This window comes from Manis pentadactyla, chromosome 12, assembly GCF_030020395.1.
Source record: "Manis pentadactyla isolate mManPen7 chromosome 12, mManPen7.hap1, whole genome shotgun sequence".
Classification (NCBI taxonomy): Eukaryota; Metazoa; Chordata; class Mammalia; order Pholidota; family Manidae; genus Manis; species Manis pentadactyla.
In genome coordinates this window covers 83,655,372-83,727,460 of record NC_080030.1, presented here as the reverse complement: position 1 = coordinate 83,727,460, position 72,089 = coordinate 83,655,372, and the positions used below count along the sequence as shown (strand labels likewise).

At 46.1% G+C, this 72,089-nt stretch overlaps 1 protein-coding gene across 1 annotated transcript; it reads right to left on the bottom strand.

Moving 5' to 3' along the window:
- Positions 1 to 31,615: 31,615 nt before the first annotated feature.
- LOC130679842 (uncharacterized) lies at positions 31,616 to 39,649 on the bottom strand. Its single transcript, XM_057489360.1, has 2 exons — positions 38,822 to 39,649; positions 31,616 to 33,753 (listed from the first exon to the last, which is right to left on the bottom strand). Exon 2 carries the CDS (start codon positions 33,690 to 33,692, stop codon positions 32,085 to 32,087), a length of 1,608 nt encoding a protein of 535 aa, XP_057345343.1. The 5' UTR covers positions 33,693 to 33,753; positions 38,822 to 39,649; the 3' UTR covers positions 31,616 to 32,084.
- Positions 39,650 to 72,089: the final 32,440 nt, after the last annotated feature.

Below are 72,089 nucleotides of genomic sequence, written 5' to 3'. Positions count from 1 at the left end.
GCTGTGTCTGGGGAGGTCTCTCTCTCTGCACACTAGGGGAAACCTCAGCCTGAGTGGGGAAGGGCTCTTGACTCTGAATGAGAAAGAATTCTCAAGCAGGTCAGGTGAGTGAAGGTAAGGAAGGACTTCATTAGCGAGAGAGCAGTAGAGAATGGCAGCTGCCTTCTAGGTGGCTGAGAGGAGGGAAGCATAGAAGGAGGGAGGGAAAGTTCGTTGAACTGCCACTCAGTCTATGGCAGATTCTCTTGCCAACTCCTGAAGCCAGGGTCACCTGCAGTCCCACATCCGCTTGGATCTGCACAGTGTGGGAACTAGCCCCTACGACCCCAGGATTTGGAGGAGCCATGGAGCATAGGATGGAGTGAGATCATGTTCTGAGAATGAGACAGGGACCATGGGTGTAGTCAGAGTAGGATGAGGGCCTCTGGAAAAAGCAAGGCAGGATATTTACAGTCAGCAATGTAACAATGTGCAAAGAAGTCCCTATTGAAACTCTGTGTTCAGCATTATGCAAAGTCAAGGTTGCACTAATTCTCTAGGGTAAAGATACCAGACTAGGAATATAGACATCTTCAGTGAGATCAGTTAAAGCTCAAAAGGCTAGGAGCAGCTTGGCCTGGAATGTTTCAGTGTTCTGCCAATAAAGAAGGGTATCTCAGCATAACCCTGTATCTCAACTATAAACAGCCCTAGCAAACAGACAACAACCCAGCCCACCTTGGGGGCAGGGCAGATGGTACAAGTCCACATCCCTAAGCCCTTTATCAGTTCCCCAAAATCCTCAGCTGCCTATAAATCCCCTAGACAACGCACCACCCCGGGCTCTCTTGTCTCCTCCTGGCATGAGCCAGGAGCTCTGTCCTCTCACTTTATCTCTAAATAAAAGCCTCTACCTTGCTCTCCTACCTTGAGTGTTTGCAAAGTTCATTCTTCAGCTCTATGAACAAGAACCCTGGCATCAAGAACTTCCCAAGGAAAGGAGATTTTTGGGCAGGCTACAAAGAGCAGATTGTGCAGCTGTAGTCCTGTCTGGGTCACCCAGGTGGCAGGAACTTGCAAGCCCACATAAGAGCTCTCAGCAGCTCCTCCCTACTGATCAGTAGTAAAGCAGAGTCAGAGTGAAGGCCTGGAAATAGAATGAAATAGCAAAGAGACAACAAAGATACTCACCACTGGAGGAGTGCAGAGATAAGATGTAGCAAGTTGAGCAGTGAGAAGGCTTTATTTAAAAGTACACACTTAAAGGGGAGTGCAGGCAACATCAGAGAGGAGGTGCACTTAAGGGCTTAGGATTCTGTTTTTTAAGGCTTTCAAGAATGGGGCAAAGGGTGGGGATGGGGTTTGTTAGGCATAGGCTTGACATGTGGTCTCATGATGCCTCTCTGGTGAGATGGTTACTATCCACAGCCAGTCCTCTATAAAATTCTGTAAGATAAACTTAATGCATGCAATTTACTGATCCTGTTCTTCTCCAAGATAGTGGTTTCTCTCAAGCACTGGCAACATACCAGTTATGTCTGCTTGCCCTGCCTTAAGATAGGTGGTTGGCTGATTACTAAAGAATTTGTTAGGAATCTAACTTCTCAACTCTTTACTTTTAAAATGGAATCTTAGCCTTAAGATGGAATCCCTCCTGTTCTTACTATACTGCTTATATCTCAGCATTTTTCAACATAGGCAGGAAAAGTTAATCAGGATGCTTGTCCCGTGTCTCTGCCCCACCTCACCAGGCAGAGACTTTGATTTAAAATCTCATTGTTATACAACCAAAGCAGGATAAGGAAAAAGCACAGCCATAAAACTCACCTCCAGAAATACGAGAGGTATAAAAGAAGTTAGACTAGACACTTATACTGGGAAATTTTTTCTGTGAAAATTGCATAGAGCTAGAATAAATACCATAATATAAATATACCTACTGCTTGAGTTATGGATTTGTGAACACTGTGGACTCCTGTCAGTCTTGAATGAGCATTCCAACCAGCTAAACCTTAGGCACTCCTGGGACTTTAGCCTGGTTTTCGGTGGCCTCGGCCAAAATGGTATAACAAGATATTATGCAGGCTCCAGGGTAGAGATTATTGGTGTTCTCAACCAAATTTGTGTGGGGAGGAGGATGGATTTGAGAAATGGAGGGAGACCTTGTGCATAAGACAGCCTTTGTGCTTTACAGTGAATGGAGAAAAGTCTTTTCCAAGGTAGTCCTCTGCCACTCCACGCACAGCCAATACTAGACACACTTGCTTAGTCATAGCAATGGAAATTCCACTAATTAGGGATTCACTTATGTTAATAAGAATCTTTTTTAAGCTTCAATTACCTCAGGATGGCAATTGCTAACTCACAAATTCATGCAAATATTCTTAATCAGATTGCTTTTCTTCTGAACACCTGGATGAGATTAGTTTCTTTGAAGGAAGGAAACTTTGGACTTTGGTGGTGTTGGGAGGTGAGGGGTGCAGAGGGTAAAGACAGGAGGAAAAAAGGTAATTAAAAACATGTTTTTCCAATTATGAAGATCCTTCATGCAGTTCAGTGGAATGCTTGAATACAGGCTCTGGGGCCAGACCACTCTTGGCCAGCTCTGGGATTGGGCAAGGTGCTTCACTCCCATGTAACCTCAGTAATAGGAGGGTAACATGAGTACTTAACACCACAGGGTTTTGTTGTGGTAGTTAGATTAAATGAATTAATGCAGGCAAAATTTAGTATATAGGGAGAACTCAATAAATATTAGCTATCTGAAAATTTTAGGAAGTACAAAAGAAAACGAGTTGCCCAAAGTTTCAAAACATGTATTTCCAGACCATCATATCTCAAAATGGCTGTTGTTAACATTATGGCCTATTTCTATTCAGTATATTTATATGCCATGTACAAATGCACATACAAATTGGGATTACCCTGTGATTACTTTTTAGTGTTCTGATTTTTTTCCATCTAATATAAGTTTATGAGTATTTTAAGGAGGGTAGAAGGGGTGACCAGTACATGTACATGCATTTCCATTGTGAGATTTGAAGGAGTTTCCAGTCTAGGGATACAGTATAAAGTAAAATGTAAGGCAGGAAGCCTGGGAAGAAGTGAAGACACCAGTGGGCGCCAGCAGGGCTCCCGAGAGGGGGGGACTGAATAGAGCTTGAAGCTGATTATGGAAGAACAAGGGGGCTTCTTACTCTGTAGGCACTGAGAGAGAGTTAAGAGGGAGGCAGGTTTAGGGAGAACAGTTAGGAGTTGGTTGTAATAATCCAGGGCAGAAGCGCTGAAGGACTGAAGTTAAGACTGAACTATTTCTACCGGAATAAATAGGGAGCTATGGATGAGAGGCAGTGTGGAGAAGGAATTGACAAAATATACTGAATAGATAAGGGGCTGTAGAGGGAAGAGGGAAGGAACAAACATGGTTCTAAGAATTCTGGAAAGTATAACTGGGAGGGTGTTGTACTAATCAGACCTTTAAGAGAAGACTTCAAGAAGATTAATGAAGACCAGTACATAGAAACCGGGTTATAGGGTTAACAGTACATGGCTAAGAAGTTCAGGAAATGAGCATGGACAACTCTTTGGAGATCCTGATGTCAAAGAAGATGTAACATTGAACACTAATATAAAGGAGGAGTAAAATAGAAATAAGTCTGTTTGTTTGGTTCTGGTTTATTTTGTTATTCTGGCTTATTTCCCAAAAGATGAGGAAAACTTCCCTCCCATGGGAAGGGAACATGCAAAGATGAAGGAGAAAGAAAAGATAGGGAGTATGGGAAGGACTGGGAGGGAATCCCCCCTTCTCAGAGGTGCGATGAGGAGAAAGGCGTCAGGGGCGGTGGAGAGACCCTGCCGTGGGAGGCACTGAAGATCAGGTCGTTGGCTAAGGATGGAGCGCAAGTGTGGGACTGGAGATGGTCACAGAATGGAAACGACTCTGAATAACCATGAGAAAAAGATGGGCTGAGGTTGAGAATTAAAAAAAAAAAAAAAAGATATGCAAGAGCCTTGAGGCTTATCTTATTTAATTAGAAGAGCACATGTGCCAATTTGGAACCAGACTTAAAATTAAGTCAGTACGCTATACAAATAAATGCTTTAGTTATAAAAACCTAATAGTTGTTGAAGTAATCTTCTTTCATTGCAGCAGCAAGGGAAAATGTACATCCTTATAAAAGTCATGTGTTAATTAAGTTCTTAAATTTCTTGCTGGGATGAAGGGTACAGAAAGAAATGTGGCTATAGGAAGTTATCATAAGGAGTCCCTCCATTTCTCTAGCACTTTTTGGTTTAGGAAATAAATTCACTCAGATTATCTCACACACTAAAAGGATAGGAAGGAATAAAAATCTTGTATGTAAATCACACTGAAAAAAATATTTCCAAAGAGGAAGCAACTCTTTATGCTGAGTAGCTGACATTTACAGAAAAGGCGTGTAGAAAAAAAGAATTAATATTCAAAGGCAGCTCAAAGTTCTAAGAGTTTGCCAGCTTAGGTTCATGTTCTTGGGGTTTGGTACTTTGCCAGTAGATAAATTTCCTTCTCCTTAAATTTATGTAGGCTGCCCAGAAGGCACTGAGCTTGAAATTTCTATTAGGACTTTCCATTAGTCTAGCAGTAACTATTTCCTAAACAACTGTGAGCTATTTTCTAGGATGGGGATGACTTTTTTTGTAGATTAGGCCAAATCACTGTGCAAACATTTTGAAACATTTGTTTGACATTTAGGGTAGGTAAGAATCACTAATCACTAGTAGGGTTCTGAAGGATTGGCTTTGGCCTTGACATGATGATCCAAAGCAGAGCTGACATCCCTAGAGAGGGCTCTTTAGGGCCTCCACACTAGTATCTGTTGCTCTTTCACATTTGAAAATTTGGGAATGTGGCTTGTTGGTTTTTCATAAGTTTAAGTGTTGTCTGTAATAATCACTTTGTGTTTTATAGCTTTACAGTTTTATACATGCCGTTTGTTCATCACAAACCCCTCTGAAGTGTGCAGGGAAAAGGCAATGCTATTTCTTTAAGATAAAAACCTGCAGTGATGATTTGCCCAAGGTCTCACTGCTAGTCAGTGAGGAAGGCAGGATTTGAATTTATATCCTCTGTTATCTGCTGTTAATCCTGTAACCTGATATTTTGATGCCCAATTATCACAGGACTTGATTCAAGACTAATAATGGAAACAAATTTTATTTATTTGTTGGAATAAATATTAGGTGGAATCATATACAATTTCCATATTTCTATATCTAAAATAGTTGACTATTGGCAATATCATAAGGTTCTACCCAACACAGGTAGCCAAGTCCTGTGTGGAGACAGTGTAGACTTTGGAGTCAGACTAGCGCAGGCTAAAAGTCCCATTTGGCTCCATGTCAGAATTGTTATCTCTGTAACATTATTTAACCTCCTTAAGCCTTTGTCTCCTCATCTTTATAAAGGGTTGACGGTGCTAGCCACTTCCGAGGTCCTTACGAAGAAATACAGTACAATGTTTGCAAAAAACCTGTGTCAGCACATGGTACATTCTAGGTTCTAAATAGGTCACCACTAATATTGTCAATAGGGTTAACTAATTCTACACTGGAAAATGAAATGAGCCTTAACTGTTTATTGTATGTTTAGCCTGTGTTTGAAGTAAGAGATGATTTGTCATTGTTTTTTAGTACTGGTGGGCTATCTTTTAAGTCACAGATTATTTGGGTGTGGGGGGGGGAGGAGGAGGGCATTTTAAATCAGTTTACTCTTTTCATTTTATATATCTGTATTTTCTTATTTCTGTAACAAATCAATTTTACTTTTATAGTAATTATGAAGTTATAAAATAAAAATTGATTTAGGCACTAAATGATAAAGTATCAAGAATATGAAAAAGGAACAGCTTCCTAAGAAATCAGTAGCCTTTAGGTGAACAGAAGTGTTAATTGTTTAGAAAAAAGTCTATATACCTCTTCCTTCTACTCATTTGCACTCTTATTTACTTATATATTTGTTCATTCATTTAACAAATACTATTTAAAAGCCCACTATGTTCCATGAACTGTGAGGAGAAAGAGAGATGGAATTCTTAATAGGTTACTAACTTAATAGGTTAGTAGTTCATAATAGTTTACTAGTGACTTGCATTTTCAACAGAATGTGGAAATACCAAGAAGACCCACCCGATCCCACTTCTTGGGTAACAAGATCCATATGCTCTATGTGCACATCATGAGCTCACTGAAATGGACTAGGGCATACAAACTCGGCTTCAGGAAAATAACAGATTATGTGTACCATACATTCAACAGCACTGGCAACTTAATTCAGAGACAGTAGTATATTTGCCTTTGAAAAATCTTATAAAAGATGCTAAGAATACGTATTAATTATCCCTAAAAGCCCTATGCTATTATTAGCGAAATAATCAAGAGAACTGACACAGGAAGAATAAAATAAGATTATACATTTTTATGAAAAGAATGTTTACCTTGGGATAGAGAAAACTATAACTGAAATTTAAAGAATCCTTTAAATGATCAATAGCTATTGATCATTAGTTCTGCACTGTGCTTGGCACAGGCCCAAAGAATGTATGTGTCCTTCCATGTTGTAGGTCAGAGAAAAGATATTTTTCTGGCTCATTGTTTGAAGAGGTAGTTAAGTAGCATTAGTGTTTATTGATTTATTTTTAAATATGAAATTAGAAAAAAATATATTTTCAGATGATGCCTGCAATGCAACAGAGAGCTAAGTCTGAATTCTGTTTCTGTCCTAATTAGTTATATTATCTCAGAGAGCTAAGTCTGAATTCTGTTTCTGTCCTAATTAGTTATATTATCTTAGGCAGGTCACTGAACAACTCTGAGCTCCAGTTTCCTCACTTGTTAATTAGACACAATGGTTTCTAAACAAAGAATGGTTGTGAGGGTTAAATGAACAGACAATAAACATGTCTAGGACAGTATCCAGGACACAGAAAAGATTTAAACATTTCCCTTTTTCATTCAAAAAATTTTTTGATGGATTGAATATGTGGTTTTCAAAGATTTGCTATGGCTTCTACTTTTAATAATTTCTTAGAATCAATTATTTTTCTTTTGTGGAAATATATAATCAGGTTTACATACAAGTCAAATGGGTGCTATGATTTAATAAACTTGTTTTTAGCTGGCTTTTAGAAAAAAGAAAATTTTTCTTAAAAAAAAAAAAAGAAAAGTAGTCTTGCATGTTTGCAAATATTTCCACACAACACAGGGAGATAGCAGTACCAATGATCCTTCATTCAACAAATATTTACTGAGTACCTGCTATGCTCTACTAACAATTCTAGGACTATATATATATAAAGCAATAAATAAACATACATGTGTGTATGTATATATATATATATATATTACTTTGGTGAAGGTAGGTTAGAGTTCTGTGTGGAGAACATGAAGTTTGAGATATTTGTGAAACATTCAAATAGAGATATCAAGGAGACAACTAGAGATGACCATATCACACACCTGTTCAAAACCCTCCACTAGTTCCCGGCTCACTCAGAATAACATCTGAAGTTTTTACAATGCCAGAAGGGTCCTATTCTGGCTTCAGCTCTTCTCTGATCCCTTCTTCCTTTCTTCCCCTTACTCACTGCTCCAGGCACATCTACTCTTTATAGAAACTCACCATGTTTTTCATGCCTCAGGAGCTTTGTCCTCACCCTGTTTTCTCCCTGGAAAATACCTTCCCACAGGTCTTTGCCTGTCTCTTATTCCTACTCCATTAAGGTCTTGGATCAAATTTCACCTCTTGGGTGATTATTCTCTGACCTCTCTACCAAGGGTGGTTTCCACCTTCAACTTCAATACTCTCTCCCTGTACCCTGATTGATTTTTCCTCCTTAGCGGTTATTGTTTTTAACACATAAATATTTTACTTTTTATTGTGCTTATAGCCTTTTTCTTGACAGGAAGAAAGTCAGGAATTTAAGACTGGAAGATAAGCTTCATGAAAGCAGCGACTTTGTTAAGCTCACCATTTTGTTTTATCCCCAGAGCTAGGTTAATACCTTGTATATCATGGGCACTCAACCACTCAACAAATATTTACTGAATGAAAGAATTACTCTACAAATCAAAGTGTAAAGATGCAGTTGAGACTGGAGTATACATTTGGGAGCCATTAGCATATAGATGCTGTGTAAAGCTCCAAGAGTAACTGAGATGACCCAGGGGAGAGTGTGGAGTGTGCAAAGAAGGCCAAGACTTTGAAGTGCTGAGGCACTCCCAACATGTAGGGTTGGACTGAGGAGGCTGGGAGGAAGTCAAAGCCAGTGGAGACCCAGAGGCAGTCTCAGAAAAGGCTGGAAAATCTGGAAGGAAACCTGAGGAGCACAGGGACACGATTCCAGAAAGTGAATGCTATTGCAAGGCAGAAACAATCACTTCTCGTTTGATCTTTCCTTCAACAAAGCAGTTTTTTTTTAGCAATCACATTATTGTTCAAAGTTAATTTTTTAAAGGATATATTGCATTTAATTTTCTGAGAGAAAAAAATATTCTAGCCAAATCCATTTTGTTATAATTAGTAACTTACATCTTGAACACAAATTCCAGGAAAGTATTTTAAAGCTCAGAATGAAAGTGGTGAGATCTTATAACAGTATCTCAGCCCCTTGAAAGACCCCAAAATACCAATTTCACCAGATGCCTCCCTTTGTAGAACCTGCAGTGCCAGCAGCACTGGACGGCAATGGTGACAATAGTGCCCGGCAGAGGCAAGAGGAAGAGGGGGATTTGGATGCTCTAGGGTTTCTACCTTTAGGAGGAGGAAAGCCCTGAAGATCACGGTGCAGAGGAGGTGGGGACAGCTCAGATTCAGGGCTGCAGGGCAGTGACACAGGCATCCTTTCAGGGCCCACGATGAAGCAGCCGGCTTCAGCCAAGCTCAGCTCTGTGCGTCAAGCCAGGTGCACAGGGCCCCACAGCCAGTCCAATGGCTGCACTCCGCGCACCAGCAGTGCTGCGGGAAGGATCTAGGGCTGTGTGAAGTGCTTCCCACGAGCCATGACTCTGTACAGGGCGGTGAAGCAGGGATTTGATAGCAGTGGGGGTCCCTCTCCTTCCCCAGGTGCTACTACCCTCACCTGTCAAAATTAATTTTTCTTAACTTAGCCACATTGATAGTATTCATTATAAATTGAGAGGGATTATTCAGTTAATCTGCTGTTAGTATTGTAATTGTAGTCCTTTCATCAATCTCTTCTCTCATTACTGTGGTTAAAAAACAAAATTCAACTGAGTACATTTAAAGACCTATTGGTTTTGTTTAACGATTTGTTAATCTAGCAGCATCCCATCTAACATGCAGAATGGAGCTCTGAGTTGTACAAAATGGAAGGTTTTTGGAGGCAGCAAGACTGTGAGACAAGGAAGTTAAAGGAGTGATTATTTCTGTCAAGGTTACCTTCTTTTAGGGGAAGGCAGGGGGTTTTATCATGCAGATTACCTCACAAGTGCTGATCAGGAAAATCCAGACTGATTAGTTTAATATTCTATTCCTGGGAGAGGCTGAAACTGCAATTAGCCTAGGTATTAAGTCTCAGCAGGGCTTAGCAAAAGGGACTCCAATTTGGGTCTGTTGTTTCTTTTTAACACTGTTTATTGAGATACATATTTGCTTATCTTCATCCTTAAATTGCTCCATAAGACGATTTTTGTTCCCACTGCCTGTCTGTCTTTGTGCAGATACTGCTATTTTATTACAGTCACAGCAGGGTTGAGGGTAGGGTGGGTGGATAAGTGAAATAAAGGTAGCACCAGAATAGTTGGGCTACTAAAGGAAATAGTATTACTTGTCATTGATCACTTACATATCAGTATCCTAAACATTACAGGTAAAGTACAAAGAGACGATAAAAGTTGCTCTGTTGTTTCTTTTTAACACTGTTTATTGAGATACATATTTGCTTATCTTCATCCTTAAATTGCTCCATAAGACGATTTTTGTTCCCACTGCCTGTCTGTCTTTGTGCAGATACTGCTATTTTATTACAGTCACAGCAGGGTTGAGGGTAGGGTGGGTGGATAAGTGAAATAAAGGTAGCACCAGAATAGTTGGGCTACTAAAGGAAATAGTATTACTTGTCATTGATCACTTACATATCAGTATCCTAAACATTACAGGTAAAGTACAAAGAGACGATAAAAGTTGCTTGAGAAACAGTGGGATGGATATTAATATTTGATCTAGTCAACTTATATAGATTTAATAAATCAACTTTTTGAGCTGGGTGCTACTTAAAAACATCTGATTTGATTTTCTAAAACACTATCAGAAAATTGATTTTCCTTTATTGTTGATGTTGCCAAATAATTTCCTTGGTTTTGAACTACTGCAGGGAAGTTTTAAAGAAATAGAGGCAACCATGCATTTTCATCGTTGATTTTATCTGCCCGCTGATATCCTGACTTATTTTACTATTTAGAAATGTATTTGAAGCCACGGTCACCTTGGCCACTGGTAGAACACATTTGCTTCTCTCAGAAGAAACCATTCTTTGAATTTAGATATCATGCAGTGTTTCAACACTGTTCTATTGGACCATGAAGAAAATCCTGCATTCTCTGGTATTACAGCAAACCACACACAAGCACAGAGGGCAGTTGCTTGAAGTTGCTTCTTACTGGCTCGGGCAAGTGTTTATCCTTGTACACGGAATACTTAATAGTTTCAGACAAATCTCTAAAACCAATTTTCATTAGCTTTAATCAGCAAAATCATTTCTCTCATAATTATTGTTTATGATACAAGTAGGACAAAGTGTTCTGAATTTCTACCTTCCAGCTAATTTCAGTTTGAAAATGTAAGAAACGAGGGCTGAAAAACTTGAGTCTTATCATCGTACTTGGAAACTAATCTCTTTCTCTTGTCCTTTCCCTACTTTTTTCTCCTCATTCTCTTCTGCTTCACAAAGATTTAAGTAGCATACAAAGATTTAAAGAATACTTTAAATAAATATAAGTCCAGTAAGAAATATGAGGCAAAGGAAAAAATAAAAGATAAAGAAGAGAAAGTAGGGTTGAGGTTAAGGGCCCAAATTTTAGGCACAAATTCCCATATACTTGTTAGAGGCAGGTTGTGAACGGGAAACCAAGACTTCCAACTGGCAATGTGAGGAAGGGAATGCAGTAAGTTTTTGCAAAAGGAAAAATAAGCTAGTCATCCTGGATGATCACCATTTTTCTTGGCAGTGGGACCAGAAAGACTTTTTTCCTACTCTCGCCCCTCCCAGAGGGGCACTGCTACTGTAATGAGTAGTCAGCAACATTCTCAATGATTAACTCAGGGACCATTCTCATGTGGGCTTATGGTACTAAGCCAAAGTGCCACTCAGGGTAAGCAGTTCAGTTCTCCAGGGGTATGGGGAGGTTTATCATATAATGTGGTCAAGGTAGAATATGCCCTAATGATCTACTCTCACTTGGATTATATAATATTCAGATGAATGGTAAGTTTTATATCCTTTAGGGCATTGATTTTCAAACTACAGTGTGTATCTGTTAGTAGATACTATAATTAATTCAGTGAGTTGCAATCAATTTTTAAAAAAGGAAAGAAACAGAAGGTGCTAAAGTAGAACAATATGAGTGTCTTGAGAAATGTTTCATGGTTTCTTTCAAATGTGTGTACTGGGTCACGATGCAAAGTGTATTTGTTACTATAAGTCTAGTTAAAAAGGTTTGAAAAATGCTGCATTGAGGCAATTCTCATAGACTATCTTCCTTGCCTAATTTTTTGGAAGGTATTGCTTGGCAGTAATTAGATTATGTCCCTTGGTGAGCACCTGGAGAGTTGCAATTCTGAGTTAAGTCATCAGCCAGGGAGCAAACACCAGGGATGGAGAGAAAAGCATTAAAATAAATTCGGAAAAATGACGGTCACTGACAAGTCCTGAACGATGCTACATTATGGCGAACCACGACAGTACGCCAGGGGTTCAAGAGTCTACTGAAACAAAAGGAAATCCTGCATAACTGAATGTAGAGCTTAACATGGAGCCTCACCTACGATCAGTTCAAAGTTGGAAGTCACTCATCCAAAACAGCAATGTTGGTCCTTTTTGCAGATGATAACTGTACTGCAGTTTAAATGATGAGTAATAATCTGACTGCGTAATTGTGATAAAATCACATACTTTATAAGAGAATAACCTACAGGAAAGTACCCTTGGTTTACACCAGGTAAGTCTCCCTGATGCCTAAGACTATTTTCAATTCTTGAGAATTTGATTAGATTTTACCAATTTAGAATTAGAAAATGCAATCAGTTTTCCTCTCACAAACTTCAATATTAATCCTATGTGTTGAAGTGCCACAGCGAGAAATGTCTCAGAAACTATGACTATTTGATAGTCATGTACGTACATCAGTATCCTAAACATTACAGATACAATACAAAGAGTCATAAAAGTTGCTTGAGAAACGGTGGGATGGATATTAATATTTGACCTAGTCAACTTATACAGATTTAGTAAATCAACTTTTCAAGCTGGGTGCTACTGGATACATGATAATGCCTACATTCCATCTGCCCAATTATCAAACCTATGAGGAATCCCATAAAGGGAGGTTGAAAGTATATGTCTTACGAGGTCTCCTTCTTCTTAAAAAAAATATACTTAGTTATTACGAATTGTCTTTTCTCTGGCTTTGCCTTATCCACCATCTGTAGGCTCCCTGAGGTCAGTGACAGTGCCCCACGCTTCTGAAGAGTGAGTTGACTCATAATTTGTTTACAGTAGAATTAATCTTTTTGTGTGTTCAGTTCTAATGGATTTTTAACAAAGGTATACTGTGTTGTGCCATGGAAGTAAAGGTGTAGGACTTTTCCTTCATCATAACAAGGTTTCTCGTGTCCCTGTTCTAGTCATTTCTTTTTCTCTGTCTTCTTTGACTCAGCATAATGTGCTGAGATTCATCCATGATGTTGAATGTATTGGCGATCTCTTCCTTTTTAATGCTCAGTTGTATTCCACATACTACTTACTTACCACTCACCAGTTTATGGGCATCTGTGTTTTTTCCAGTTTTTAGCAGTAGTAACTAAAGCTGTTATAAACATTTATGTAAAAGTGTCTGTGTTGACATGGGTCTTCATTTTTCTTGGGCAAATGCCCAACTGGGGGGATTGCTGTGCCATTTGGTGAGTATAGTTAACTTCACAAGAGCAAGGCCTTCTTGACTGTAGTCACTCATTAATCATTTTTAGCCAAAAAGCAACGCTGATATGGAAGCAATTGGGTATAATTAAGTGAAAAACCACCAATCAGCCATTAATTTCAATGAATTTATTGCCAAGAAACAGAAAAACTGACTGACCTTACCTTCGTCCTCCTTAGTTACCCCTGGTGACTCTGAATTAGATGCTAATAAACAGTGAAATGGCTGAAAGGCAGCAGGAAACAAGTTAGAGAAGCAACTGAAAGTGTGCTAAACCCATGAATTGGAAAACAAGCACCTAGAGAATTATCTATGCTTACAAACCATGCAAAGTGTTTACTTTTATCATCTTCATACTTTGAGTCAGAAAATTAACAATACTTTTAAAGATTCTGACTTTAACTTAAAGGAGCTGAATATATGTGCAAATAGCCAAACAATGACCTGGATTATTCCTTTTGAAAATCTGAACTAAAAAAATCAATTTTGTATTTATTGCACTAAGTTTTAGCCACTTCATCAAAGACATATCAATAAATGCTGTCTTTTTTTCCCTGGGTCCTAACCAGTGACTGATATGCTTCTTGATAGTATGTGTTTAAATGTACAGTGGTCCCCCCTTATCTGAGGTTTCATTTTCCTTGGTTTCTGTTATCTGTGGTCAACTGTGGTCCCAAAGATGATCCTCCTGATGAATCATCAGAAGGCCAGTAGTAGCTTAATGCTATATCACAATGCCTGTGTCATTCACTGAACTTCATTTTATCACATAGGTATTTTATCACCTCACATCATCATCACAAAAACAAGGATGAGTATATTACAGTAAGATATCTTGAGAGGTGGAGAGAAAGAGAGAGTTCACATTCACATAACTTTTGTTATAGTATATTGTTATAATTGTTCTATTTTATTAGTAGTATTATTAATCACTTATTATGCCTAATTTATAAATTAAACTTTATCATACTTATTCATAAAGGAAAAAACATAATATATATAGGATTTGGTACTACCTGTGGTTTTAGGCATCCACTGGAGTTCTAAGGACCTATTCTCCTTAGATAAGGGGGGACTGTCATATTGCCATAAATAAGAAACCAGCCATGAAAAGAAATTCACATTTTAATCAAAGATTTTCTTTTCAAATTTTCATTGTGTCTTCCCTTGTGTGTGTTTTTTTTTCTTATGTATAAGATCTGAATTATTTTGACTAAGGTTCAAAACTCTACCAACTAAGTGAAAACTCTTCAGTGTTTAGATGAATTATTCTAATTGAGTCAACTGTCTAAGCCAGTTTGAAGAAGTGTTGTTTACTGTAGGAATCAGAATTCACAAATGCAAAGATATGTGAATGGTAATTAGCTTTATTATTGTTTAACAACATGTGAGGATTTATTCACATGGAAAACTCTTCTGGTTTTAACTTTTTGCAATGATGTGCTTTTTAAATCATGCAATAAACTTGCACTGCAGACTATGCACTTATTCTTGGCAACTGGTATTTGTAAGACAAATTCTAGGGTCCCAGAAGCAGAAGTTAGATCATATTGGAAGACAATATTCAATAGTCAGTGAATGGTACTTAGCTTTGCCAACACATGGGTCGACAAGGTTTAATTATGTACATGTACATCTTTCTTTAGTTCTCCTAGCTGATTCCTGAATTTCACTTTTTCATTATTTCTATATTTTTGGCTGAGGTTTTTATTCCTCTTAAAAGCTGTGAGAAGCCACATTGTCTCTTATATTTATCTCTTACACCATAGAATGAAAGAAGGGCAGAAAAATGGCTATTACTAGTATTAAAACAAAAATTAAATTCAGTAGATTTAAAGATCTAATTGGCTTTATCATGTCACTCATGAATCCATCAGCATTTCCCTTAACAACTAGAGAGATACTCCAGGTACTGTACAAAATGGAAGGTTTTTGTAGGAGGGAGGGTGGAACAAGAAGTTATTAGCAAAAGAAAAAAAGGATTGTTTCAGACGAGGTCATCCTGCCTTAGAGGAAGGAGCAGGGGTTCTTGTCACACCGATTACCTCATTGTTGGGGGAATGGGAGGGGCCCATGTGACAGGTTACCTTACTGGTGCTGACCAGAGAATTCCTGATCGTTTGTTAAAAAGGTCCCATTCCTTGATTATGTTGAAACTGTTATTAAGTCTTGGTTTGGGAAGCAAATTATCCTATGTGGGCTTGTTCTTTCTTTTTTTAAAAACACTAAATAGGACCCAGAGAACTTGTAGGAGGAATGGGAAATGCCAAAGGTCGGGAAAATAAAATTCATGTTCTAGAACTCAAAGGAACTGATTTTACCCTGGAAATATGAATCACTGCGCTTGCTGATTTACAATCCCCCTTAGATAAGGCCTAGTCACACCTGGGACTGGCACTTGACCCATACAAATCTGAGCTTCCCAGGGTAGAGATGATACGGTTTCGGGCTAGAGCTGAAGCAGGAGAGAGGAGAACAACGACACCGATTACAGGCCAGATTTGCTCATTGGTTTTTGGGCTGTGGGGGGAGGGAAATGGCATGAACCAGCAGGACTATGTGGGGCAGATTCGGGGTGGGGAGTTTGGGGGGATTGCCTTTTGGGAAAAGAGTGAGAGATTGACCAGATGAATTCTGAGATGGCTATTGGATATCAGTAAAGATGTCAAGTGGGCAACTGAGTTATGTCAAAAGCTCAGAGACTAGTTTGGGGCCAGATACGTAAATCTGAATGTTATTTAATAACCTCAGTGGTAAGGGGAGTGGAGAGAGACGTGAGGTAACGGGACAAAGCAGTGGAGAACCCTCGCTGTCAAGAGGAGGAAAGGGGAGGAAGCAGCGAGGCCGATGCAGGAGGCGCTGGGCGGAGGATCGACGGGGAGCCTCAGTGAGGTGAGAGGAGAAGCCAGGGGAGCGTATTGCCACGAAAACCCGGGAGAGGGAACTGCAGTGAGGAGCGCTCGGCCGCGGTGGGCGCCCCCGAGAGGATGCGTGCACGGGGAGCCGGCCTCCAGACCCGGCGGCGTGGGGGTGCTGCTGACAGGCCGCGACGAGTCCCGAGGACGGAGGGTGAACAGAAGACGAGGGGCGCGTTTCCGAGAGGTTCAGCTCTGAAGGGAAGTCGGGAAAGGGAGATGCGGTGCTGTGCGGGGCAGTGGGACGAGGGGTCTTTCCTCTTTTGAAAACAGACACCGGAGCATGTGTTTAGGCTGATAGACGCAGCCCAGGAGAAGTGCAGCGTTGACGGTATGGGAGGGAGAGGGGGGTTGGGGTAACACCAGAGTGGGGATCTGGAGAAGGCCGGAGACAGGAACCACAAAACCAAGGCCTGAACTTGAATAGCCGGGAAGACGTGTTCTCCGTTTTAAGAAGAGGGAAGGTGTAGAAAGGTTGATAGATTTGGTGATAGGGAGATGAGCGAATTCCTGGTTGATGGCTCTTATTTGCTCCACGAAACATGGAGTGAGGTAATCTAATGGGGGTAATGGGGAAAAAATAACACAGAAAAAGCATAAAGTAATCATCTTGGAGAGTGGCAAAAAATGAGGAAATGCAGCCAGATGGCCAGTTTTGAGGGCCCCTTGAATATCATGCAGCCCAATTGCCTGTGTGGTTCCTTCTCCAGTGCTCAGCTGTTTGGTTAGCCACGTCACATACTGGCATCACCCAGAGCTTTTATATTCTCCTGCTTCTTATATTTAGAGAGGGGTCGAGAAGATGGGATGATAGTGAGAACATAGTGGGAGTCCATGGAATTGAGGTCTTGATAAGGCTCAAGAATTTTGTCAGTGGGACTATTGAACAAGTGCACTAGAAGGATTGGAAGTGGTGACTGGAGAATGCTTAAAAGTGAGATGTTTGAAGGTGGAGCAACCTCTGCTGGTAAACCAGAGGACCTCAGCTATAACTGTAGTGTGGGTGACGGGGGCAGAGTGTAGGAAGGCACAAGTGAGATGGTGTTATTGAGAGAAGTAGAGTCCCAGGTGGATACTCTTGTGAATGTTGAACTCATTATGAATGACCGTACTTTCATGGAAAGGAAGACTATACATAAATGGGGGATAAGAAGCCTCTAGAACATGACAGCAAATGGGAGGAAAATGAGGTGGTGCATTTAGGTGCCTACATGTCAAGGGAGCAAGACACGTGCTCGCCCACTGCCTCCCCTTCCCAGAGGACATGTGAACCACTCACTGAGAAATAAGTTCAGCCTCCTTACAATGGCCACCAAGGCTCCATATGATCTGGCCCTCCTTATCTACTGCTCCCATCTTTTCTAGTGTATTTCTGAATATTACCCACATTCCAGTCACAAGACCACTTTTCAATTCCTTGAGGGGACTAAACTCTTCTATCCCAGGGCCTTGGCATATGCTATCACCTGTGGCCCCTTCTCAGCCTCAGCTTAGATGCCATTCCTCTTCTCTGATATCATAAACTAAGGCTTATGAGCACCCTCTGACGCTTTGTTCCTTTTATCAGACTTTGAAAGTATATATTTAATAGTTGGTTCACTTTTTAATTATTTATAGTAATTCATGAATGTAGGATCCCTTCCCCCCCCAACTATTGTTACAGAAGCTGACAGGGGGCTAGGTGCCTGGTAGGCAGCTCAGGTGTACCGCCTACTGTTAGGTTACATAACCTGAGTTCAAATCCCAGCTCTACCAAAATCATTTATGTGATCTTGGGGATATTACTTCACCTCTCTGTGCCTTTGTGCTTTCCTACCCCATGTGTAAAATGGAGAAAATGGTATTTGTTTCATAGAGTAGATGTGGACTATAAATAACATATGCAGTTGGAATACCTACCACAAAGTGCTTGATAATTATTTGCTAAAGGATGCTGCAAGTAAGTCTTATTTGATTGAACTTTCTATTGTGTATAGATTTGTTATAAAAAAAGCTCTTAGTTGCAAAACCATAGTTTCCAACATTAAGTAACCAAAACACTTTTGTTCAGTTTCTTCCACTATAAAATGAAGAAGATGGTATTGTGATCTCCATGGTTTTTCTCTTTTAAAAATCCTCAGTTATATGAATACAGAATAGATTTTCCTCCTTTTACTCATCATGAAAGTAGTTATACTTAATTACTTAAAACACTGAGGTATTTTTTCATTTGCTTGTTTATTGTTTTAATAAGAGTTGGGGGAATCATAGTGGAATCACCTAGAAAGCGCTTGCAAATTACAGATGCTTTCCCTCTTCCTTGCTTCTGATCCTGGCACAAGTGTGAGGGTATTAGAGTTGAAAAATCTCTCCAACTAAATCAAATCTCCTCCTGTGGTGTCTCCCACTGATCACCTTCTGCCAACTGTCCTATTAAGAACCATCGTTTAACAGACACTATGATGGAAGAGATGCCTAGTATCACTACATGGATGTGAGCCAAACATAGGAGGCATGATGACTGAAACCATGTACCATTTATTCTCCCCACTTGGAATTTTTTGCATGTCCCTGTTCTGAAAACAATTCTGTTCACAGCTCTGTGCAACTCTGTATCTCCAATCCTTAGAGTTTCTGTATCAAGTGCATATTTATTATCACAAATCTCTCTAAAACATCTCTCTAAAAAAGTGAAAGGATTTAGTCACTTGAATTTCCTTATATTCTATTTCAGTGAAATTCTGTGAGATTTTAAAAGTCATTATATCTGTGAAACATGTTGCAATCAAATCCCAATGTCAAAGCACAATACATGTAGGTTTCAAGTGTAAAATTTTGAGTGAAGGCTTTATTCTGCTTCTTCTCTGGACTACTTCAATTCTTCTCACTTACCTTCCAACCGAATGAAGGGAAGTAGTGACAGATTCATAAACAACAGGAGGCGTGAGTGGGGTTAGAAGTGGGATGCATGATTTTGGTATCTACCGAATTTGGGTGCCAAGATATTGACTTCTTTGATGGTGGGAATTGATTTGTTGACTTAGGTGGAGGCTACTGATCTGGATGACTGCATGTGCATGTTCTTTGCCTGCTTTGGACAGATACCTGTGGAGGCCCTCATTCTCTGCAGCTGCAGCCTGGACATTTTCTACAGTTCGAGAAGGCCTACTCTACAAAAGTCAGCATGAGAGAAACATTCTGTAGGAAACTCTGAAACCTAGTCTTACTTGCATTTTTTTCCAGTAGTCTTACATTTTCCAACTATAATCAATTTTGTTGTGTGAAATTTCCATTTCAATCAGCACCTGCCAAAAAAACTTTCCAGATTGTTTCTAATTTATACCTGCTAAAGTGGCTCCTGTTTTGAAAGGCATTTGGATAGGGAAATGTTCTCGATTGAGAAATCTGCACGTTCTTGTTTACATTTGTGATTGCAGATATAACTGAAGCACTCATCACCTCATTTTCTCAACATTCTCTTAAGGAAAAAACATCCCAGTGTTTCTGGTATTGCTGAACATTTGAAGTATAAAAAAGAGTTTCTGTGAAACCTCGAATAGAAAAACCAGACAGTTTGTCCATTCCTTAGTGCTGAAAAAACTCAGGCAATTTACTTTATGCAGGCTTAGTGAGAACACTTCAGAAAATAACTTGTGTAAATGGGTGTCTTGGAAAATTCTTACACAAAGAAAGGTTTGTGTTTCAATTTGTGCTTAAGAGAGAAAAGTCTCTCTTTTGGGTCCAAAATACAGAAGCATGAGGAAAATGACTTCACTATTCCAGATGTCTTTTTTGAACTTAAAAGAAAAATTTCAATACATACTTGATGGTTAAGGTAAGATCAGAGTATACAAGTGTGAGAGACTGCATTAACCTCCCAGATACCCCAGAAAATGCTCCCACTTTTGGGTGTGGATTATATGCATGTTTTGATTCAATTCCACAATTGAGTATGTGCAAGGCATTATGGAAGGTAAGCATGAATAAGACAAAGAACCAAACTTCTGGAAGAGTTCACAGTCTAAAGGGGAGACTGAGATTTATGCACATGACTTGCATTGGGAGACCAAGGGAAGTGATGTTATGGGGATATACAGGAGGGGCTTTGGGCTCATGGAGAGGGACTAGGGCATCCTGGGAGGCTTCCTGAGCTGAGTCTGGAAAGATGTGCCTGGCAAGGTATATTCTGAAATGCTTTCCATTTCTATAAGGTATCACATCATCCTAAGAAATACATTAACTCTATCACTTAATCATTCATTTATTTACTCAACAATATCTTAGACTCACAGTAAACCAGTTACTGGGACTCCCTGGATTTATTCAATATTTAGTCATTCGGTATATATTATTTGAGCACCTATCACACTGTTCCAGACTCCTGTGTTGTTTTTTTTAATTTTTAAAATTTAAGGTATAGTTGATATACAATCTTTCTTAAAAAAATTGAAGTGTAGTTGATATAGTCTTTCATTGGTTTCCAGTATTCGCAGAGTAGTTCAACAGTTACCCGTATTATTAAATCCTCACCCCCACTAGTGCAGTTACTGTCAACATGGGAAGATGTTACAGAATCACTGGCTATATTCTCCATGCTGTACTACCCTCCCTGTGACCAACTTATATTATGAACGAAAATTTTTGTGCCCCTTTATCTCTCTTATGCTCCCCACCCACCCCAAACCCTCTCCCACAGTAACCACCAGCCACTTCTCAGCGTCTATGAGTCTATTGCTATTTTTTTCCATTTTGTTTTGTTTTGTTTTTATATTCCACAAGTAGGTGAAATTTTATGGTATTTGTCTTTCTCTGGCTTATTTCACTTAGCGTCATGCCCTCTAGTTCCATCCATGTTGTCACAAACGGCACAATTTCTTTCTGTGACTCCTGTGTTTTTATGCACAGCAATACAACTCTGTTCAGGCTCCCGGACCCAATTCCAACGCGTGTGTGTTGGCAAGGGTACTTCCCATGCACAACGCCAACAAGTTCTTGAACACCAGCAGGGTCTCCAAGAACTCAGCTCAGTTCTGATGCTATGTGCCTAGAGATAGCACCAGATTTGCAGGCTAAGGGCTCCATCCTACAAAACTGCTCTCTACCCCCCACTCCAGATGCTAGTCACAAGCCTGTCCTAACTGGCTACAGATTGGAGGTTCCAACGACCTCCCTCTTAGGTTAGATTAATTGGCTAGAATAACTCACAGAACTCAGGAAAACATGTATGTTTACCTGTTTAATAAAGGATACCATAAAGGGTACAAGGTAACAACAGCCTGATGAAGAGATGCATAGGCAAGGTCCCAAATAAAGGAGCTCTATCCTTGTGGAACCTGGGGCCTGGCTCAGTGGCATGTGAATGCGTTCTGGTTCCCCAGGCATGGAAACTGTCTCTGACAGAGAAGTAGGACACAAGAGAGTGATATGCTCTTCTCAGGGTTTTCGTGAGGGCTTCTTTGCATAGTCATGATTGACTAAATCATTGGCCATTGGCTGATTCAACCTTCAGCTCCCACCCTTGGGTTCCATCCAAAAGTCTCTCAACACGACAAGACACCCATTTTCCACCTTTAAGGCTCTGAGGTGTTTTAGAGAACTTTGAGTGAAGACCAAATATATTTGGGAAACGTGTATTTGGTTATCTGAATGGCCAAACATGTACTTCTTATAATTTATTATATTGCAGCTCCTTACCATAATCTCTCCCTAGGACTAAATCTTGGCAGTTTTGGAAGGTCAACCATGAGAAACTGCTTGTGGCCATGGAACGCAACTCCAACTATTTCATTCTCCCAGTAATTCACAACCAACCCAACATTGGTACCTTAATATTTATGACTGCAATTTTTCCAAGCCAGGGGCCATTTTTAATTTAATTGCTGTCATAGTTCAGAAAAAAAAAAGGGGACTAGGAGACAAACACTTGAGTTCAAGTTCTGGACTCACCATGTATCATCCTCTCCATCTTGAGCAAGTCAGCCTCTCCTTTCTCTTCTGCACCTTTTAAGATAAGGCTAATGATTTTGACTTGATAATATGAGAGTGGGGAGTTGTGAGGACTGAATGAGAACGGGTACCCAAAAGTCCCTCATAAGCTGTGAGGCCATATAAAAATGGAATGTTTTATTGATTAACAATTTGCTTACTACATCAAGCACTAGACATTTGCAAAATACTTGAATATGATTATTAAGTTGATGGTTAATTCTCTTTGGTGGTGAATATTATCAATACAGCCAGTAAATTATATTGAAAGTGGGTCCATTCTGGACTGAATTGTGTTCTCCCCAAATCATAAATTGAAGCCTTAACACTTCATGTGATTACATTAGATGATAGGGCCTGTAAAGAGTTAATTAAGGTTACATGAGGTCATATGGATGAGGCGCTAATTCAATATGACTGGTGTCCTTATAAGAAGAAAAAAAGATACCAGTAATGCTTGCACGCAGAGGAAAGGTCACGTGAGGACACAGCAAGAAGGCAGCCATCCTCAAGGCAAGGAGAGAGGCCTCCTGAGAGGCCAGCCCTGCCAGCATCCTGATCTTGGACTTCTAGCCCCCGGAACTCTAAGAAAATTAATTTCTGTTGCTTTAGCCACCCAATCGGTGGTATTTTATTATGACATCCTTAGCAAATTAATATAGGATCCTTAAGTAAACTTCAGTGATTTTTCTTTTCTTAATGGTTTACACATGTCACAAGTAAAAAGGTCACTTAAGTAGAGAAATTATGGAATCAGACTCACCTAGAGTTTTAGAACTGAGTCACTTAAAAGCAGTAACTACAGATTCAGAGGATTACCAGATGTTTAATTGCTATAAATTTGAGAAAGAAGTTGTGATAGTCCAGCTGATTCAATTGTTTCTTGTTGAAATTTCACCTCTAAATTTTGGGATTATACTCAGCAACTTTTGTACTAATGCACATTTTTTGTTAAGATGCATAGATGTGTTATTTGCAAAAAATAGCTAAGTAGAAGTGTCAGATCTTCGTATAATGTCCGTCAAAGAAATGAAATCCCAGAAGTCTGCAATTCTTTACTGGGATCATTTTTTTACTCTGTAGGGATTATATGTATATATGCTTTGATACTTATTTTCATTCAATGTGGAAGGTTTTTCCTTTGCAACATACATATTCTTCTTCAAATCTCCAAATATATGCAGTAAGAAATTCTACTTGTTTTATTTTTGTTTTTCATGTATATGTAACACTGTGATTTTATTTTGAGTATTTTATTTTTTAATTAAACAGGAATTATTAATTCCTGGCTAAAAAGACAACTAGTGTTCAGAATGAATTGCTTGGTTCTAAAATGTGGATTTTAGAATACATGTAACACTTCTTATTCTCTGATAACTGTTTTGCATCATTTTATTCAGATACCACCTCTCTTTAAAAAATATAAAAGCTTTAAAGCCATTTGTTAAAACTGGTTAACATAAAAAGTGGTAGAAAGGATAGTTTTTTTGGCATCTGATACTGCCTCAAGTGGAGGCTTATTGTAAAGATTTGACTGAACAAACATACCCTTAACAAAGAAGTTGAATGATCTGAAAGTTCAGAAACTGATCTGGGACAGCCACACCATCTTTCGGTTACCAATTTGGTGTAATAGCCAATAGCATGATGACAATCCAGGAATAGCTATTTCGGACAAATATGCGGTGTAGTAACACTGTCATGAACAAAGAGGACATTTCCCAGAGATACACTTCATGGTTAGAGACTTTGTCACCAAAAGCAGAAATAAAGCAGGAAGAAAAGACATGCATGCATGATAGAGAAGTGAGGGTGGTGGGAGGGGGGCAGGACTAGAGCCAAAATTTATCTGCAGTCTCTCAAACACTGACGTCACTCACCTTGCACGTTTAACTTCGAGACCAACTCCCTGTTACTCTGTGTGCAATGCAGTTACTGTTTCTTGTCTGTTTAACACCATGAACTGTCCCACTATTAGTCTAGATCCTTGCACCTCCACATGTGGTCCACAGACCAGCAACTTGAGGCACCTGGGAGCTTATTAGAAATGCTGACTCTTGACGGCGCCTGATATACAGACCCACTGAGTCAGAATCTGCATATTCCCAAGACCCCATGCGATTTATTTATACATTAAAATTGGAGGACACAGCGCCCTGCTACTTTAAGGTGAGGAGGAAGTACCCGAACACCTCGTTAACAGGCAGATCCTGATTCAGTAGGTGCGGGGTGGAGCCTGAACCTCTGTCTGAGGGCCGGGCTGAGGGCTGTCGGGCCGCCCTCTGGGCCAGCAGGATAGAGCGTGGTGGCCGAAATTCTCCAGTGATGACACAAACTTGTAGAGAACTCAAAATGCCAGGCACCTCATGGAACCACTGAATTAGAACGCTCTGGGGAGTATGCTGGGGAAAAAATTCTGTGTTTTTTTTTTTTTTTTTTTTTTTTACCATGTCAGGTAATTCTTATCATCAGAAGTTAGGAAATTCCCGCAGAGGCCAGTACACCCATTTTGTTCTTCCCATCTAATACCTCTGACCAGGACACATTCCCCAATGGCTCAGTGGCTGGGGTTGTACAAACACTCCCATCTGAATGTTCCATGAAGTCTGAAGTCCTGGCCCTTTGTGCCTTCCCCAAAATGATTTTACCCTGCGTAAGGATGCGGTGCTACAAACCACATCCTGCTTTATGGTGGCTCTCCAGGAGAGGGGGAGAGGATGGGAAGAAGAGGAGAATCCAACGGCCAAGAACCTATCTCACCCCGAGGTGCATCAGTCGGCCCTCTCCCCATCATCTTCCCCAGCTCAGGGAGTGGCTGCCCCAGCCTCTCAGTGTGCTTTCCTGAATATAAAGCCTTTCCCTGGGGCCTCAAACCAGGCTGGCTGGCTGAAAGTGAGTCTGTCTGGAGGCTGCTGGCCAGTCTTTCGATGGCACCCCTTGCGGGGCAAAGATGGTGAGTATCACAGACTCTCCTGAACTCTCCAGTCTTGTCCTTGCCCAGCCCACGTAGCTTCCTGTGCATTGTAATATATTTTGACGTCATGATCTGCAGTTGTAAAGAAACTCCTTTTTTGATGATTTGTTAATGCAGCTCTTGATGGTTTCCAGTCCCTGACCCATGTCTGCTGGCACTGCTCCCTTCACTTGGAATGGCTCTGCTTCCTCCTCGGCTTGCCTGGAAGTTGCACTGTCAGCCCCCGTCTCACTCACTCTCGGGCTTCTTTGGGACGCCTCATCGCTCATCAGTTCTCTCTCCTCGAACTACTACAGTACCAGTATTTATACACATGGAGGCATATGGGTGACACAGTAAGAGAAAGAGCATGTTTTCAGCTTATCTCTGCCACTTATTGATAGTGCAACTTTGTGCAAGGCATTTAATGTCCCTGGGCCTCAGTTTCCCAATATGAAAATGGGAATAATAGTATTTACTAGTGTAGAGACTCATATGAAATCACATATGAGAAAGCTAACAGCATATGAAGCACAGCAGATATCCAATAATCCATCGGTTTTGTTACTATGACCACTATTATCACGTATTACAAGGTGACTGCTCCACATGTCTGAGTTTCTAACCACCTTATGAACAAACAAAGACAGATAATATTTGACTCTGTTTTTGAATTCTCTTTAGTCCTCAAAAGGCTGCAGGTCTTTGGACAAAGGCTTGAAAGTCCCACTGGAAGATGAAATGTGAAATCCTAGAATAAGTTAAAGAAGCTCTGCCCTCAGCGTTAGGAGCCAACGGAGACACAGACACAAAACTCAGCATGCCAGGTACAGTGGCATTTCCCAAATGATGCTCTAGAGAACTGTGATTTTAGGAAACGCATAAATGAGGAAAACAAGGCTTGAGTTTAAATTAGTTCAGGAAACACTGCTGGCAATAGCCTCCTCCTGACGAGTGACTAATATTAAAGCCTTGCTGGAAAGAAACCTGTTTAACTTTCCTTCCAAGCATTTTCCAAAGGTTGTTACTGAAACATTTTTTTCAACTAACATCCATGCAGAGAGACCTTTGACTGGTGTAAGAACATGTTAGCACGTCCTTCAGAGACAGCGGTATAACCGATCTTTGCTCTATTTTCAGATCTTTGCCCGCCAAGTACTCACCTGGGCTGTATTAACCTAGAGGGTGGCATGTGTCTATCTCCACAGATGAATCTTCCTGTACTCTGTTGTGATGTCCTGTTGTGACGAGTTGCCCCTGGCGCAGACGAGGCAGTCCCCAGCACATCATCTAGATAGCATTCAGCAGAACTATGCCAGCAGGATGTATATAAACATATCTATAGGGCTTACACATAAACACGATTTGGAGGAGGGCAATTGAGCCTCATTCACTGCATGTTCAGGTAGAGAGAACTGGGTTTCTAGGAGATCATAGCCCCATCTGGCTAGGAAAGTATTGCTGATATCTCTATTTCATCTTACTGATTTCTTCTCTATCCTTTGGTAACTAAAACCTGTTTGCAATGTCTGTGCCTGACTCTTCTGTTGATCTAAACCTACTTCTGGCATTTGTCTACACAGGGATCATATAGTCCAGTAAATGCCAGAAATATTTTCCCACAAATAACTCAATTCACCACTTGGATTTAGAAGCAGTTTATATCTTTGTATGTTTTCAAGAAGCTATCATTGTCAAATGTAACAGATGAAAAACATACTTTTAATTTAGAAATCACATTATAAAATTACAGGCTTTTAAGCTATTGTCATTAAACTAACTTGCCAGATTGATTGTGCTCTCCATTGAGTTGTATGCTTACCGAGTGGGGTGTGCTTTATCTCACGCCTGTTTATGCTAGTTCTACTTTTGTTACATGGTCCTAATTTAATTAGATATTGCATATTTGATAAGAATGCAAAAAAGATTATTGTTGAATGCTTTGTATAAAAAACTAGATAAAAAGTTAACTATCTTCCTAAAAAACATCCCCCAAATTAAGGCACCAAAATACTATTGCTGTAAAATTAGGTGTAGGCAAAACAATTACACAAGTTGGGGAAGGGGAGTCATAAAAATCTGGAGGTGACTTTAAATTCCTGGTTCACTTATAAGACATTAAAACTTGGCATTACAGAAAACATATTATCAATCATGAAAAGACAATGCAGAATTCCAATCAGTGAATCCATATGCTAATGAAAAGTTTGGTTCTAGACCAAAGTCTTGGTCAATTAATGTGTTATTATATGTTTTTAGTCAAAGTGAATAATGTGGGGTATGTGTCAGGTATCATTTTTTATGATCTTTTGGTTTAACTTTGTCAGTTAACCAACCAACTTGTTGGTGTAATCCTGTTACACTGGATTTATGCAAGCTCTTATACAGGCTTCTATTATTTGAACCTTGTGATAAATAAAGCATGAGTTGCCCCTTGTGATTTCAGCTCTCCTCCTTCCCTAGCTGTAGTGTGGACGCACTTCAAGCCACAGAGCCCTGTGCTCCCTTTACCTGTGGTTGCTCCATCCCTCTCTCAGCTCTTTTCTGTTTAGCAGTCCAGAAAACATGCAAAAGACAATGAGGAGGCTCTTTTTAATGAAAGGCTGAAAAGGAATAGAAAATAATGTTTGTGTTTAGAATACTCTGTAGGAATTAGGTTTTTTAGAGTTTAAAGTGTAAAGAAGAAACTAGAGTATTTTAAAACGTATTTTAGACTTAATTTTATTATAGTAATAGAGTAATACATAGTGAGTACATGCACCACACATAGTTCTGATCCTCACACCACTCTCCTCAAATACCCTTGAATGATGCTGTATTGCTCTGTCCAGGGACAGCAAATAACAATCCATATAAACAAGTACAAAGGTCAGTATGCCTACACCCATTATTACTTGAGTTGAACCTCCAATCTAACCATTTATTTCCAGATAGACTCATGAATGTCATTACATGATTTTATAGCTCATTCAATATTGAGACTTTCTAGTCTTCTGTTCATAATTTATCAGATTTACATAGCACATATGTTGGAAGTATTAACAAATGTGACTCAGTCTCAACTTAAAATATATTATAGTTATTCTGTCTCTAGTTTCTTTCAGTTCCTGATGAGCAAGGCAAAAGCTTAGGAATGTGATTCAGTGATACAGAAAGTAAACACAGCATATACTGCATATGATGCTAAAAAACCCCAAACAAACCCTAATATCCTGGGCAGGTATAGGAATAATTTCACAACAGCAGACACAGTGTCTTTAGGTAAAGTAATGCTGGCAGTGCAGGCATGTCATTGTACACAGTACTGGGCAGTAGATGAACAGTGTAAAGTTGCTCTCCAGATAACTTCAGCAAAAGGACAACAACCTGTGTCATTCAGCCAAAAGTTACAGGCAAAATATGTGTAAACAATAAAGAATCTCATTTGTATTAGTTGGCCATTTCTCCTAGATACAATGAGGGAGGGATGATAATTCAAACCGAAGGGATTTAAATGCATGGTGTTAACTAGCACATGCCAAGTAGCAGTAATTTAAAATAGTCATTTTCACTTATAATGATTATTAATATTATGCAAAGATTTTAAGTCACACATCAAAGACTCCTTCATTGATATATAAAAAATTGGTATATAAAAATTTTTTCCACTTAAGCCACTTTGCAAGAAGAAGATCCAATAATAACATTCAGGCATATCAGGAGGTTTTCATGAGGTTTGCTTTCTGCTTTTGGTCGTAAACAGGGGGTTGCCCCATGGATACTTTAAGAAAGATTGTTCTGGGATATACTGGCAGCAGGCCAAGTTCACTAAGACTAATGAAGTTATGCTTAGATAATCATGTGTAAGGCCATGATTCAGCTCTGAGCAAGTGCTTTGGGCCATTCATCACACAGCATTTTTAATACTAAGCAGTTGTGCACCTGTTGCGGTGGCCTTCCCTCATCCTCGGATGGCAATCAGAACCAAGTTTCTACTCCTAAACCTCTCTGCTCCTGCACACCATTACCTCCTGATGTGATGCACATGTAACTGGTGTAGTGAACAAACTGGGTGCAAGAAACCGGGAGCCGAAGCAAATTTTTTTCTTTCTGATGACTGCCTTCAAACTGGGTCTCGATTTTGTTCTTCCACACTCCTTGAAAAATATCCTTCAAGCAAGTCCTAGAGTTTTGGGCACTCTTAAAGGAAGAACAGGCTCACTTCAGAAATTAAAATATCCAGTTGAGGGTAATAGTCAAACCTCCAAATCTCATTCTACTGATGTTTCCTCTTCTGCTTAAGGGCCTGATTCGGGTTGGTAGCCTGTAATGGGGAGGTCATGTGATTGGCTCTAACCTCCACACCACTGACTCCCTTTCTCAATTGTCAGATGAGGTCTTTGAGCTCTTTGACCTTGAGCCAAGAGGGAGAGGGAATCAACAAGAGGCGTGGTCTGTGCAGTTTAGGAGAGGCTGAGGTTCTAATGTTGCCCTAGTCCCTGCTGGGGGACTAGGAGCGCCCCCTCCAAATCCCTTCTCAGTCCTGGGACCCAGGGATTCTTTTCCAAGGGGCCCTGACCCTGCTTTCCAGTCCCTGCTCAGGCCTCTTCCCCAGGTCTGTCTTCCAAGAGTAGGCCACACCTGCTGCATGCACTCCTAAGCCCAAAGGATGGCCAGGGGTGACATTTTGCTGGGGTGTAAGTGGGTGGAGCCTGGTGCTTTGGGCTTGGGGCTTCCTATGCATGCACCTGGATCTCCTTGTGCTGGATGGTGGAATCAGGGGTGAGGGATCTAGGCAGAAGACTGGGCGCTGGCAACCTCCACCCCCCCAACATGTTGCCTTCTTCTGCCATGGAGCTTAGAGTAGTCTAAAAATTATAAATCTGACCCTGGTCTTCCAGATGATTCTGAAGCTATATTTTTAAGGTAGGAAGATGAAACATGTTATTCAACAATTTATTAGCTTTATTTACACTTTTAATTATTTAGGTAATGGTAGGTGTGCCTCCAACTGTATTCTTGCTGTAGGCCCATCAAATGTGTGTGTATGTATGTGTCTGATACTTCCGAGGGACCTCTGATTATAGTGGCATTACTGTTGTCAATGACTCATTTTCACATGTTTACTTGTTTAAACTTTACCTAGCTCTGCCACTGGAGTTCTTATGGACCATACCGAATGTTCTCTACTGGGTCCCTTCATCCATTCAGGAAGATGGAGATACTTTTAATTTAAAATAACTAGAGGCTGGTTCTCCACCACAGGACCCCTGGGCCATGAGGAATCTCAGGCCTCCTTTCCCCATCATCAGAGGATATGAACCTCACCCCCATAGAAGTTCTTTTTCTCCTTGGTGCTAGGCAAGTGGTTCCAGCCTCAGCTTCTCTTTCAGTTTGCTACCGGCAAGAGTTTCCTCTTCCTCAAATGCAGGGAACACGTGACAAATTCTCACAGTAGTTCTTTCAAGGTCACTTTCACTTCGTCATGGAGGTGTGAGGCTCTGCACAGCCCACTGATGACCCTCTGGAATGACCCTTTCTCCCCAGCATCTCTGCCATCACCCCCATTAGGCTAGAAGTGGGTAAGCATTCATGTTGGAAGAACTGGGCTTCTGTATTCTTAGCTTGCCCAACGTAGGTAGTCTAGGACCTCCCTTTAGGGAGTCCTTCACAGACATTATTTTATGGAACTTTGGGGTTTCTGCCAAAGTTCCTCAACACCAAGAAAAGCAAAACATCCCATTATATTTGCATTTGAAGGATGCCCCAAACCCATGTCTTTTTTCCTCCCATTCTAGGCAGAAACAGAGACAGGGGGATCAACAGAAAGAGCCTCCAGACGTGTGTAAGAAAAATAACTATTTAGATCCTCAAATAAGGGGAAAAATATTAAATTCAGCTAGTAATATTAGATTTACAAGCAGAAAAGGAAAGGGACCAATTTAAGAAGCAGGTTAGAATGTTAAAAATCATGTGAGTGGGATACATTGGAGGAAAACTGAGCACTCAAAATACTTTCTTTGACACCAAGAAAAAGGCAAGGAAATGATGTCCTGAAATAAGGGAAAATTCAAGAGCTGAGGATTTCAGGATTTTTGAGCAATAATAATGTGGGTTCACACTCAACCTTAAAAGGCACAGTCTTTTAAAGTATCAGGAGGAGCTTCAGCAGGAGACTGCCAGTGGTGATGATCCTGCTGAGACAGGGGTGGCCACAAGGAGCAACCCGCCCTATGTACACTTAGTAGACCTACTATCTGCAAGAGCGAAAGGCACTGGCAATGGCAGTAATAACTGGGGGAAACATGTCTGGAGACCTGTCGCGCACCCCGTCCTCGCCGGCAAGAACAGCACGCAACAACAGCAGGATTCTTCTGCAGAAAACTTTAATCTTCAGCTCTTTGTGAAACAAATGTGTCGGGCAGGACCCAGACTAAACGAAGGGGCCAGCTTATATAGCTCTCATGCTCTGTGCTGATTGGTGCTGCTATACGTGCTTCATTAGCATGGCAATTTTTAGTAGATCTGATTGGTTCTTATGCTAAGGAGTGATTAGCATGTGGTTTTGTGACGTAGGGTATTTTGCAACTGGGAAGTATGGGACTTTCCAGTTGCCCCACGTTGAGCGCCACCCTCTGGGTGCGGCTGCCAACATCTCCCCCTTTTTTGTTTAATTGAAGCTCAGGACGGAACTTGTCAGCTGAGGCGGAGATAGAGGCCTGACCTCCAGCAAACATTTCTTGATGCCCCCTTTTTGGAGAGGGGTCTCTGGGCATCTACCCCTATGCAGTCAGGCGTGTCTCTCAGAGGGGTCCAAAACCTCTTGCAGTGCTTTGCCTCGCATCCTCTAGCAGACGTTGGGACCGCCTGGTACAAAGGGTCTTGGACCTTTTCTTTGACCCTCTTGCACCGCGAGTTTCTTAGGGAAAGCTGCAGGTAAGCGATAAGGTACCCGGGCCTGGTGCAATGCCACAAGGGCTCAGGGTGCAAGGGCTACCTCAAGCTAAAGCTGAGCTTCTTTATTGAGCATGTTGAGCCATACTTGGGGAGAGGCGCCAATATCTACCGCCATTAAGGCTTGAGCAAGGATTACTTTATCTTGCCTATGTCGGGCACGGAGCCTGCATAACAAACAACCAGAGTAGGAGCATGAGACCTCCAAGCATGAATACACTCATCCCAGCCATGACCGCCCACTCTTTAACGTGGGAGAGAGCTCTGTGGAACCAGGAAGAGAGTCCTTCTGCTACGGAGATATCTAGCCGGGTGGAGTTGATGTGGATTATTTCTCGCCGTAGCTCTTCCAATGCTCCATCAAAGTCTTGGAACCAGTTTCCTGAAAGATACTGGGACAGGCTTCGTGACAGATTAGCTGCTCGCGTAAAGTTTTTATATTGTATGCTAGTAATGCAGAGAGCGCGAAATTTTCGCTCACATCCCAATTGGGCTAACTGCCAGAGCACATCTAGTTGCTCTTCCACTAGATCTACTCGCTGATTGAGGACCATTATTCCTCCTTTCAGCTTGCCATCAAGCGTGGACTGATGGTCAAGGGCAGAGGATACTGATTCCGCAAGGTTATTGAGTTCTGTAGCTGTTTTGATAGAGGTGTCTAAAGCTATGCCAGCTGCGGTGGCTGCAACTGCGGTTATGGAGATTAGAAGCACTATAGCGGCTGTAGCACCGAAGTCGCGTTTCTCTCGAAACAGTGTCATGGTATTAGGTGCGTCTACTGGGACGGGGACCCAACGAGGAATACGGGCTATTAAGGCATTGGTAAAGTTAAGTGCATCCCAGCACTGAGACAGAAAACAGGAGGTATTGGAACAGGAGTTAAAACCATCATTGGACAAGATAAACAGGAATGGGGGGGAAAGGCATACTGGAGCTGGTGGGAAGGGGAGCTTGGGGGCTCCCTGTGTAGAATTGACCGGGGAACAGAAACGAGTGGTAGGGCTTGAGGATTTCACATCAGTATAGCACTGATAGGTCATGTTGTAGCTGACGCCTTTTCCTCCACCCAAAAGGGCGGATAGTGGGGACAGGTCTGTACAAGAGCCATTAATGCCACACAGCATCCATTTGTGAAAAGGATTCCTGTTCATAGGCTGGGAGTAATTGCTATCTTTTATCATTGCTGTTCCCCAACTTCTACCTTCGGTCATATCTGGGGAGATAGTGAACCTCTGGTGTGTGTCTGCCCAAGTCACTGTAGCTGACTGGCAGTCTGTCCAGGGCCATGGTTCTCCCTCATAATCACCTAAGCAGTGGGGAGCATATTTGGGTTGACGGAGGCTGGTGGTTGAGTTAAGGCCTCCGGGAGGGTCTACAAATGTTCCATTGATCCAGAGAACATTCTGGGGGATCGTTAGGTTCTCGGGCCCCCCAAGCACGATCCCCGTTATCGGATCACTGAACCAGCCATATTTTCTCTGCTTTAGGGAGATACAGTTGGTTAGATTCTTAGTGGTGAAACATAATGATCCGTCGGTTACAAAGGATCGGTTTTCTCCCAAAGGAGCTGTCATGGTGTCTTTTGCCAGGTATGGCAGATTTATGCTAGAGTTGGAAGTAAAAAAACGTGGAAAAACCGCTGCATTGAAGCGGACGGGCATGGGCTTAGGAAAGGCAGACAATATTCCCCATCTCAGTACTCCCTGAATCGGGGTTCCCAGCGACGAGAGCAGGATCAGTAGGCACAGAGAGGTCATCTCCTTTGTCCAGGACCTTCCTTGTCAGGCGCTCTGGGATCCAGAAGGGGTTTTCTTCACCCTGGGGGAAAACACATACAGCTCCCCTGGATCTTATTATAATTGGATCCGGGCCTTTCCATTGGTTAGATAATACATCCTTCCATTTCACTAGTTCCTGTGGGTCTTTTGGCCACTGATTGTGGCGGTCTGCTGCTGTATGGCCTCTAGCATCCAGGTTCAAAAAATTTATAGTGAAAAGTGCTAGGGCTATTGCTGTTTTCGGTGTGGGGGGGTACATCCTCAATTCCCCCTTTTTGTTTAAGTAAATAGGATTTGAGAGTGCGATTTGCACGCTCTACAATCCCTTGACTTTGCGGGTTGTAGGGAAGACCAGTGACATGTTTTATCCCCATGTGATGGCAAAATTGAGCAAATTTGGTAGAGGTATAGGCTGGACCATTGTCTGTTTTGAGAATTTGGGGTAACCCCCATGCGCTCCAAGCCTCAAGACAGTGCTGGATGACATAGGAAACTTTCTCTCCAGACAATGGGGAGGCAAAGATGACTCCCGAACACGTATCTATAGACACATGTACGTATTTCAGCTTCCCAAAGGAAGAAATGTGTGTCACATCCATTTGCCAAATTTGCAAAGGCTTAATACCTCTGGGATTGATCCCAACATGAGGTGTGGGAAGAAAACTGCAGCAATGTTGGCAGCTAAGAACAATGTTCCTAGCTTCAGCTCTGGCTATGCCAAAGCGCTTGCGCAATGTTTCAGCAGTGACATGGAATTGTGAATGGAATTTTGAAGCTGTGGCGACAGGGTCTAGCAGAGGGAAAGCTATACTTCTAGTTGCAAGGTCTGCTAAGTGGTTGCCTTGGGTCATAGGCCCGGGAAGGCCTGAATGTGCTCTAATGTGGGTCATATATAAAGGAGAGCGTCTAAGGAGTAATTGTGATTGTATTTGTTTGAACAGGGTAGCTACCGAACTTGATGCTTTGATCGGTCCAGCTACTTCTAGGGAATTAACTGCATTAACAACATAACTAGAGTCTGACACAATATTTAAAGGTCCATGAAAGGTTTGTAGTACTTCCAAAACTATATGGCATTCTACTATCTGTGGAGTATTGGGTGTATAGTTTTTTGTCACAACTTCGCCATTATGGACATAGGCACCTGTACCTGTCTTGGATCCATCTGTGTAGACTGTTTCTCCATGTGGCAACGGGGTTTGGCTAGTGATCCGAGGGAACACTAGGGGATGAGTTTTGGCAAAATTGAGGAGGGGATGTTTTGGGAAATGGTTATCAAAGGTTCCTGAGAAGCTATAAGCAAGTATGGCCCAATCATCATTCATAGCGCATAATGTTTGTATCTGCTCCATATTGTAAGGGGTTATGATTGTTGCTGGAGCTTTCCCAAAATGTGTTAATGAGTTTTTTACTCCCCTCAGAGCGAGATTGGCTATGGCAGCTGGGTAATATTCTATAGTTCTAACTTGAGAGGCTTGGGGGTGGACCCAGATCAATGGGCCTTGTTGCCACAGGACAGCAGTTGGCAGTCCCGGAGTAGGAAGGATGCATAACTCAAAGGGTTCATTTAATTGTATCCTATTCAATTGTGCTGTCATAAGGGCTTGCTCTACTTTGTGGATAGCTTGTACTGCCTCAGGCGTAAGAGAGCGCAGAGGTGTTAGTTGTGAGTCCCCCTCTAGGATTTTAAACAGTGGTTTCAAGTCAGTGGTAGGTATCTTTAAAAATGGCCGCAACCAATTAATGTCTCCTAGGAGTCTTTGGAAATCATTCAAGGTTCGCAGCTGATCATGTCTTATCTCAAGCTTTTGGGGGTAAATAACATCTGTGGAAATAGTGGTTCCTAGGAATTTGCTAATACTAGACTTTTGGACTTTCTCACTGGCTATATTCAGTCCCCAAGTTTCTAGGGATTTAGTGAGCTTTACATAGGCCTCTTCTACCTCTGCTGATTGTGGGGAGCAGAGAAGGATATCATCCATATAGTGAATAATTTTTAGTTTGGGGTAGTTCTCGCGGATTGGTGCTAGCGCTTGCTGAACATACAGTTGACATATGGTGGGGCTATTTGCCATCCCTTGAGGGAGGACTTTCCACTGAAATCTGGCGTCGGGTTGTTCATGGTTAATAGCTGGCAGGGTAAAAGCAAACCTTTCCCTATCTTTGGTATTTAGGAGTATAGAGAAAAAACAATCTTTGATGTCTATTATGGTTACTTTCCATTCTCTGGGTAGAGCAGAGAGGAGTGGCAGTCCTCGCTGGACAGGTCCAAACAGCCTCATTTGAGCATTTATTGCTCTCAAATCATGAAGCAATCTCCATGATCCTGACTTTTTTCTGATTATAAATATGGGCGTATTCCATGGAGATACAGAGGGTTCTAAATGTCCTAATTGGAGCTGTTCTTGTACTAAGTGGTGAGCTGCTTCCAATTTCTCAGAGGATAGGGGCCACTGAGGAACCCATATGGCCTCCTCTGTAAGCCAGGGTATGGGCATGGCGTCTTCAATGGCCCCTACGAAAAACCCAAGCCGTGACGGTCATTTTTTACTTTGGGTAGGATAGGCTCCGCGCGTCCCTGTTGATGTTTCCCTAGCCCTCTGCCAGGGATGTATCCCATATCCATCATCATGCCTTGGGCAGGGGTGGAGTACTCATTAATGAGTTTAAGGCCTAGGCCTTGCATAACATCTCTCCCCCACAAATTGACTGGCAGTGGGAGCACATAAGGGGTAACTGTACCTTCTTGCCCTTCAGGCGCTTGCCATCTCAATGGTTTGGCACTAATGGTAGGACTAGACTCATATCCTAAACCTTGTAAAGAGTGTGAGGACTGTGTTACAGGCCATTTGGAGGGCCACCAGGTTGCAGAAATAATACTTTTATCCGCTCCAGTATCTAGGATTCCTTCAAAACCTTTTCCTTCTATTTTGAGGGTCAATTTTGGTCTGTCTGCTAAATCTAATACTATGAAAGCTGAATTGTAGTTGGAGGAGCCGAAACCCTTTTCTCCTCTCTCCGCTGCGATGGAAGGGTAATTGGCGTGGAGACTAGGTAACACTAAAAGCTGGGCTATGCGGTCTCCTGGGGATATGGGGTAGATACCTCTGGGGGCTGAACACATAATTTTCACTTGTCCCTCATAGTCTTGGTCAATAACTCCGGGGTGGACTACAAGGCCTTTTAAGGCAGCAGAAGAGTGCCCCAAGAGTAATCCAACTGTGTTTGGTGGTAAAGGGCCTTTGAAGTCCGAGGGAATAGGTTGAACTCCCATCTGCGGAGTTAACACTATTCTGGTGGTGGCACGGATGTCCAATCCCGCGGAACCTGGAGTGGCTCTCCTTGGGGGGCTTTGTTGCTCCCGAATGACACTTGTGTGCTGGTTGCCCCATATATTTGCGGGCCCTGACGGCGGGGGCCCCTCTGGGCGTTTTTTGGCAGCTCTAAGGGTTTCCCTCCTATGTCTTTAACAGATCGGCATTCATTGGCCCAATGTCTGCCTTTTTTGCACTTAGGGCATAATCCAGGGGTCTTTTGGGTTGTGTGCTCTAAAGTTTGGCTTCTACATTCTCTCTTTATATGTCCTAATTTCCCACATTGAAAACATTTAATATTTTTATTGGTAATTCTGGCTTGTTTGTGGCTTTGTAATATAGCCGCGGCTAGGCCCGCATTGGTGAGTGGTCCCCCTATTTCTCTGCAGGCTTTTAGCCAAGCATGCATCCCCTTCTGTTTCCAGGGTGTTATCGCTTGCCTGCATTCTTTGGTACACTGCTCGAATACTAATTGCTCCACCAGGGGCATAGCTTGCTCTTGGTCCCCAAATACTCTACCCACGGCCTCCATCATGCGAGCGACGAAATCTGAAAATGGCTCGCTCGGCCCTTGGATAATCTTTGTCAAATTGCCTGACACTTCCCCTTTGTTAGTGAGGGCTTTCCATGCCTTAGCAGCTCACGCGTTTATTTGTGCGTACACCTGTGCGGGGAAGGCGGTCTGGTTGGCCACCCACTGTCCCTGGCCTGTCAACATATCATACGACCACATGGGTTGCCCTTCGGCAGCGTTTGCACGTGCCTGGGTCATGCTGATATCATGCCACAACGCTTTCCACTCTATATATTGTCCCATGCTAGTAAGGCATGCTTTAGTCACATACTGCCAATCTGTAGGTGTCATAGCTGTCTCTGTCAACCTTTCAATCTGTGCTAAGGTGTAGTTAGCACTGACTCCGTAAGCCCGAACGGATTCTGCTAAATCTTTAACTTGTTTATGGCTCAGGGGCTGGTGGGAGCGTACCCCGTTGTCCTCAAACACAGGGAACATTTGCTTAATTGCTTGTATGGTATCTGGGTGACAGAAAGTATGTGTACCGCTCACATAAGGTGGCGGAGCAGTGGGCGACGGAGAGCACCCTTTCATTTTCTCTTTGGTCTGCCTTTCAGCCTTGCTAGTTCTCTCACTTCCGCATTTCACGGTCCTGGTCTCTCCCCCCTCTTCCGAGGATATGAGCTCCTCCTCTGGCTCCCTGTCGGAGAGTTGAAGCTCTCTCAACTCTTCCCATGGGTACTTGCTACTTTCTCCGAGGTGGTCGTCACCTGCTCCTCGGGGCTCTTTCACTTTTGCCCTGGGCGGACTTTCCCCCTCACTCTGGGGTTTTTTAACTTTCATTTTAGCGGTCCTCTTTCGGCCGCGAGCTAGCTCTGTCTCCCGTTCCGTTTCTGACATGCTTTCTTGGATCTCTGTCAAAGCTCTCTGTCCTGCCTTTATCACCTTTTCACATTTTTCATCTTGCAGGCAAGCTCTAATCAGCTTCCATAGTGGTCTAGTGCCTCCTCTCAAGTGTCCCTCTTCTTCTTCTCTATCAAGATCTTTCCCTAACTTGTCCCAACTCGGGATGGAGAGGGACCCTGAACAGATAAACCAGGGAGCGACGCGGTCTACCTCCTTCACAAAAGATCCTAAGACTTTGCTGGAGACCTTCAAATTTCGCTCTTTGAGCGCTGTCTGCAGCGCTGTGACTAATGACGGCGCGTTTCCCATAGTGTCTCTTTATCTACCGAGAACCATCAGCCCCTACCCTTAAAAGCGCGTCTCTCGGAACTTACCACTCCGGGTTTTCTTCAATCCTGCAGTTCTGAATCCTCTCCAGATGTCTGAAGGGTCCTCCCTGTGCCGGTGATGTTCTGGTCCCCGGGTTTCGGCACCACTTGTCGCGCGCCCCGTCCTCGCCGGCAAGAACAGCACGCAACAACAGCAGGATTCTTCTGCAGAAAGCTTTAATCTTCAGCTCTTTGTGAAACAAATGTGTTGGGCAGGACCCAGACTAAACGAAGGGGCCAGCTTATATAGCTCTCATGCTCTGTGCTGATTGGTGCTGCTATACGTGCTTCATTAGCATGGCAATTTTTAGTAGATCTGATTGGTTCTTATGCTAAGGAGTGATTAGCATGTGGTTTTGTGACGTAGGGTATTTTGCAACTGGGAAGTATGGGACTTTCCAGTTGCCCCACGTTGAGCGCCACCCTCTGGGTGCGGCTGCCAACAGAGACCTTGTCATCAATGAGAAAATGCAGAGACAGGAGGAGGACTGTGGAGAATGCAAAGCTTCTACAAAGTGGGATGCTCTGATTTTGAAATAAGGGAGATAGTATCTCCAACACCCAGGAGTTTAGACACAGCCCACGCTCAGTGCAGCATTTCCACACCAGGGAGGAGAGGCTCCAAGGGGAAATGGAAATTAAAAGTATTTAAACGGAGGGCGGAGCAAAGATGGCGGCGTGAGTAGGACAGTGGGAATCTCCTCCCAAAAACATATGTATTTTTGAAAATACAACAAATACAACTAATCCTAAAAGAGAGACCAGAAGACACAGGACAACAGCCAGACTACATCCACACGTGCGAGAACCCAGCGCCTGGTGAAAGGGATAAGACACAATCCCCAGACCGGCGGGACCCGAGTGCCCCTCACCCCAGCTCCCGGCGGGAGGAGTCAGAATGGGGAGGGAGAGGGAGCCCAGGACTGCTAAACACCCAGCCTTAGCCATCCGCACCAGAGCGCAGAAACAGTGCATGCGGGGAGTGCTGGAAACTAGGGAAACAGGACAGCAAGACCCGTGAGCGGATCCTGAAGCAGGCGCCCCTGTGACAAAGAAAAGCGAGTGCTTTTTGAAAGTCTTAAAGGGACAGAGATGCCACAGCTGGACGAAAACATACTGGGTCACAGTCCAGCTGCTGGAAATTCCAGGGAACTCTGGGCGCACTAACCCCCTGGACAACAGCTCTGAGACCCCTCACAGAGGTAAACAGCCAAACAGCCCCCTGTCCATTACCCCTCCGGGGCCCCGCCATAGCAGAGCTGCGGCCTGAGGCTGGCAACACCCACAGCAAGGGAGCTTCCTCCATGCCATACGGGCTGGGCAAGATACAGAGACCCAGTCTATATGCAATTGCCCAACACAAGCCACTAGGGGTCGCAGTTGTCCCAGTAAAGAGGCCAGGAGCAAGTGGAAAGCCTTAGCTCTCCCAGCTGACAGAAAGCCAATAGCTCACCACTGCACCTGTCAACATGAAAAGGCAAAAAAAAATTTGATCCAGACAAGACTAACCCAGACAGCTTCAACATCTACTACATAGTCCCCTGAAAAGGAACCCGGGGAGATAGATTTAACCAGTCTTTCTGAAAAAAGAATTCAAAACAAAAGTCATAACCATGCTGATGGACTTGCAGAGAAATATGCAAGAACTAAGGAAGGAGAATACAGAAATAAAAACCTCTGGAAGGACTTCAAAACAGAATGGACGAGATGCAAGAGACCATTAATGGACTAGAAAACAGAGAACAGGAACGCAGAGAAGCTGATGCAGAGAGAGATAAAAGGATCTCCAGGAATGAAAGAATTTCAAGGGAACTGAGTGACCAATCAAAACGGAACAATATCCGCATTATAGGGGTACCGGAAGAAGAGAGAGAAAAAGGGATAGAAAGTGTCTTTGAAGAAATAATTGCTGGAAACTTCCCCAAACTAGGGGAGAAAATGGCCTCTCGGACCACAGAGGTACACAGAACTCCCAAGACAAGGGATCCAAGGAGGGCAACACCAAGACACATAATAATTAAAATGGCAAAGATCAAAGACAAGGACAAAGTATTAAAGGCAGCCAGAGAGAGAAAAAAGGTCACCTTCAAAGGAAAACCCATCAGCCTATCATCAGACTTCTCAACAGAAACCTTACAGGCCAGAAGAGAATGGCATAATATACTTAATACAATGAAACAGAAGGGCCTTGAACCAAGATTACTGTATCCAACACTATTACCATTCAGATATTTAAATATGAAGGAGGGATTAAACAATTCCCAGACAAGCAAAAGTTGAGGGAATTTGCCTCCCACAAACCACCTCTACAGGGCATCCTACAGGGACTGCTCTAGATGGGAGCACTCCTAAAAAGAGCACAGAACAAAACACCCAACATATGAAGAAGGGAGGAGGAGGAATAAGAAGGGAGAGAAATAAAGAACCATCAGACTGTGTTTATAATAGCTCAATAAGCGAGTTAAGTTAGACAGTAAGATAGTAAAGAAGCTAACCTTGAACCTTTGGTAACCACAAACGTAAAGCCTGCAATTGCAATAAGTACATACCATTCAATAATCACCCTAAATGTAAACGGACTGAATGCACCAATGAAAAGACACAGAATAATAGAATGGATAAAAAAGCAAGACCCATCCATATGCTGCTTACAAGACACTCACCTCAAACCCAAAGACATGCACAGACCTAAAGTCAAGGGATGGAAAAAGATATTTCATGCAAACAACAGAGAGAACAAAGCAAGTGTTGCAATAGTAGTATCAGACAAAATAGACTTCAAAATAAAGAATCTGACAACAGATAAAGAAGGACAGTACATAATGGGCTCAGTATCTATCAGTAGATAAAGGGCTCAGTGCAACAAGAAGATATAACCATTATAAATATATATGCACCCAATACAGGAGCACAAACATATGTGAAACAAATACTAACAGAACTAAAGGAGGAAATAGAATGCAATGCATTCATTCTGGGAGACTTTAACACACCACTCACTCCAAAGGACAGATCCACCAGACAGAAAATAAGTAAGGACACAGAGGCACTGAACAACACACTAGAACAGATGGACCTAATAGACATCTACAGAACTCTACATCCAAAAGCAACAGGATACACATTCTTCTCAAGTGCACATGGAACATTCTCCAGAATAGACCACATACTAGGACACAAAAAGAGCCTCAGTAAATTCCAAAAGATTGAAATCCTACCAACCAACTTTTCAGACCACAAAGGCATTAAACTAGAAATAAACTGTTCAAAGAAAGCAAAAAGGCTCACAAACACATGGAGGCTAAACAACACGCTCCTAAATAATCAATGGATCAATGACCAAATCAAAATGGAGATCCAGCAATATATGGAATCAAATGACAACAACAACACTAAGCCCCAACTTCTGTGGGACACAGCAAAAGCAGTCATAAGAGGAAAGTATATAGCAATCCAGGCATATTTAAAGAAGGAAGAACAATCCCAAATGAATGGTCTAATGTCACAATTATCGAAATTGGAAAAAGAAGAACAAAAGAGGCCTAAGGTCAGCAGAAGGAGGGACATAATAAACATCAGAGAAGAAATCAATAAATTGAGAAGAATAAAACAATAGTAAAAATCAATGAAACCAAGAGCTGGTTCTTCGAGAAAATAAACAAAATAGATAAGCCTCTAGCCAGACTTATGAAGAGGAAAAGAGACTCAACACAAATCAACACTATCAGAAACGAGAAAGGAAAAATCATGACGGAACCCACATTAATAGAAAGAATTATTAGAGAGTACTATGAAAACCTATATGCTAACAAGCTGGGAAACCTAGGAGAAATGGACGGCTTATTAGAAAAATACAACTTTCCAAGACTGACCCAGAAAGAAAGAGAAAATCTAAACAGACCAATTACCAGCAACGAAAATGAGGCAGTAATCAAAAAACTACCAAAGGACAAAACCCCCGGGCCAGATGGATTTACCTCGGAATTTTATCAGACATACAAAGACATAATATCCATTCCCCTTAAAGTTTTACAAAAAATAGAAGAGGAGGGAATACTCCCAAACTCATTCTATGAAGACAACATCACCCTAAATCCAAAACCAGGCAAAGACCCCACCAAAAAAGAAAACTACAGACCAATATCCATGATGACGGTAGATGCAAAAATACTCAAAAAAATATTAGCAAACCAAATTCAAAAATATATCGAAAGTATCATACACCATGACCAAGTGCGATTCATCCCAGGGATGCAAGGATGGCACAACATTCAAAAATCCATCCACACCACCCACCACATAAACAGAAAGAAAGACAAAAACCACACGATCATCTCCACAGATGCTGAAAAAGCATCCGACAAAAATGCAACATCCATTCACGACAAAAACTCTCAACCAAATGGGTATACAGGGCCAGCACCTCAACCTAATAAAGGCCGTATATGACAAAACCCACAGCCAACGTCATACTCAACAGCGAGAGGCTGAAAGCCGTTCCTATGAGACGGGGAACGAGACAGGGGTGCCCACTCGCCCCACCGTTATTCAACATAGTCCCGGGGGTCCCAGCCACGGCAATTAGAACAGACAAAGAAATACAAGGAATCCAGACTGGTAAAGAAGCAGCTAGGCGGTCACCATCTGCAGATGACACGATACTGTACGTAAGATAACCCTAAAGACTCCACTCCAGAACTGCTACAACTGATAAATGGAATACAGCAGAGCTGCGGGACACAAAATCAACACACAGAAGTCTGAGGCTTTCCTGTACACTAACAATGAACCAAAGGAGAGGGAAATCAGGAAAACAATTCCATTCACAACTGCATCAAAAAGAATAAAATACCTAGGAATAAACCTAACCAAGGAAGCGAAAGACCTATACCCTGAAAACTATAAGACACTCTTAAGAGAAATTAAGGAGGCCGCTAACAAATGGAAACTCATCCCACGCTCTTGGCTACGAAGAATTAATATCGTCAGAATGGCCATCCTGCCCAAAGCAATCTACAGATTGGATGCAGTCCCCAACAAATCACCAACAGCATTCTTCCACGTACTGGAACAAATAGTTCAAACATTCATATGGAAATGCCAAAGATCCCGAATAGCCAAAGCAATCTTGAGAAGTAAGAGCAAAGCATGTCTGTGTGTGAGTGTGTGTGTGTGTGTGTGTGTGTGTGTGTGTGGTGTGTGTGTGTGGGTGCGGTATCTCGCTCCCCAACATCAAGCTCTACTACAAAGCCACAGTCTTGATCAAGACAGTTTGCTCCTGGCACTAGAACAGAGCCACAGATGGGTGGAACAGAATAAGAGACTCCAGACATTAACCCAAGCATAGGTGGTCAATTAATACATGATGAGGGAGCCAGGGACATACAATGGGGAAGTGACACTCTCTTCAACAGACGGTGCTGGCAAAACTGGACAGCTACACGAAAGAGAATGAAACTGGATCACCGTCTAACCCCATACAGAAGAGTAAATTCGAAATGGATCCAAGACCTGAACGTGAGTCATGAAACCAAAAAACTCTCAGAAAAAAACATACAGGCACAAATCTCCTGGACATGAACATGAGCGACTTCTTCAAGAACATAACCTCCCCGGGCAAGGGAAACAAGAGCAAAAATGAACTGGTGGGACTACATCAAGCTGAAGAGCTTCTGTACAGCAAAGGACACCCTCAATAGAACAAAAAGGTACCCTAAAGTATATGCGAGAATATATTCATCAATGACAGATCCGATAAAGGGTTGACATCCAAAATACATAAAGGGCTCACGCAACTGAACAAACAAGAAGAGCAAATAATCCCACTCAAAAATCGGCAGAGGATCTGAACAGACATTTATCCAAAGAAGAAATTCAGGTGGCCAACAGGCACATGAAAAGATCCCCCACACCGCTAATCCTCAGAGAAATGCAAATTAAAACCACCATGAGGTATCACCTCACACCAGTCAGGATGGCCACCATCGGGAAGACACACAACAACAGACGGTGGCGAGGATGTGGAGACAGGGGAACCCTCCGACACTGCTGGTGGGAATGGACATCTCAGCTCAACCATTGTGGAAAAGCAGTATGGAGTTTCCTCAGGAAACTCAAAATAGAAATACCACTTGACCCGGGAATTCCACTTCTAGGAATTTACCCTAAGAGCGCAGCAGCCCAGTTTGAAAAAGACAGATGCGCCCCTATGCTTGTCGCAGCGCTATTTACAAGAGCCGAGAAACGGAAGCAACCTAAGTGTCCACCAGCAGATGAATGGGTAAAGAAGACGTGGTACGTATTATACACAATGGAGTATCACTCAGCCATAAGAAGGAAACAAATCCTACCGCTGGCAACAACACGGATGGAGCTAGAGGGTATTATGACTAGGCTCAGTGAGAGAAGCCAGGCGGGGAAAGACAAGTACCCAGTGATTTCACTCACATGTGGAGTATAAGTACAGAGAAACTGAAGGAACAAAACAGCAGCAGAATCACAGAACCCAAGAATGGACTAAGAGTTACCAAAGGGAAAGGGACTGGGGAGGATGGGTGGGGAGGGAGGGATAAGTGGGAAAAAGGGGCATTTACGGCTCACACCCATAATGTAGGGGGTGGGGCGGCGGGGTTGCCGTGGCCCGGGGAAGGCAGCGTAACACAGAGAAGACAGGTATGGATCCTACAGCGTATTACGACGCCGAAGGACAGTGACTGTAATGGGGTATGTGGTGGGGGGACTTGATAAGATAATGGGAGGGGGAGTCCAGTAACCATGTTGCTCATGTCATTGTACATTAACGGTCACACACACACAAAAATCACAACGAGCTATCACCTCACGCCAGTCAGAATGGCTAGTACCAAAAGAAGAGAAAAAAAACCCCAAAAAGAACAAAACAAGAAATAACAAGCGTTGATGAGGAAGTGGACAAAGGGAACCCTCGTGTACTGTTGGTGACCATGTAAATTGGTGCAGCTACTATGGCAAACAGTGTGGAGGTTCCTAAAAATATCCATAGCGGTACCACATGACCCAGCGTTCTTTTTCATACACAGCAGTGGAACTCCCTTCAGGATACCGGACCTGTTCCCAATGCATACAACACCAAGCAATTCTCCAACACCAGCAGGGTTTCTGAGAACTCAACTCTGAGGATATCTGCCTGGACGCAGCACAAGATTCCCCAGGGTAAGGTTTCTATCCTCAAGACTGCCCTCCACCCCCAACTCCAGAGCCCGGTTGCCAGGCCCATGCAATTAGCTTGTGCTTCCCACCTACATACAGGCTAGGATTGGAAGTTCCAACGACCTCCCCCTTAGTAAGTACTGCCCAAGTTGCTAGGGTGCCTCAGCAGCTCAGGAAAACACGTTTACCAGTTTAACAAAGACTATCATAAAGGACACAGCAGCGCACGCGCGCGCTTCACACGCACACGCACGCGCACACACGGCAAGGTCCCAAGTAAAGGAGCTTCTGTCCTCCCGGGACTTGGGGAATGGCATGGTGGCATGTGCAGGCGACCTGGTTCCCCAAGCATGGAAGCTCTGACAGAGAAGCAGGAGATGAGAGAGAGAGAGCTGTGCTCTTCTCATAGGGTTCTGTGAGGGCTTCACTGCAGAGTCATGGCTGACTAAATCGCTGGCCATTGCTGATTCAACCTCCAGCCCTCATCCCTTTCCTCTTCCTTCCCTGGGGGCTGGGGGCTGCAAGTTCCCACCCGCTAACCACAAGCCTGGAGCCCCTGGCGACCAGCCTCTACCCTGGGCTAGGGCCCCAAAGCCTCTGCATTAACCTAACGAGACACCCATTGGACAGTTGTGGCTCAGAAGGATTTTCAGGAACTGCGGATGAGGAGCAAGAATACCTAGGAAATGAACAAAATATTAGCAAAACCAAATTCAAAAATACATCAAGGGGATCAAACACCCTGATCAAGTGGGATTCATCCCAGGGATGCAAGGATGGTGACAGCATTCGAAAATCCATCCACACCATCCACCACATAAACAGAAAGAAAGACAAAAACCACACGATCGTCTCCACAGATGCTGAAAAAGCATCCGACAAAATGCAACATCCACTCACGATAAAATCTCTCAACCAAGTGGGTATACAGGGCGAGCACCTCAACCTAATAAAGGCCGTATATGACAAAACCCACAGCCAACGTCATACTCAACAGCGAGAGGCTGAAAGCCGTTCCTCTGAGATGGGGAACGAGACAGGGGTGCCCACTCTCCCCACCGTTATTCAACACAGTCCCGGGGGTCCCAGCCACGGCAATTAGAACAGACAAAGAAATACAAGGAATCCAGACTGGTAAAGAAGCAGCTAGGCGGTCACCATCTGCAGATGACACGATACTGTACGTAAGGAAACCCTGAAGAATCCACTCCAAAACTGCTACAACTGATAACCGGGATACAGCAGAGCTGCGGGACACAAAATCAACACACAGAAATCTGAGGCTTTCCTGTACACTAACAGTGAACCAAAGGAGAAGGAAATCAGGAAAACAATTCCATTCGCAAATGCATCAAAAAGAATAAAATACCTAGGAATAAACCTAACCAAGGAAGCGAAAGACCTATACCCTGAAAACGATAAGACACTCTTAAGAGAAATTAAAGAGGACGCTAACAAATGGAAACTCATCCCACGCTCTTGGCTAGGAAGAATTAATATCGTCAGAATGGCCATCCTGCCCAAAGCAATCTACAGATCGGGTGCAGTCCCTATCAAATCACCAACAGCATTCTTCCACGTACTGGAACAAATAGGTCAAAAATTCATATGGAAACGCCAAAGATCCCGAATAGCCATAGCAATCCTGAGAAGGAAGAAGAAAGCATGTCTGTGTGTGTGTGTGTGTGTGTGTGTGGTGTGTGTGTGTGGTGTGTGTGTGTGTGTGTGGTGTGTGTGTGTGTGTGTGTGGGGTCTGTGTGTGTGGTGTGTGTGTGTGTGTTGTGTGTGTGTGTGTGTGTGTGTGTGTGGTGTGTGTGTGTGTGTGTCTGTGTGAGTGTGTGTGTGTCTGTGTGTGTGTGTGGGTGCGGTATCTCGCTCCCCAACATCAAGCTCTACTACAAAGCCACAGTCTTGATCAAGACAGTTTGCTCCTGGCACTAGAACAGAGCCACAGACGGGTGGAACAGAATAAGAGACTCCAGACATTAACCCAAACATATGTGGTCAATTAATATATGATGAGGGAGCCGGGGACATACAATGGGGAAATGACACTCTCTTCAACAGACGGTGCTGGCAAAACTGGACAGCTACACGTAAGAGAATGAAACTGGATCACTGTCTAACCCCATACAGAAGAGTAAATTCGAAATGGATCCAAGACCTGAATGTGAGTCATGAAACCATAAAACTCTCAGAAAAAAAACATATAGGCACAAATCTCCTGGACATAAACATGAGCGACTTCTTCAAGAACATAACCTCCCCGGGCAAGGGAAACAAGAGCAAAAATGAACTGGTGGGACTACATCAAGCTGAAAAGCTTCTGTACAGCAAAGGACACCCTCAATAGAACAAAAAGGTACCCTAAAGTATATGCGAGAATATATTCATCAATGACAGATCCGATAAAGGGTTGACATCCAAAATAAAGAGCTCACGCACCTCAACAGACAAGAAAAGCAAATAATCCCATTAAAAAATGGGCAGAGGATCTGAACAGACACTTCTCCAAAGAAGAAATTGAGGTGGCCAGCAGGCACATGAAAAGATCCTCCACACCGCCAATCCTCAGAGAAATGCAAATTAAAACCACCATGAGATATCACCTCACACCAGTCAGGATGGCCACCATCGGGAAGACACACAACAACAGACGGTGGCGAGGATGTGGAGAGAGGGGAACCCTCCGACACTGCTGGTGGGAATGGACATCTCAGCTCAACCATTGTGGAAAGCAGTATGGAGGTTCCTCAGGAAGCTCAAAATAGAAATACCACTTGACCCGGGAATTCCACTTCTAGGAATTTACCCTAAGAGTGTAGCAGCCCAGTTTGAAAAAGACAGATGCGCCCCTATGCTTATCGCAGCGCTATTTACAAGAGCCGAGAAATGGAAGCAACCTAAGTGTCCATCAGCAGGTGAATGGATAAAGAAGACGTGGTACATATGATACACAATGGAGTATCACTCAGCCATAAGAAGAAAACAAATCCTACCGTTGGCAACAACACGGATGGAGCTAGAGGGTATTATGACTATGCTCAGTGAAATAAGCCAGGCGGAGAAAGACAAGTACCAAGGGATTTCACTCATATGTGGAGTATAAGAACAAAGAGAAACTGAAGGAACAAAACAGCAGCAGAATCACAGAACCTAAGAATGGACTAACAGTTACCAAATGGAAAGGGACTGGGGAGGATGGGTGGGAAGGGAGGGATAACGGTGGGGAAAAAGAAAGGAGGCCTTACGATTATTAGCATGTATAATGTGGGGCGGGGTGGGGGGGGCGCGCATAGGGAGGACTGTGCGACACAGAGCAGACGAGTAGTGATTCTACAGCATCCTACTACACTGATGGACAGTGACTGTCACGGGGTTTGTGGGGGCGGACTTGGTGAAGGGGGGAGTCGAGGAAACATAATGTTCTTCATGTAACTGTAGATTAAGGATAACAAAATGAATAAACATAAGAAAATGACAGTAAGAAAATAAAAAGTGTTTCCCAGTTTACTGTGTTGTGTTACTCGTATACCAGACACAGGCCCCAAAACGAGACCAAAGAGAAAAATCTGGGCCGCCAGGCTCAGTGAGAACGTGGAATGTTGCTATGCTGAAACCTGGTGGTCCCTGACCTACGCTTTCCGGGAAGCGAAGAAAGAACCTGCCCGCTAGCTAGAAAGGGAAGTCACGCGGACGGTCCCCTCCTCGGAATCTGTCACCCGCCTGGCTGGCCATGGCGGAGGAAGCATGTCTGGCTCCAGGCCTCCCAGAGAAGATGGGAAGGCCCGGGGCGAGGGCGGGCGGCGCCCCGGCAGCCCCGGCCTCAGGGACCGCGGGGGCACAGCATTGGCCGCCGCGCCCCGGGTCCCAAGCGCGTGCAGAGGCGACACCCGGGCGGGCGTAGCTCTGACAGACGCGAGCACTGCGGCCCTGAATGGTCTGCGTGGTGGTCTGGCTGGCCCTGACACCTGCACGGCCCTCGGCGGGCAGTCCCGGGGGTGGGGGGGGCTGGGGACACTACTGGGGTTGGCGTGGGGCCCACGCCCTGTGACACTGGGCCAGGGTCTCCTCTGGGTGGGGCTGGTGTGCTCACGGCAGTGGGGGCTCCCCTCCCCCCTGGGTGACATCACGGTTGCCCGGGCGGCTGCTCTGTGATGCGTCCCCTGGCTGACCTATCAGAGGCTGCCCTAGCTGGGCAACTCCGTGCGCGCTGAGGAGGTCTGAGGAGGAGTTGGAAGCTCTCCCTAGCTTCGTACCCTATTCTCATGCCTGTCTCAAACGAAGGACCTATGGACACCACGCCGCTGGGGCCGGACTCTGACGCGGAGGGCGAGCCTCTGAACACCATGCCGCCCCCGTGGGCCGCCGCCGCCCTGGGGCCGGACTCTGACACGGCCGGCGAGCCCATGGACACCACGCCGCCGCCGTGGGCCGCCGCCGCCCTGGGGCCGGACTCTGACACGGCCGGCGAGCCCATGGACACCACGCCGCCGCCGTGGGCCGCCGCCGCCCTGGGGCCGGACTCTGACACGGCCGGCCAGCCCATGGACACCACGCCGCCGCCGTGGGCCGCCGCCGCCCTGGGGCCGGACTCTGACACGGCCGGCCAGCCCATGGACACCACGCCGCCGCCGTGGGCCGCCGCCGCCCTGGGGCCGGACTCTGACACGGCCGGCCAGCCCATGGACACCACGCCGCCGCCGTGGGCCGCCGCCGCCCTGGGGCCGGACTCTGACACGGCCGGCGAGCCCATGGACACCACGCCGCCGCCGTGGGCCGCCGGCCCGGGGCCCGACTCTGACACGGCCGGCGCGCCTATGCGCACCACTGCGCCCCTGCGGGCCATCTTCCGGTCCCCACCGGCCCGATGCCACACGTGGCACAACCGCCGGGCTCAGCCCTACCCCCGACGACGGTGACGCGCTGGACACGCCGCCACCCTTGCGGCCGTCTACCGGTCTCCCCCAGCCCCGTACAAGGCCCATGTCCTTTTGTTGGCGCTTCCTATCCTCCCTGCTATCCATTAAAGAAAGTCTTTCCCAGATCTGTGTGGGTGTATTGTATTTTCCCACTAAACCCTGTTCTTGCTAATATGCCTCTGGCTGTCTTTACTCTTTCACTCTGCTACAGAGGAAGAACTCACATACACGCGTGATAACGCTTTGAGCCACACCGAACAATGTAACATGCCCCACGCCCCAGTGACCGGGATGTGGAAGTAGCCGCGTTTTATGACTGTGCGTGCTCCACGCGAGGCCTGCGTGCTGAGCGTTTAAGGGATGACAGCCCAGGGGGAGGCAAGTCCAGAGGAGGGAGACCGGGTTGGCTAACGAGGCCCCTTCCCTCTTCTCTGCCACTGCTCTGAGCTCGCCGCAGGCTAGGGAATCCCTGCTGTGACACAGAAAACCACTCTTTTCATTTTGGTTCTTAAACATGTTTAATTCTGTGTGTGTGTGTGTGTGTGTGTGTGTGTGTGTGCGCGTGCGTGTGCGTGTACCACTGCCCCTATCGGTCTAAAAGTAACAAAGAAATGCGCGATAGAGCGAACAACTTGCAAACAGTGACCAGAAAGAGTAAACTTTTCCACTAGCCTCTGGGGATATAGATATCCCAAGTGTTTCTATGCAATTGTAGAAAGATTTTGCTGGAAATCTCGCTGGGACCACTCTGAACCATCACGTTAGTTAAGGCAATAAGCCAGGACAGGAGAGCAGCAAAGAGCACCCACGGTGCGTCTCCTACGTATAAGGCCAAGGGGTACAGGCTTTAATTCTACCACCTCACTTCATCTCACCATGACTGACGTGGGGTGACCCTTACGCACCACCTTCATACATGAGTAAAAAGTTACTTCAGAATCACTTCCCTTGACAGAACATAAATAAATGCAAGGACATCAACATTCCTCGAATTCCTGCCACCGCCACCCAACTCTTTATGCTCAGCACCCTTTCCACACCAACAGAAAACACAGCTCTAAATGCTACTATTCCATTTCAGATAGACCTCACTCACATCTAAATGCCTAAATGCACTGAAACTCCACCTCCACCTTGACAACAGAGGGGAGCAGTTTCCCCGCGAGCTAGCTGGCCTGCCACCTCAGCAAGCCCACGGGCCACTAGCCCACACCAGCCCCGCGTCTCCCCAAGAAGGCGGCTCACTGAACCTGCGACTACACATGCTCTCTGGAGATGGGCGGCCAAGCAGGGCCACCCAGGTGACATCGGCGCGCAGGCACACAGACCTACTACTGGGCGTGCACCTGCCTCGGCCCCAGCAGGCCGGCCGGGGTGCTCCCTGTGTGGGGCCTCGGATCTGCCCCGCAGCTCACGCAGCCGCCCCGGCAGGGCCAGCGCCAGGGCAGAGCACCCGGAGGGCCCCAGCCCGCACTGGTTAGAGAGTCCAGCCGGCCATCTACACCCAGCGGACTCGGGCCACCTACCCAGGTGTTCCAACCCACGGCCACTCCTCTCAAGACCCAAACACACAGCTAACTCACAGAAACAAACACAAGGAATCAAGACTGAGAAGGAGACAGAGGAATGACTGCGCGCCTAGTGACGGTACGTTGACAAAAATGGACAAAATAAATAAACAGATAGATTGAGACAGATACATGAGATAGATGGATAGATTAGATCAGACTGACAGATGAGATAGAATGATAGGTTACATAGACCATATAGATACATATAGAGAGATTAGACAGACTAGGCAGACAGATTAGATAGATGATACATGATAGATCAGGTGGACAGATTAGACAGACACCTATAGATACACATAGATAGATGACAGGTAGATAGATTGATAAAGATGACAGACTAGATAGATGATATAGATACATACAGGTTAGATAGCCACATTGATATAGATACATATAGATGACAGATAACAGACAGATAGGTGGTAGATTAGATAGTTTGGATAGATAGACACAGAGATGACAGTAGATAGATGAGAGTAGAGAGATCAGATAGATAAGATAGACAGATAGACAGACAGACAGACAGACAGACAGACAGGTAAGAAAGCATAATACTCAACAAAGCTATCGCTCATAACCAGGAGAGCAACGATGAAAGCACAGAGAAGAACTACAAGCGAAAAGGAGACAGAAATCAACTTGAAGAAGTGCCATAAGGACACAGCTATCAATTATCACAGTAAAGGGAAAGACTTTAAATGCTCCAAACAAAAGACACAGGGTTGAATGAATGGATGAAAACTCAAGACCGCCTACGTGCTCCCTTACTGGAGGCTCACTTGAGATCCAAGCACACAGACAAACTACAAGTTGAAGGGGTGGGAAAAGGTACCCTATCCAAGTGAAACTGAAACTGAAAAAGAAAAAAAAAAAATTAAAGATGGCTTGGTGGGATTAAAGACGGCAGGCAGTGTGAGAGGGGAGGCAGAAACCTCCTCCGAAAACCACATACATGCATACGTACATACAATGTGGAAACATCACAACTACACCAGATCCTGGAAGAGAAGCAGGAGAGGAGGCTGCCGCGGCAGGCCGTCACCTCAAGGTGAAGGGTGACGTACCAAAGCCGTGATCCGGAGGGACCCGGCAGGCCCTTCCCGCACCCGAGCTCACCGGAGGGAGGAAGAGAAACGGAAACGGGGAGGCGGGTGGAGGCCTAGGACTGCTCGACACCCAGCCCTGGAGATCTGCTCCGGGAGCACGGACCTACCTCACATGATGCTCTGGAGGACCGGTGGGGTTGGAAAGCAAAGACAGGCGGAGCACTTGGAGAGACTTGAGGTTCCTGCCACTCGCGCAACACAGGGATCCACATCCGGCTGCTGTGGGATGAAAGAAAGGCGGGCAGTCTGAGAGACTTCCTAACAGCGAGAGAGCTGCTAAAGGGGCAAGGGTTGCACAGAGCTTGCCGCTCGGGAGAAAGCACAGGTGCGCAAACCTGTCCGGGTGCACTCTGCCCAGCAGGTGGGGGAACTTTTAGGAGCTCCGGGCGCTCCACCCACCCTGGCTGCCTACGCAGCTCCAAGGCCCCCCACCGTGATGTGACTGATAACACAACACGGCGGCCTGCTGCACCTTCCTCCCCCGCCAGCACCGGCTCGCAAACCGGCTGCTCCCCTCCATCGCGCCAGGCCAGCGACAGGACGGCCCCACCTACGGCAGCCACGGGTGCAAAGCACAGAGGCTTCTCCCCGCGTGCTCCGCAAACTGGCCCTGGCGGTGGACACAGGCACTGCGGCCGGGAAGCGGGAAAGACCTCTTCCCTCCCGCGGGCACCAGCGCCGCCCCCGTGACCCCTGCCTGCCATCACCCCAAGGGCTGAGCAGCTCCAGAGGGAAAAGCTTCTGGGCGCTGTACAGGGCGCCACCTACAAATACGAAACGTCAAAGCCAAAGGAACCTGGTAACAGGACTCGATCCATCTTTGTGAGAGGGATCCCCACATAAAAATCAGAAACATGCTCATGGAGCTCCAGCAAAAAGTTGCCCCTGTCTCTTGGGCATAATTCTGTCTCTGTCTCTCTCTCTCTCTCTCTCCCAGGAGCACTTTGGAGGCCTTGTTCTGAAAGGGATGCTGGGGCAGCCCAGCAGGAACGGGCACAGCTCTCAGATCCACCCCGGCCAGTGCCAGGGCAGTCCCACACGGGGCCTGACCGAACTGCAACGGGGGGACGCCGCACGTGTAACTCCGCAGGAAATAACAGTGCCGCACACTAGCCTTCCCATGAATGGCTAGTGGCTAGGTGGCTCCACCGATACCAGGTGACGTCCACATCCCGGGCCTTACCTCCGTGGCAACCTTTTTTCCCCGTGAACCTTGAAAGCAGCACATGGAAAGATACTTACTACCAGTCTCCACCATCTCACCTCTCAGTTTAGGCTCGATGTTCCTCTATCACATCTTCTCCTCTTCGTTCCAGTTTTCTGGGCGGGTTGGTGTTCTGAGGGAAAAAAAAAAAAAATTGACTCAGAGTTGGAATGAGATGGCAGGGGGTAGAAGATTCTGTTTAAAAACCATCAGTAGAACACAGACATCCGACAGTATGGGAGGACAGATTCATAGATGGCATATCCGATAAGGGGTTGATGACATCTAAAATACGTATGAAGTGCCCACGCACCTCCACACAGAAAAAGCAAATAATCCAATTAAAACATGGGCAGAGGATCTGAACAGACACTTCTCCAAAGAAGAAATTCAGGTGGCCAACAGGCACATGAAAAGATCCTCCACACCGCCAATCCTCAGAGAAATGCAAATTAAAACCACCATGAGATATCACCTCACACCAGTCAGGATGGCCACCATCGGGAAGACACACAACAACAGACGGTGGCGAGGATGTGGAGAGAGGGGAACCCTCCGACACTGCTGGTGGGAATGCACATCTCAGCTCAACCATTGTGGAAAGCAGTATGGAGGTTCCTCAAAAACCAGAAAAGTACAAATACCATTTGACCCAGGAATTCCACTCCCAGCAATGTACCCTAAGAATGCAGGAGCCTAGTTTGAAAAAGACACACGCACCCCTATGTCTATCACAGCACTACGCACAATAGCCAAGAAATGGAAGCAACGTGAGTGTCCGTCAGTAGGCGGATGGATAAAGAAGAGGTGGTACATATGCAAGATGGAATATTATTCAGCCGTAAGAAGAAAAGAAATCCTACCGTTTGCGACAACACGGATGGAGCTAGAGGGTATTATGCTCAGTGAAATGAGCAGGATGGAGAAAGACAAGCATCAGATGACTTCACTCATCTGTGGGGTAAAAGAACAAAGCAGAAACTAAAGGAGCAAAACGGCAGCAGACTCACAGAACCCAAGAGTGGACTAACAGTTACCAAAGGGAAAGGGACTGGGGAGGATGGGTGGGGAGGGAGGGATAAGTGGGGAAAAGGGGCATTACGGCTCGCACACATAACGTAGGGGGTGGGGCGGCGGGGTTGCCGTGGCCCGGGGAAGGCAGCGTAACACAGAGAAGACAGGTATGGATCCTACAGCGTATTACGACGCCGAAGGACAGTGACTGTAATGGGGTATGTGGTGGGGGGACTTGATAAGATAATGGGAGGGGGAGTCCAGTAACCATGTTGCTCATGTCATTGTACATTAACGGTCACACACACACAAAAATCACAACGAGCTATCACCTCACGCCAGTCAGAATGGCTAGTACCAAAAGAAGAGAAAAAAAACCCCAAAAAGAACAAAACAAGAAATAACAAGCGTTGATGAGGAAGTGGACAAAGGGAACCCTCGTGTACTGTTGGTGACCATGTAAATTGGTGCAGCTACTATGGCAAACAGTGTGGAGGTTCCTAAAAATATCCATAGCGGTACCACATGACCCAGCGTTCTTTTTCATACACAGCAGTGGAACTCCCTTCAGGATACCGGACCTGTTCCCAATGCATACAACACCAAGCAATTCTCCAACACCAGCAGGGTTTCTGAGAACTCAACTCTGAGGATATCTGCCTGGACGCAGCACAAGATTCCCCAGGGTAAGGTTTCTATCCTCAAGACTGCCCTCCACCCCCAACTCCAGAGCCCGGTTGCCAGGCCCATGCAATTAGCTTGTGCTTCCCACCTACATACAGGCTAGGATTGGAAGTTCCAACGACCTCCCCCTTAGTAAGTACTGCCCAAGTTGCTAGGGTGCCTCAGCAGCTCAGGAAAACACGTTTACCAGTTTAACAAAGACTATCATAAAGGACACAGCAGCGCACGCGCGCGCTTCACACGCACACGCACGCGCACACACGGCAAGGTCCCAAGTAAAGGAGCTTCTGTCCTCCCGGGACTTGGGGAATGGCATGGTGGCATGTGCAGGCGACCTGGTTCCCCAAGCATGGAAGCTCTGACAGAGAAGCAGGAGATGAGAGAGAGAGAGCTGTGCTCTTCTCATAGGGTTCTGTGAGGGCTTCACTGCAGAGTCATGGCTGACTAAATCGCTGGCCATTGCTGATTCAACCTCCAGCCCTCATCCCTTTCCTCTTCCTTCCCTGGGGGCTGGGGGCTGCAAGTTCCCACCCGCTAACCACAAGCCTGGAGCCCCTGGCGACCAGCCTCTACCCTGGGCTAGGGCCCCAAAGCCTCTGCATTAACCTAACGAGACACCCATTGGACAGTTGTGGCTCAGAAGGATTTTCAGGAACTGCGGATGAGGAGCAAGAATACCTAGGAAATGAACAAAATATTAGCAAAACCAAATTCAAAAATACATCAAGGGGATCAAACACCCTGATCAAGTGGGATTCATCCCAGGGATGCAAGGATGGTGACAGCATTCGAAAATCCATCCACACCATCCACCACATAAACAGAAAGAAAGACAAAAACCACACGATCGTCTCCACAGATGCTGAAAAAGCATCCGACAAAATGCAACATCCACTCACGATAAAATCTCTCAACCAAGTGGGTATACAGGGCGAGCACCTCAACCTAATAAAGGCCGTATATGACAAAACCCACAGCCAACGTCATACTCAACAGCGAGAGGCTGAAAGCCGTTCCTCTGAGATGGGGAACGAGACAGGGGTGCCCACTCTCCCCACCGTTATTCAACACAGTCCCGGGGGTCCCAGCCACGGCAATTAGAACAGACAAAGAAATACAAGGAATCCAGACTGGTAAAGAAGCAGCTAGGCGGTCACCATCTGCAGATGACACGATACTGTACGTAAGGAAACCCTGAAGAATCCACTCCAAAACTGCTACAACTGATAACCGGGATACAGCAGAGCTGCGGGACACAAAATCAACACACAGAAATCTGAGGCTTTCCTGTACACTAACAGTGAACCAAAGGAGAGGGAAATCAGGAAAACAATTCCATTCGCAAATGCATCAAAAAGAATAAAATACCTAGGAATAAACCTAACCAAGGAAGCGAAAGACCTATACCCTGAAAACGATAAGACACTCTTAAGAGAAATTAAAGAGGACGCTAACAAATGGAAACTCATCCCACGCTCTTGGCTAGGAAGAATTAATATCGTCAGAATGGCCATCCTGCCCAAAGCAATCTACAGATCGGGTGCAGTCCCTATCAAATCACCAACAGCATTCTTCCACGTACTGGAACAAATAGGTCAAAAATTCATATGGAAACGCCAAAGATCCCGAATAGCCATAGCAATCCTGAGAAGGAAGAAGAAAGCATGTCTGTGTGTGTGTGTGTGTGTGTGTGTGGTGTGTGTGTGTGGTGTGTGTGTGTGTGTGTGGTGTGTGTGTGTGTGTGTGTGGGGTCTGTGTGTGTGGTGTGTGTGTGTGTGTTGTGTGTGTGTGTGTGTGTGTGTGTGTGGTGTGTGTGTGTGTGTGTCTGTGTGAGTGTGTGTGTGTCTGTGTGTGTGTGTGGGTGCGGTATCTCGCTCCCCAACATCAAGCTCTACTACAAAGCCACAGTCTTGATCAAGACAGTTTGCTCCTGGCACTAGAACAGAGCCACAGACGGGTGGAACAGAATAAGAGACTCCAGACATTAACCCAAACATATGTGGTCAATTAATATATGATGAGGGAGCCGGGGACATACAATGGGGAAATGACACTCTCTTCAACAGACGGTGCTGGCAAAACTGGACAGCTACACGTAAGAGAATGAAACTGGATCACTGTCTAACCCCATACAGAAGAGTAAATTCGAAATGGATCCAAGACCTGAATGTGAGTCATGAAACCATAAAACTCTCAGAAAAAAAACATATAGGCACAAATCTCCTGGACATAAACATGAGCGACTTCTTCAAGAACATAACCTCCCCGGGCAAGGGAAACAAGAGCAAAAATGAACTGGTGGGACTACATCAAGCTGAAAAGCTTCTGTACAGCAAAGGACACCCTCAATAGAACAAAAAGGTACCCTAAAGTATATGCGAGAATATATTCATCAATGACAGATCCGATAAAGGGTTGACATCCAAAATAAAGAGCTCACGCACCTCAACAGACAAGAAAAGCAAATAATCCCATTAAAAAATGGGCAGAGGATCTGAACAGACACTTCTCCAAAGAAGAAATTGAGGTGGCCAGCAGGCACATGAAAAGATCCTCCACACCGCCAATCCTCAGAGAAATGCAAATTAAAACCACCATGAGATATCACCTCACACCAGTCAGGATGGCCACCATCGGGAAGACACACAACAACAGACGGTGGCGAGGATGTGGAGAGAGGGGAACCCTCCGACACTGCTGGTGGGAATGGACATCTCAGCTCAACCATTGTGGAAAGCAGTATGGAGGTTCCTCAGGAAGCTCAAAATAGAAATACCACTTGACCCGGGAATTCCACTTCTAGGAATTTACCCTAAGAGTGTAGCAGCCCAGTTTGAAAAAGACAGATGCGCCCCTATGCTTATCGCAGCGCTATTTACAAGAGCCGAGAAATGGAAGCAACCTAAGTGTCCATCAGCAGGTGAATGGATAAAGAAGACGTGGTACATATGATACACAATGGAGTATCACTCAGCCATAAGAAGAAAACAAATCCTACCGTTGGCAACAACACGGATGGAGCTAGAGGGTATTATGACTATGCTCAGTGAAATAAGCCAGGCGGAGAAAGACAAGTACCAAGGGATTTCACTCATATGTGGAGTATAAGAACAAAGAGAAACTGAAGGAACAAAACAGCAGCAGAATCACAGAACCTAAGAATGGACTAACAGTTACCAAATGGAAAGGGACTGGGGAGGATGGGTGGGAAGGGAGGGATAACGGTGGGGAAAAAGAAAGGAGGCCTTACGATTATTAGCATGTATAATGTGGGGCGGGGTGGGGGGGGCGCGCATAGGGAGGACTGTGCGACACAGAGCAGACGAGTAGTGATTCTACAGCATCCTACTACACTGATGGACAGTGACTGTCACGGGGTTTGTGGGGGCGGACTTGGTGAAGGGGGGAGTCGAGGAAACATAATGTTCTTCATGTAACTGTAGATTAAGGATAACAAAATGAATAAACATAAGAAAATGACAGTAAGAAAATAAAAAGTGTTTCCCAGTTTACTGTGTTGTGTTACTCGTATACCAGACACAGGCCCCAAAACGAGACCAAAGAGAAAAATCTGGGCCGCCAGGCTCAGTGAGAACGTGGAATGTTGCTATGCTGAAACCTGGTGGTCCCTGACCTACGCTTTCCGGGAAGCGAAGAAAGAACCTGCCCGCTAGCTAGAAAGGGAAGTCACGCGGACGGTCCCCTCCTCGGAATCTGTCACCCGCCTGGCTGGCCATGGCGGAGGAAGCATGTCTGGCTCCAGGCCTCCCAGAGAAGATGGGAAGGCCCGGGGCGAGGGCGGGCGGCGCCCCGGCAGCCCCGGCCTCAGGGACCGCGGGGGCACAGCATTGGCCGCCGCGCCCCGGGTCCCAAGCGCGTGCAGAGGCGACACCCGGGCGGGCGTAGCTCTGACAGACGCGAGCACTGCGGCCCTGAATGGTCTGCGTGGTGGTCTGGCTGGCCCTGACACCTGCACGGCCCTCGGCGGGCAGTCCCGGGGGTGGGGGGGGCTGGGGACACTACTGGGGTTGGCGTGGGGCCCACGCCCTGTGACACTGGGCCAGGGTCTCCTCTGGGTGGGGCTGGTGTGCTCACGGCAGTGGGGGCTCCCCTCCCCCCTGGGTGACATCACGGTTGCCCGGGCGGCTGCTCTGTGATGCGTCCCCTGGCTGACCTATCAGAGGCTGCCCTAGCTGGGCAACTCCGTGCGCGCTGAGGAGGTCTGAGGAGGAGTTGGAAGCTCTCCCTAGCTTCGTACCCTATTCTCATGCCTGTCTCAAACGAAGGACCTATGGACACCACGCCGCTGGGGCCGGACTCTGACGCGGAGGGCGAGCCTCTGAACACCATGCCGCCCCCGTGGGCCGCCGCCGCCCTGGGGCCGGACTCTGACACGGCCGGCGAGCCCATGGACACCACGCCGCCGCCGTGGGCCGCCGCCGCCCTGGGGCCGGACTCTGACACGGCCGGCGAGCCCATGGACACCACGCCGCCGCCGTGGGCCGCCGCCGCCCTGGGGCCGGACTCTGACACGGCCGGCCAGCCCATGGACACCACGCCGCCGCCGTGGGCCGCCGCCGCCCTGGGGCCGGACTCTGACACGGCCGGCCAGCCCATGGACACCACGCCGCCGCCGTGGGCCGCCGCCGCCCTGGGGCCGGACTCTGACACGGCCGGCGAGCCCATGGACACCACGCCGCCGCCGTGGGCCGCCGCCGCCCTGGGGCCGGACTCTGACACGGCCGGCGAGCCCATGGACACCACGCCGCCGCCGTGGGCCGCCGGCCCGGGGCCCGACTCTGACACGGCCGGCGCGCCTATGCGCACCACTGCGCCCCTGCGGGCCATCTTCCGGTCCCCACCGGCCCGATGCCACACGTGGCACAACCGCCGGGCTCAGCCCTACCCCCGACGACGGTGACGCGCTGGACACGCCGCCACCCTTGCGGCCGTCTACCGGTCTCCCCCAGCCCCGTACAAGGCCCATGTCCTTTTGTTGGCGCTTCCTATCCTCCCTGCTATCCATTAAAGAAAGTCTTTCCCAGATCTGTGTGGGTGTATTGTATTTTCCCACTAAACCCTGTTCTTGCTAATATGCCTCTGGCTGTCTTTACTCTTTCACTCTGCTACAGAGGAAGAACTCACATACACGAGTGATAACGCTTTGAGCCACACCGAACAATGTAACATGCCCCACGCCCCAGTGACCGGGATGTGGAAGTAGCCGCGTTTTATGACTGTGCGTGCTCCACGCGAGGCCTGCGTGCTGAGCGTTTAAGGGATGACAGCCCAGGGGGAGGCAAGTCCAGAGGAGGGAGACCGGGTTGGCTAACGAGGCCCCTTCCCTCTTCTCTGCCACTGCTCTGAGCTCGCCGCAGGCTAGGGAATCCCTGCTGTGACACAGAAAACCACTCTTTTCATTTTGGTTCTTAAACATGTTTAATTCTGTGTGTGTGTGTGTGTGTGTGTGTGTGTGTGCGCGTGCGTGTGCGTGTACCACTGCCCCTATCGGTCTAAAAGTAACAAAGAAATGCGCGATAGAGCGAACAACTTGCAAACAGTGACCAGAAAGAGTAAACTTTTCCACTAGCCTCTGGGGATATAGATATCCCAAGTGTTTCTATGCAATTGTAGAAAGATTTTGCTGGAAATCTCGCTGGGACCACTCTGAACCATCACGTTAGTTAAGGCAATAAGCCAGGACAGGAGAGCAGCAAAGAGCACCCACGGTGCGTCTCCTACGTATAAGGCCAAGGGGTACAGGCTTTAATTCTACCACCTCACTTCATCTCACCATGACTGACGTGGGGTGACCCTTACGCACCACCTTCATACATGAGTAAAAAGTTACTTCAGAATCACTTCCCTTGACAGAACATAAATAAATGCAAGGACATCAACATTCCTCGAATTCCTGCCACCGCCACCCAACTCTTTATGCTCAGCACCCTTTCCACACCAACAGAAAACACAGCTCTAAATGCTACTATTCCATTTCAGATAGACCTCACTCACATCTAAATGCCTAAATGCACTGAAACTCCACCTCCACCTTGACAACAGAGGGGAGCAGTTTCCCCGCGAGCTAGCTGGCCTGCCACCTCAGCAAGCCCACGGGCCACTAGCCCACACCAGCCCCGCGTCTCCCCAAGAAGGCGGCTCACTGAACCTGCGACTACACATGCTCTCTGGAGATGGGCGGCCAAGCAGGGCCACCCAGGTGACATCGGCGCGCAGGCACACAGACCTACTACTGGGCGTGCACCTGCCTCGGCCCCAGCAGGCCGGCCGGGGTGCTCCCTGTGTGGGGCCTCGGATCTGCCCCGCAGCTCACGCAGCCGCCCCGGCAGGGCCAGCGCCAGGGCAGAGCACCCGGAGGGCCCCAGCCCGCACTGGTTAGAGAGTCCAGCCGGCCATCTACACCCAGCGGACTCGGGCCACCTACCCAGGTGTTCCAACCCACGGCCACTCCTCTCAAGACCCAAACACACAGCTAACTCACAGAAACAAACACAAGGAATCAAGACTGAGAAGGAGACAGAGGAATGACTGCGCGCCTAGTGACGGTACGTTGACAAAAATGGACAAAATAAATAAACAGATAGATTGAGACAGATACATGAGATAGATGGATAGATTAGATCAGACTGACAGATGAGATAGAATGATAGGTTACATAGACCATATAGATACATATAGAGAGATTAGACAGACTAGGCAGACAGATTAGATAGATGATACATGATAGATCAGGTGGACAGATTAGACAGACACCTATAGATACACATAGATAGATGACAGGTAGATAGATTGATAAAGATGACAGACTAGATAGATGATATAGATACATACAGGTTAGATAGCCACATTGATATAGATACATATAGATGACAGATAACAGACAGATAGGTGGTAGATTAGATAGTTTGGATAGATAGACACAGAGATGACAGTAGATAGATGAGAGTAGAGAGATCAGATAGATAAGATAGACAGATAGACAGACAGACAGACAGACAGACAGACAGGTAAGAAAGCATAATACTCAACAAAGCTATCGCTCATAACCAGGAGAGCAACGATGAAAGCACAGAGAAGAACTACAAGCGAAAAGGAGACAGAAATCAACTTGAAGAAGTGCCATAAGGACACAGCTATCAATTATCACAGTAAAGGGAAAGACTTTAAATGCTCCAAACAAAAGACACAGGGTTGAATGAATGGATGAAAACTCAAGACCGCCTACGTGCTCCCTTACTGGAGGCTCACTTGAGATCCAAGCACACAGACAAACTACAAGTTGAAGGGGTGGGAAAAGGTACCCTATCCAAGTGAAACTGAAACTGAAAAAGAAAAAAAAAAAATTAAAGATGGCTTGGTGGGATTAAAGACGGCAGGCAGTGTGAGAGGGGAGGCAGAAACCTCCTCCGAAAACCACATACATGCATACGTACATACAATGTGGAAACATCACAACTACACCAGATCCTGGAAGAGAAGCAGGAGAGGAGGCTGCCGCGGCAGGCCGTCACCTCAAGGTGAAGGGTGACGTACCAAAGCCGTGATCCGGAGGGACCCGGCAGGCCCTTCCCGCACCCGAGCTCACCGGAGGGAGGAAGAGAAACGGAAACGGGGAGGCGGGTGGAGGCCTAGGACTGCTCGACACCCAGCCCTGGAGATCTGCTCCGGGAGCACGGACCTACCTCACATGATGCTCTGGAGGACCGGTGGGGTTGGAAAGCAAAGACAGGCGGAGCACTTGGAGAGACTTGAGGTTCCTGCCACTCGCGCAACACAGGGATCCACATCCGGCTGCTGTGGGATGAAAGAAAGGCGGGCAGTCTGAGAGACTTCCTAACAGCGAGAGAGCTGCTAAAGGGGCAAGGGTTGCACAGAGCTTGCCGCTCGGGAGAAAGCACAGGTGCGCAAACCTGTCCGGGTGCACTCTGCCCAGCAGGTGGGGGAACTTTTAGGAGCTCCGGGCGCTCCACCCACCCTGGCTGCCTACGCAGCTCCAAGGCCCCCCACCGTGATGTGACTGATAACACAACACGGCGGCCTGCTGCACCTTCCTCCCCCGCCAGCACCGGCTCGCAAACCGGCTGCTCCCCTCCATCGCGCCAGGCCAGCGACAGGACGGCCCCACCTACGGCAGCCACGGGTGCAAAGCACAGAGGCTTCTCCCCGCGTGCTCCGCAAACTGGCCCTGGCGGTGGACACAGGCACTGCGGCCGGGAAGCGGGAAAGACCTCTTCCCTCCCGCGGGCACCAGCGCCGCCCCCGTGACCCCTGCCTGCCATCACCCCAAGGGCTGAGCAGCTCCAGAGGGAAAAGCTTCTGGGCGCTGTACAGGGCGCCACCTACAAATACGAAACGTCAAAGCCAAAGGAACCTGGTAACAGGACTCGATCCATCTTTGTGAGAGGGATCCCCACATAAAAATCAGAAACATGCTCATGGAGCTCCAGCAAAAAGTTGCCCCTGTCTCTTGGGCATAATTCTGTCTCTGTCTCTCTCTCTCTCTCTCTCCCAGGAGCACTTTGGAGGCCTTGTTCTGAAAGGGATGCTGGGGCAGCCCAGCAGGAACGGGCACAGCTCTCAGATCCACCCCGGCCAGTGCCAGGGCAGTCCCACACGGGGCCTGACCGAACTGCAACGGGGGGACGCCGCACGTGTAACTCCGCAGGAAATAACAGTGCCGCACACTAGCCTTCCCATGAATGGCTAGTGGCTAGGTGGCTCCACCGATACCAGGTGACGTCCACATCCCGGGCCTTACCTCCGTGGCAACCTTTTTTCCCCGTGAACCTTGAAAGCAGCACATGGAAAGATACTTACTACCAGTCTCCACCATCTCACCTCTCAGTTTAGGCTCGATGTTCCTCTATCACATCTTCTCCTCTTCGTTCCAGTTTTCTGGGCGGGTTGGTGTTCTGAGGGAAAAAAAAAAAAAATTGACTCAGAGTTGGAATGAGATGGCAGGGGGTAGAAGATTCTGTTTAAAAACCATCAGTAGAACACAGACATCCGACAGTATGGGAGGACAGATTCATAGATGGCATATCCGATAAGGGGTTGATGACATCTAAAATACGTATGAAGTGCCCACGCACCTCCACACAGAAAAAGCAAATAATCCAATTAAAACATGGGCAGAGGATCTGAACAGACACTTCTCCAAAGAAGAAATTCAGGTGGCCAACAGGCACATGAAAAGATCCTCCACACCGCCAATCCTCAGAGAAATGCAAATTAAAACCACCATGAGATATCACCTCACACCAGTCAGGATGGCCACCATCGGGAAGACACACAACAACAGACGGTGGCGAGGATGTGGAGAGAGGGGAACCCTCCGACACTGCTGGTGGGAATGCACATCTCAGCTCAACCATTGTGGAAAGCAGTATGGAGGTTCCTCAAAAACCAGAAAAGTACAAATACCATTTGACCCAGGAATTCCACTCCCAGCAATGTACCCTAAGAATGCAGGAGCCTAGTTTGAAAAAGACACACGCACCCCTATGTCTATCACAGCACTACGCACAATAGCCAAGAAATGGAAGCAACGTGAGTGTCCGTCAGTAGGCGGATGGATAAAGAAGAGGTGGTACATATGCAAGATGGAATATTATTCAGCCGTAAGAAGAAAAGAAATCCTACCGTTTGCGACAACACGGATGGAGCTAGAGGGTATTATGCTCAGTGAAATGAGCAGGATGGAGAAAGACAAGCATCAGATGACTTCACTCATCTGTGGGGTAAAAGAACAAAGCAGAAACTAAAGGAGCAAAACGGCAGCAGACTCACAGAACCCAAGAGTGGACTAACAGTTACCAAAGGGAAAGGGACTGGGGAGGATGGGTGGGGAGGGAGGGATAAGTGGGGAAAAGGGGCATTACGGCTCGCACACATAACGTAGGGGGTGGGGCGGCGGGGTTGCCGTGGCCCGGGGAAGGCAGCGTAACACAGAGAAGACAGGTATGGATCCTACAGCGTATTACGACGCCGAAGGACAGTGACTGTAATGGGGTATGTGGTGGGGGGACTTGATAAGATAATGGGAGGGGGAGTCCAGTAACCATGTTGCTCATGTCATTGTACATTAACGGTCACACACACACAAAAATCACAACGAGCTATCACCTCACGCCAGTCAGAATGGCTAGTACCAAAAGAAGAGAAAAAAAACCCCAAAAAGAACAAAACAAGAAATAACAAGCGTTGATGAGGAAGTGGACAAAGGGAACCCTCGTGTACTGTTGGTGACCATGTAAATTGGTGCAGCTACTATGGCAAACAGTGTGGAGGTTCCTAAAAATATCCATAGCGGTACCACATGACCCAGCGTTCTTTTTCATACACAGCAGTGGAACTCCCTTCAGGATACCGGACCTGTTCCCAATGCATACAACACCAAGCAATTCTCCAACACCAGCAGGGTTTCTGAGAACTCAACTCTGAGGATATCTGCCTGGACGCAGCACAAGATTCCCCAGGGTAAGGTTTCTATCCTCAAGACTGCCCTCCACCCCCAACTCCAGAGCCCGGTTGCCAGGCCCATGCAATTAGCTTGTGCTTCCCACCTACATACAGGCTAGGATTGGAAGTTCCAACGACCTCCCCCTTAGTAAGTACTGCCCAAGTTGCTAGGGTGCCTCAGCAGCTCAGGAAAACACGTTTACCAGTTTAACAAAGACTATCATAAAGGACACAGCAGCGCACGCGCGCGCTTCACACGCACACGCACGCGCACACACGGCAAGGTCCCAAGTAAAGGAGCTTCTGTCCTCCCGGGACTTGGGGAATGGCATGGTGGCATGTGCAGGCGACCTGGTTCCCCAAGCATGGAAGCTCTGACAGAGAAGCAGGAGATGAGAGAGAGAGAGCTGTGCTCTTCTCATAGGGTTCTGTGAGGGCTTCACTGCAGAGTCATGGCTGACTAAATCGCTGGCCATTGCTGATTCAACCTCCAGCCCTCATCCCTTTCCTCTTCCTTCCCTGGGGGCTGGGGGCTGCAAGTTCCCACCCGCTAACCACAAGCCTGGAGCCCCTGGCGACCAGCCTCTACCCTGGGCTAGGGCCCCAAAGCCTCTGCATTAACCTAACGAGACACCCATTGGACAGTTGTGGCTCAGAAGGATTTTCAGGAACTGCGGATGAGGAGCAAGAATACCTAGGAAATGAACAAAATATTAGCAAAACCAAATTCAAAAATACATCAAGGGGATCAAACACCCTGATCAAGTGGGATTCATCCCAGGGATGCAAGGATGGTGACAGCATTCGAAAATCCATCCACACCATCCACCACATAAACAGAAAGAAAGACAAAAACCACACGATCGTCTCCACAGATGCTGAAAAAGCATCCGACAAAATGCAACATCCACTCACGATAAAATCTCTCAACCAAGTGGGTATACAGGGCGAGCACCTCAACCTAATAAAGGCCGTATATGACAAAACCCACAGCCAACGTCATACTCAACAGCGAGAGGCTGAAAGCCGTTCCTCTGAGATGGGGAACGAGACAGGGGTGCCCACTCTCCCCACCGTTATTCAACACAGTCCCGGGGGTCCCAGCCACGGCAATTAGAACAGACAAAGAAATACAAGGAATCCAGACTGGTAAAGAAGCAGCTAGGCGGTCACCATCTGCAGATGACACGATACTGTACGTAAGGAAACCCTGAAGAATCCACTCCAAAACTGCTACAACTGATAACCGGGATACAGCAGAGCTGCGGGACACAAAATCAACACACAGAAATCTGAGGCTTTCCTGTACACTAACAGTGAACCAAAGGAGAGGGAAATCAGGAAAACAATTCCATTCGCAAATGCATCAAAAAGAATAAAATACCTAGGAATAAACCTAACCAAGGAAGCGAAAGACCTATACCCTGAAAACGATAAGACACTCTTAAGAGAAATTAAAGAGGACGCTAACAAATGGAAACTCATCCCACGCTCTTGGCTAGGAAGAATTAATATCGTCAGAATGGCCATCCTGCCCAAAGCAATCTACAGATCGGGTGCAGTCCCTATCAAATCACCAACAGCATTCTTCCACGTACTGGAACAAATAGGTCAAAAATTCATATGGAAACGCCAAAGATCCCGAATAGCCATAGCAATCCTGAGAAGGAAGAAGAAAGCATGTCTGTGTGTGTGTGTGTGTGTGTGTGTGGTGTGTGTGTGTGGTGTGTGTGTGTGTGTGTGGTGTGTGTGTGTGTGTGTGTGGGGTCTGTGTGTGTGGTGTGTGTGTGTGTGTTGTGTGTGTGTGTGTGTGTGTGTGTGTGGTGTGTGTGTGTGTGTGTCTGTGTGAGTGTGTGTGTGTCTGTGTGTGTGTGTGGGTGCGGTATCTCGCTCCCCAACATCAAGCTCTACTACAAAGCCACAGTCTTGATCAAGACAGTTTGCTCCTGGCACTAGAACAGAGCCACAGACGGGTGGAACAGAATAAGAGACTCCAGACATTAACCCAAACATATGTGGTCAATTAATATATGATGAGGGAGCCGGGGACATACAATGGGGAAATGACACTCTCTTCAACAGACGGTGCTGGCAAAACTGGACAGCTACACGTAAGAGAATGAAACTGGATCACTGTCTAACCCCATACAGAAGAGTAAATTCGAAATGGATCCAAGACCTGAATGTGAGTCATGAAACCATAAAACTCTCAGAAAAAAAACATATAGGCACAAATCTCCTGGACATAAACATGAGCGACTTCTTCAAGAACATAACCTCCCCGGGCAAGGGAAACAAGAGCAAAAATGAACTGGTGGGACTACATCAAGCTGAAAAGCTTCTGTACAGCAAAGGACACCCTCAATAGAACAAAAAGGTACCCTAAAGTATATGCGAGAATATATTCATCAATGACAGATCCGATAAAGGGTTGACATCCAAAATAAAGAGCTCACGCACCTCAACAGACAAGAAAAGCAAATAATCCCATTAAAAAATGGGCAGAGGATCTGAACAGACACTTCTCCAAAGAAGAAATTGAGGTGGCCAGCAGGCACATGAAAAGATCCTCCACACCGCCAATCCTCAGAGAAATGCAAATTAAAACCACCATGAGATATCACCTCACACCAGTCAGGATGGCCACCATCGGGAAGACACACAACAACAGACGGTGGCGAGGATGTGGAGAGAGGGGAACCCTCCGACACTGCTGGTGGGAATGGACATCTCAGCTCAACCATTGTGGAAAGCAGTATGGAGGTTCCTCAGGAAGCTCAAAATAGAAATACCACTTGACCCGGGAATTCCACTTCTAGGAATTTACCCTAAGAGTGTAGCAGCCCAGTTTGAAAAAGACAGATGCGCCCCTATGCTTATCGCAGCGCTATTTACAAGAGCCGAGAAATGGAAGCAACCTAAGTGTCCATCAGCAGGTGAATGGATAAAGAAGACGTGGTACATATGATACACAATGGAGTATCACTCAGCCATAAGAAGAAAACAAATCCTACCGTTGGCAACAACACGGATGGAGCTAGAGGGTATTATGACTATGCTCAGTGAAATAAGCCAGGCGGAGAAAGACAAGTACCAAGGGATTTCACTCATATGTGGAGTATAAGAACAAAGAGAAACTGAAGGAACAAAACAGCAGCAGAATCACAGAACCTAAGAATGGACTAACAGTTACCAAATGGAAAGGGACTGGGGAGGATGGGTGGGAAGGGAGGGATAACGGTGGGGAAAAAGAAAGGAGGCCTTACGATTATTAGCATGTATAATGTGGGGCGGGGTGGGGGGGGCGCGCATAGGGAGGACTGTGCGACACAGAGCAGACGAGTAGTGATTCTACAGCATCCTACTACACTGATGGACAGTGACTGTCACGGGGTTTGTGGGGGCGGACTTGGTGAAGGGGGGAGTCGAGGAAACATAATGTTCTTCATGTAACTGTAGATTAAGGATAACAAAATGAATAAACATAAGAAAATGACAGTAAGAAAATAAAAAGTGTTTCCCAGTTTACTGTGTTGTGTTACTCGTATACCAGACACAGGCCCCAAAACGAGACCAAAGAGAAAAATCTGGGCCGCCAGGCTCAGTGAGAACGTGGAATGTTGCTATGCTGAAACCTGGTGGTCCCTGACCTACGCTTTCCGGGAAGCGAAGAAAGAACCTGCCCGCTAGCTAGAAAGGGAAGTCACGCGGACGGTCCCCTCCTCGGAATCTGTCACCCGCCTGGCTGGCCATGGCGGAGGAAGCATGTCTGGCTCCAGGCCTCCCAGAGAAGATGGGAAGGCCCGGGGCGAGGGCGGGCGGCGCCCCGGCAGCCCCGGCCTCAGGGACCGCGGGGGCACAGCATTGGCCGCCGCGCCCCGGGTCCCAAGCGCGTGCAGAGGCGACACCCGGGCGGGCGTAGCTCTGACAGACGCGAGCACTGCGGCCCTGAATGGTCTGCGTGGTGGTCTGGCTGGCCCTGACACCTGCACGGCCCTCGGCGGGCAGTCCCGGGGGTGGGGGGGGCTGGGGACACTACTGGGGTTGGCGTGGGGCCCACGCCCTGTGACACTGGGCCAGGGTCTCCTCTGGGTGGGGCTGGTGTGCTCACGGCAGTGGGGGCTCCCCTCCCCCCTGGGTGACATCACGGTTGCCCGGGCGGCTGCTCTGTGATGCGTCCCCTGGCTGACCTATCAGAGGCTGCCCTAGCTGGGCAACTCCGTGCGCGCTGAGGAGGTCTGAGGAGGAGTTGGAAGCTCTCCCTAGCTTCGTACCCTATTCTCATGCCTGTCTCAAACGAAGGACCTATGGACACCACGCCGCTGGGGCCGGACTCTGACGCGGAGGGCGAGCCTCTGAACACCATGCCGCCCCCGTGGGCCGCCGCCGCCCTGGGGCCGGACTCTGACACGGCCGGCGAGCCCATGGACACCACGCCGCCGCCGTGGGCCGCCGCCGCCCTGGGGCCGGACTCTGACACGGCCGGCGAGCCCATGGACACCACGCCGCCGCCGTGGGCCGCCGCCGCCCTGGGGCCGGACTCTGACACGGCCGGCCAGCCCATGGACACCACGCCGCCGCCGTGGGCCGCCGCCGCCCTGGGGCCGGACTCTGACACGGCCGGCCAGCCCATGGACACCACGCCGCCGCCGTGGGCCGCCGCCGCCCTGGGGCCGGACTCTGACACGGCCGGCGAGCCCATGGACACCACGCCGCCGCCGTGGGCCGCCGCCGCCCTGGGGCCGGACTCTGACACGGCCGGCGAGCCCATGGACACCACGCCGCCGCCGTGGGCCGCCGGCCCGGGGCCCGACTCTGACACGGCCGGCGCGCCTATGCGCACCACTGCGCCCCTGCGGGCCATCTTCCGGTCCCCACCGGCCCGATGCCACACGTGGCACAACCGCCGGGCTCAGCCCTACCCCCGACGACGGTGACGCGCTGGACACGCCGCCACCCTTGCGGCCGTCTACCGGTCTCCCCCAGCCCCGTACAAGGCCCATGTCCTTTTGTTGGCGCTTCCTATCCTCCCTGCTATCCATTAAAGAAAGTCTTTCCCAGATCTGTGTGGGTGTATTGTATTTTCCCACTAAACCCTGTTCT

Coding starts and splice junctions, on each gene's coding strand:
- LOC130679842 (XM_057489360.1), bottom strand. CDS start 33,692: ATGACCTCTCTGTGCCTACTGATCCTGCTCTCGTCGCTGGGAACCCCG.